Source organism: Athene noctua, chromosome 7, assembly GCF_965140245.1.
Source record: "Athene noctua chromosome 7, bAthNoc1.hap1.1, whole genome shotgun sequence".
In the NCBI taxonomy this organism is placed as follows: Eukaryota; Metazoa; Chordata; class Aves; order Strigiformes; family Strigidae; genus Athene; species Athene noctua.
This window is the reverse complement of record NC_134043.1, coordinates 6,784,582-6,853,426: the sequence shown is the minus strand read 5'-3', so window position 1 is coordinate 6,853,426 and position 68,845 is coordinate 6,784,582. Positions and strand designations below refer to the sequence as shown.

At 41.1% G+C, this 68,845-nt stretch overlaps 1 protein-coding gene across 1 annotated transcript; it reads right to left on the bottom strand.

The window, feature by feature from the left end:
• Window positions 1-14,988: 14,988 nt before the first annotated feature.
• Window positions 14,989-56,681, bottom strand: NXPH2 (neurexophilin 2). Its single transcript, XM_074911367.1, has 2 exons — window positions 56,180-56,681; window positions 14,989-17,765 (listed from the first exon to the last, which is right to left on the bottom strand). Exons 1-2 carry the CDS (start codon window positions 56,606-56,608, stop codon window positions 17,022-17,024), a joined length of 1,173 nt encoding a protein of 390 aa, XP_074767468.1. The 5' UTR covers window positions 56,609-56,681; the 3' UTR covers window positions 14,989-17,021.
• Window positions 56,682-68,845: the final 12,164 nt, after the last annotated feature.

Below are 68,845 nucleotides of genomic sequence, written 5' to 3'. Positions count from 1 at the left end.
AAATGTGATTGTGATTCGAGACTCAGGAAGGAAAAAATAATTTTTGCAGAGTTTGTTTGGCCTTGACTTGTAGAGAAACTACCAAGAGTGGTTTGAGTTCTCAGAGTATTTTGAAGGAGACTTTGAGCTGTAGCAATACGTGGTGATAGTCCTGTAAAGCAGAGAGCAGATTTCCTTGGAAAACATTACCTGACACTGACATTTCTGTCTTGCATTCTTAGTACAGTTTGCAGGTACTGTATTTCAATCAAGGGTGTGCATATAATGAGTGAAAAATCTCTGCTTTGCCAAACTTATGCATGTTTCATGTGTTGGCAGTGATAGTCATGTAGAAAATAAATTGCACTATGTCAAACTTCACACTGCTGATCAGAACAGAGGCAATTTGTGCTGCATCTTAAGCAGTTATGGTTTTTGACTTCCCGCATTTCTCACAGCGTAGTTGACTGAGCCATTTCAGGTAATAAAGGTAAATTTTGAGGCATATGCCAAAAAAAACCCCACTAAGAGTGACTTCTTAAGAATAGGATCTTTAACTGCAAGCTAACAATAATTGGCAAGTAAGCTATTTAAATTTTTCATTTTTAAGTTGGTAACTTTCTGTAAGCTTTAACATTATTTTATGTATTATCTACACAGTTTTCTAACCCAGCTGTGTTAAGTTCATAAAGTCTTGAAATTTTAAAATAAACCACCTACTTGCCCCTGAAGTACACAACTCAAATGTTTACGTACTGTGGTCAGCAAAGACTAAACCTTGCTAGGGTAGTTGTGCCATCCCCAGATTAAGAGCTGTGATGTTCTTCCTAAAGCCCACGCCATATGTTTTAAAAGGGAAAAAAATTTGCATCTTGTCCTTGTCAGATCTTGCAGATGGGCTGTTCCTCTCAGACACACACATGTGGGAGTTCTTACACTACCAAGACTTCACTTCGCCCTTAGCAGCAGGACCGTGGTTTATTATGCTGGATGAAAAGAGTCTGTACCAGTATGATTTACCTGGGGAGGGTTATCCCAGGGCAACAAATAGAGGGTCATAAAATTTGTTTGTTTCTTTCTCTTCTGCTATTGTAAGAACTGGCATGGGCGGAAACATGTGCAAGGTGTGTTGTTTTGGGTTGGTTTTTTTGGTTGGTTTTTTTTAGCTGCCTAGCTGGTTGCTGAAAGTGCAGCTGAATTTAACCAATGCTGTTTGATTTAGATTGCTGGGGCATCTGTGTGTACATATAGACACGGTTCTAAGCTACCTCCTTGCTGTTAATTTATAGATTTTCAAATGCTTTTTGGCTGTAACTGTTAGGACAAATAATGCCCAGAACTTGTTGTGTATTTATTGGCTTTTCCGTTTGAGTTTGAGGTGTAGGTATGGAGCAGTGTGGGTATCTCTTTAAATGCAGTTTTTTATTCAAATGCCTTATTGTTTTTCTCTTTTGTCTTTCAGAATGTGTGCTGGCACCTCCTAAATAATAAATACAAAATATCTAGTGAACCTGCAAATGCTTTATAATGAAATTTTAGCAAGTTGAATTTCCCTGATTAAAAGAAATGGTGATACAGATTTCTTTGTAACAGTGCCTTTTAACAAACAATGTATCATGTCAGATGTAGTTAATCTTGGAACAAACTGTAAAAGGGGTTAAATTGTATACTAGAATAGAAAAATATGAAGTGTTTTACCAGTAATGCGAGAATAGCAAGCATCTACTTTTGACAAGCTGACAGACCAGAGAATTGAAACTTAATGAATCTTAATGCTTTCTGTCATGTACTTCAATTTTCTCAAATTATTTCTCCAATTAGTTCTAGTCTTTGTGAAGGAATGATTAATGATAATTAATACATTCTTATAATTTGCATATTCAGGCTCCAGTGTTTCTGAAAAAAAAAGTAGATTTGTATATGTGGGTGAGCCAAGTTTGTCTGTTGTTTCTTTGGAATGTTGAGGTTTTTCAGATTTTCAGTTTTGTATTTTCAGTTGAACAGAGAGAATATGGTAGATAAAAAGTTTAATACCCTTTTTCTATAAGAAATAATTTGGGCATAACTGAGGTCTTGGGTCTTCTCTGTGATGCAGTTTCTTCCCTGATAGTCTTTAGTGGCTAGGCAGGGAATGTAGGAATGCAAAGCTGTCATCAGGAGACATCCTTGAGTCTGCACTGGCTTTGGAAAACATTTAGATCTGCAAGATGGCAAAACCACGTAAATCCTGTAGGGCATCTGCTCTTCAGAGTTGGGGGTTTGAGGGTTTAATTTTTAAAGTCTCTATATGCCTCCTTTATGTTATCATTCAGTTTTGTCCTGCTTCTAACATGCACACATGGAGGGATTTATCAAACTATATCACATGATTTTTGTGTTTGAAATCAGTAGCATGAAGTTTTGAAAGCCTTTTTATTATTTTTTTTTTGTCTGCATAGGAGCTCAAGCTTTCCACACTGCTCTGCAGGTATCTAACCTTTGACTCAAAAAACCCCTCCGTTTTGGTTTGTGCTTAATTATTCTTGCACTTCTGATACAAATGCTCATCCAGATGAAAGAACTGAGATCAAACAACAGTATTTTCCCAGTAGTAGAAAAGGGTAGTAGGATAAAACTTGATAAGATTGGCAGGAAATAAAGGTTCAACTTGAAGAAATAGAAGTTGATATTTGACTGAATAATCAGTTGAAACAGATCTTGTGCAAAAGAGATGCTTTAAAGCTAGTAATGTAGAAAAATACCTTGAGGCTGTAATGAACTCCATGCAAGATGGGACCCTGCAAAAACAAACAAGTCAGCGTGACTGATTTATAGGCGGGTATCACACTGAGGTCTGAGGTGAAGCGTTACACATTTCTTTCAGCTTTCAATCTTGCCCAGACTACGGTTTGGTTCTAGATCATTTCATCGTCATTTCTCCTCTGCACCTGGAGAACATGGGGACAGGCCACAGAAAGATTCAGGGGGTAAAAACGACAATGCATCTTCTGCACAACATCTGTCCTCTTCACAGGGTTGAGGAAAAATGTGTGGATTTGAACAGCCTGCAAGGTATACAGCTCCAGAAGCCAGTTAAAACCTCATTTAAGCGGCTTAGGGAGCAGGATGCTAGATGCAGTGTTGAAGATGTTAAAATGCAGGAGATGGTACACTGTCAGTGTGCAGTTCCTGGGCCTGGTGCTGCCCAGTGATCAGAGGCTGAGGCTAAAGCTGCCCCACCTCTGCCTAAGAGGACTCCCCTGACTCGCAGCTCTCCTGCCTGCAGTCTGGAAGATGGGGATTTTGGATGCTTATAAGATAATTTGTGGTCAGTACAATTTGTAAAAAAACTTTCGGGCATATATACTAGGATCGGTTCTGCTTGTAACTGGTTCAGGACTCTTCAACTGGTGGCGTTTGTGGTGCTGGTGAAGGTCACCGCAGGATTGGGCAGGAGCGTTGGACTCGGTCCGTCTGAGCTCTGGGAGCCTGCGAGAGTTGCAGGGTCTGTATGTCTGGAATTACCGTCTCTTTGGGTAGCTATAAAAAGGCAACTTGTTTACACATACTTTATCAAAGAAATGGAGTGCTTGCAGTTTCAACTACTTTTTTTAATCAACATATATTTCATTCTAGTTATCTTGCCACTTGTTTAGTTAAATATATGGTGTTTACTGGGGCAGTGTGCCCCAGTTATATTCACCTCTGTGAATATCCTGTGCAAATTTTAATCAAAGTACTTAAGCAGAATATTGAAACATGCTCTCTGGAAGAATTAGCCTGAAAAAACTGTTATTATGGATGTTCAGGAAGTGTTGAGATGGGGGCGAAGCAACCAAGGTACGCACTGAGTGGGCAGCTGCAGTTTTCCAATAAGGTGATAATTTTGGACAGTTAGAAAAAGAAACAAAGAGTTAAAAAGTTCAGATATTTTATGACTTTATGTTAAGATGAGGAATGTTAAAGGTTTGTTTTTTGTTTTAAATATATCATCTGTTGAGGATATTCCATGTGATATAAAACGAAGAGCATTTCTGAGTTGAGCTCGTTTTGTGTAATAAATAATCATCTCTATGCTTCAGGTCATAGTAGTCATTCCATGAACAGTCACTGTATTTACTTTTAAGTATGTGCTATCAGCATGTCCATAGTCTTCCCACATTGCTTGTTTGCAGAGAGCAAACTAAACATTTGTTTCTGATTCCTCCAGATAAAAATGTGTAGAGGAAGGTGCTTGCACTGAGACCATCTTTAACAATAATTCTTGTTTGTGTTTTAGCATGAATTACAAAGATGGAAAGAAGTTTCTCCTAACGTAAATGCTTTCTTTACTTCATTCTTTAAAAACACACAAAAATCAGGGCTGGCTCAGCAACATTCAGTGCCGCTGAGACCACATCAGTAATAAAAATAAGAAGCTTATTTAGCTGTATGTAGAGATTCCTATCAATGAATCATCAATAATGCTGGCATAGTTTTGTAACCTCTTCTTCTTTCTTATAAGGCTAAAGAGTGGCAGAACTGGCTTCTATTTCTGGAGATAAACAGGGTTTAAACATCTGTAAGGGAAACACCAGAGAAAATGCTCTACCTAGGAGAGAAGCAAAGGGCATGGCTGGGTAGAACTGAGGCATCACCACTCCTTGGCTAACACTTAATATCCTTGTATGTGCTTGTCAAAGCTGTTTATTCAGCAATTTTAGCTTAAATAGTGAAGTTGAGGGTGGAGGAGGGCATTTGAGTTGTCCATGCCAGTGCTCTCCAGCAGGCCAGTAGGAACTAGCAGTTGAGCAGTAAAAACTGCATTGGAGCCCTGATGGCTCTGGTTATTTTCACAGTGAGTATATATCTTGTATCTAGTCTTCAGCTTCTTCAGCTGGCACATCAGTACTTTTTTTTCCACCAGTAGCAACACTTGGGTTTTTTCTAACCAGTTCTCTAAATGTAGGATCAATGTATTAGAGCATGCTGCATCATTGGGATTTGCAGCTGAACATACTATTGGCTTGATTACAAGCTCCATGCATTTAGGATTAATTTCCCTGAAGTACACTTGACTCTGAGTCACGTGTGTGCACACCCAGCAAAAATGTGTCCAGTAGGATTTGTTAAGAGGTTGTTCACACTTCATTGTTGTGTATGAACAGTCATAGGTGTGAATGTCTTCTGCAAACCAGAAAGAGAAAGGGGCAGTTGCAGCTGATGTTGTGGATTTTTTTTTTTCTTTTGTGACTGTCAAATATTCAAATTGGAGGATTCATCAAATAATAAGAATCTGCACGGGTGATGAGTGCTTTTATTTTCAGTGAGTTTGAGCTGGAAGGATTTGATGCCTTCTCACTGCGGGCCAAGTGCTCTTCTTTCCCATTTGCACCTTTCAAAACTTTTTTTTTTTCCCCTCCCACTCTCCTGGGTAACGGCTGCTACGAGAGTAGGTGAAGACAAATGACACTAAGAAATAGATTTTGGCTCTGCTGTGAGTGCTGTGGTCAACAGCCTGTTTCTGAGTAGGTGTGTGGCTGAGCTACTGTAACTGCACTTGGGAAGATCTGCAGGAGGAATTCAGAAGCGGGAACAGGATCTTTCTTTGGTCCTTGCTCAGGAGCTGTGTGCTGATGTGAGCCCAGTAAGGGGATTTGAACAAAAGCACGTGCAAGAGCCTGCATGTTAAAAATGAGATTTGCCGAGACGGCTGAGAAACGTTTTTCAGTGTTAGAGCCATTACTTGTTGTTCGAATATGTTGCTACATTAGCATGCTAGACATGAGTATTATTGTCCTACTAGTTTTCAAAAGTAACACAGTTACAGAATCTATTCATTAGATTTGCCTTCACTTGAAAATCATTTAAAAAAACCAACATTTTTCCTTTTAAAACTGCAAGTAGTGAGGAGAATTCTAAAAATCAGCTGGGTGGGATTTTTCTTGATAAAAAAGTGAGTATGTGGAAAGTGAAGGAAAACAACTCTTAAAGCAGATGTTAAAACTTCCCACTTACAGCTGTCAGTACTGGTTCATAATTTATAATGCTCATTAAAGCTTTGTTAAATATTTCATTCAAATGTCTGAAGTGTAGGAAAATAATGATTCGAACAATCTCAAATTTTGGGCATGTGGCCACTTTTCAAGACGCTTAAAGCTGGTCAAACTTCCAATAAATGATAATTCTGAATGTGTTGCAACAGTTTTGAAAGCCCTGTTGCACGTATTACGACTGTAGTCCCTCGTCTCTGGAAGATGCCAGGTGAGGTGTTAGCTAAGCATGCATATGGCTGCTCTCCGTTTCTGGGAACAAGCTCCACGTTGACTCAAGGTAATTCAGAAAATCACTGCAAGCAGCACGCTCAGGATCTCTTCAAGCATTTCATTTAACATCTGAGAATATAAGCAGTGCGTTTTCAACTTGGTTCAGTTGGACTGTTAGCCTGCTTTCTTCCTTGCATCTCTTCCTTCGTGGCACCAATACCCCATTTACCAACTGGGCGTAGTATCCTCCGGGTGGGGAGCACTGCTTTAAGGATTTAGAAAGAAAACTGAACTTTGCATTATGTCTGCTACTAAGATATTTCTAATTTTGTAAGTTGGACTGACTGACAAAACTGTGAATCATCTTTTGTCCTTTGTCTACTTGCTCTTGTAAAGCACATCCCAGGCATCGAGAGTCATCTTGTATTCTGTGATCATCTGAAGAGCTGCTTTTTGTAGAGTTTTCTACACATTTACGGGGAATCATCTTAAAATTGTTAGTTACTGAGGTTTCAGATGACTAACATAAGGCACTGCTGGTTTGGTTTACTTGGGTACATAAGACAGGGGATTCGGGGAGGAAAAAGCAAACATGATGACGATACAATTTGTTTTCTGAAACTGTTAGTTTAGTAGAATATTTTCCTTATTAGAAAAATACATTAGCCAAATACACAGGCATACTTTGAGTTTCAATATTATACTTATGTCCTGCAGTAGATTAAAATGTCAGTCATATTCTTCATATTTCATAGCCCTCTAGAAGCCTCAGGGAAGGTGCACATGTCTAGTGTTACTTAGTCCCACCAATAAAACAACACTCTAGAAGGAAATCTGTGCAGGTCATACAGCAAGATGTCAAATTAATCGTGCCAAAATAATGAGTTAGCACCAAACGCTAATTAAATATTGATGAAAGTCATACTTTCAATTATCTTCATTGTGGTGCAGTGTTTTATGTAGACATGAAATGCTGGGAATGTGGACGTATATTATCATTAGTCTTGTCATATAAAAATATTAGTTATTTCTCTTCTCTAGACTCCATTTTAAATGCACTGGAGGTCCATGTGTAGTATCTCTTTGCCATGTTAGATTTTTTTTATTGTTTTTTTTTGTGTTCACCCTTTTTCTTTCCCCTTCGATTAAAAGCCCTGTGAAGCAATCATCTTTAATGGTGAGGCTTTGTAAATACAGGTTCTGCCGCTGCTAGCCCATAGGTAGCTGTGGTGTGACCCCATGGCTTTTCTCCAGTCAGCACACTAAAACGTGGTGACTCTCAGATGAGTTTTGCTATGATTTTTAACGAGGTTTGGAATTTACGAGCTAAAGTCCTCTCAGTCTTTTTGGTTCCCAAGGAAGTAAACAATTTATTTCATCTTCCAGATGGAAGGTTTCTGAGCATTTATTCAAATCTGTATCCTCCCTGTCTGTCTTCTCCTTCATAATGTTTTCTTTGCTCAGCTGAAGTGAGGTGGAGACTACAAGAGCTTGTGCAGTTAAGCTACAGGAGCAGAGCTGGGAGGCCCAGCCTTGTGCTCGAAGAGGACAGCAGCTGTAGAGCAGCGTAGCAGAGAGGGGAATTGAGAAGTGTGAGCCTTACAGCAGGGAAATGAGCTGAAGCACAGAGGGACTGGTAGGTAAGACATAATCCAGGATGCTGTGCTTCCAGGGGAATGGGATGGGATGGGCAAGAGCCGCTCCTCTTCTGAAGTGTGTTAGCACTGGGGAGAAGGCTTTTAAGCCTAAGAAATTGGAGGACAGGTTTTTTGGGAAAGACTTATACTAAAAAACAAAAGTCTGGGCCTGTGTGTTGCTAGGACTCAATTGCTTGGAGACTAGAGACTTGATTACAAGAGTCCCACAAATAGTCCTACCAGAATACTGTTTTACATGCAGTTGCCTTTGAGGAAGATGGACAATCTTACCACAGAACAGGTCAAACACGTACAGTAGTGTGCAGTCTTGTTACTCTCAAGTTCCTTTGAGCTCTTCTAGAAAGAAAAATTATTTCCAAGACTTCCAAAGTCTCCCTGGAAAATGCTGTCCTACAACTTTTTAAAAAAAGTAGGGATTTCTTTTTAATCAGTAAATAGAAGGCATAAACTGAGGTGAATCCTTTCTTGGAGACTGTGGAAGGGAAAAGCTTGTGCAGGACTGCTTAGGTGGGTCTTCTTTCCCAAACGGGGCTGGAGAAGAGGTCCACTTGCCTTGAGTAAGGCAATGGTAAATTTGTGCTAGTATTGGGGGGAAAAAAACGAGTTTTAATGCTGTTCTTTTGTCTCATGGCTGTAATTGTCAATCTTTGCAGCAGGTGGACGTTAAGGATGCTTACAGCAATGCCCATGTGATATACTAGTATGTGTCTGCGCCTCCATTTGGTGGATGGGCAAAAAAAAATGCCCAATCCCCAAGGGCATGAATGCTCTTTGTCACTTCAAAGAGCACTGAAAGTTTAAGCGTGGAGGCAGGTGGGTGACATCATTAGAAAGGAGGGTGCAGAGCTTTTCCTTGTAGAAAAGATGCAGCCTTAGTGCTGTTGTCCAAGTATAAATTGTTCCTAAAAGATAAATCTGATATTATTCACTGTGGAATATATACGAATCCAGTGAGAGGCGTTTTAAAATTACTGGTGGTGAAGCATGGCAGAGCAAAAGGAGCACTTGAGCTGAAGAATAGATAATACCCAGTAGAGCAGAACTGCAGTACCAGCTGCTGAGAGGGTAATTCAGTGCTCATAATGATTTTCAACTTCTCTCTAAAACTATCACTTTGGAAGTATCCCTCATCTAAAGTACAGAGTTTCCCCAGACCATCAGAATAGAATCTCTCCACATCCCGAGCATGTGAAATTAATGACTGAATATTATGCTGAGAGCCATTTAATTAAAAACACTTTCATTAATAATGCAGTTGGAGAGTGTGTGTGTGTTATGTAATTAAAGATAGTACATCAGTAAATGATACTATGCAAAGGCAATTCAAAAAATTCAAATGAGTTGGTGTAACATAAGGAACTTAATTCAAGTGGGAATAAAAGTCAATGTGAAATAAGCTCAGAGTTTTTTCCTGGAAGCTGCAATTAATCTGCTTCTGGCAACACAATTCAATACTTGTATTTTAAATAAGGGGCTGTGCTTGTTCTAAAGATAACTGGTGTGGTGAATCAAAATGTGTTTCTATCTCCACTCCTTTTGCCGAATAAAGCAGGTATCCCTTAATGTCTTGACACGCCAGTGAACTTGGCTGACCTCAGGGGTCTGGACTGGCTATTCATCTGTGGTGCCTTTGAGCCATCAGGTTGTGCTTGGCTGTGGCAGAACACCATGGGTCTAATATTTATGGTATATTTACTTTAAAACCAGGAGAAGGAAGTAGGAGAGAGAGGGTATTCCCTCAGGACAGAGCAATCACCCTGTATGGCATGGCCTCCAGGAAGCCGGGGGGAGCAGGCGTCTTGTTTTCCCCGAGTACTTCGGCTAATCCAAATCTTCAATGATTGAAGTCAGAAAAGCTACAGTTAAATATATCTGACGTGAGAAGTGGATTGGAATTAAGTAGTCTTAAATACTATATAATAAATAGGCTTGCTTATAATCTTCAATATGGCAGCTTGAAATATTTTTAATCCTTTGGTTTACCTGCTCAGAAATGTGTTAAATATTCTGTACTGGATCCCAGGTTAGCAGTGCAAGTCTGCTCAGCATCACCTGCCGTTGTGGAATGTGCTTCAGATACTCCTTAAAAGAAGAGGTGGTGGAAGAGCATTAGTACTGTTTGCTTAGAATAGAGTGAAGGCTCCTCACTGATCAGTTCTTGGACTGAGCTGTGACACAAGTGCTCATGTTTCAGTTAAATCAGCTTGACGTGTTTTGAAAACCTGAACTGATTTTTTTAATTTATCTTTTTTTTTTTTTTTCTTAGAATAGACTACAAGTAAGGAAATGAGGTGAATTGTTAGGCAAGTAACTAGTAGGTAGCACTGCTGTTGGCAAGTCCCTGGGGGATGCCCAGAGCTTGGCCCTGTGGATCTGGCCCTGGCCCAGGGTGCTGGTACCCGGGAGCGGGGGCTCCTGCTCTGCACCACCGCCCGCTCCCCGCACCCACGGGAGTCCGTGTGCGCTGCAGGGAGCAGCAGCCAGGTATCCACCCTCTTTTGTCTGGGGTGGAGAGCCCCAAATCCTTTCCTGCAGGAAGATCCCACTGTCATTCTCTAGTAGGAGAGTTTGGGATGAGCTGCGTTTCATCGGGGCTTTCAAAATGTGGACAGAATGTAATTGCTGCCCACCCAAGTAAAAACCACCTAATTGGGATGTTTATCCAGACCTGGCTCTCCTGGCTGTTGACGTGTTCATCACTTTAATCACAGGGATGAAAGTGAGGATCACAGCAGTGCACGAAACCTGCTGTGCTGTTCCCAAGTCCCAGCTGGAAAGAAGTGGGAGCTGTTTGCTTTGAGCTTGCCTAGGACTGTCTGAGCTGTAGACTCTGAAAAGTTGTTGACATGTACCAGGGACACCTGTAGAGTCTGGGCACCTGAAATGTGCCCCGTGCCAGGCTTTGGCACTCGGTACCCTTTCTCCTGATGTGTCTTGGTGCTAGGGAACACAGTGGATCTGCGGATTTCACCTCCTGCATTTGGGAGCTGGCAGCATCACTGCTCTCTGTAGGATCTCGAGAACCAAAGATCCCAAGTCTTGTTTCCTGGGCAGTAACACCGGCTGTAACAGATGATACAACCCTGATCAATGCTAGAAGATCTAAGCAAACACCCTGATAACTTTGGGTGCTGCTTTTGGCTATTTTTAACTTAAGTGCTAATTCAAATAACCTCAGTCTCATGTGTCACTATTCTCTTTCTTGCCAATTTGGATCCAATTATAATGTATCACCTTTCAGGCAGATCACTAGCTTATTTGGAGCTGTTAAGATAAGGTACCCAAAGCTTAATTGACTCCATAATGATGAAAGAACCACGTACTGTCTGGGAATGAGGCAAGAGAATAGAGAAATGGGATTTGCATCTGAGGGGGCCAAAACATAGCGCTGCCAAGGGCAGGTGTGCAGGGTGATGACTGCAATGTGAGATGCTAGTCTGGGATCAGGCCGGTAATAAAGCTGCCTTGTTTCCCAATGACAGTTAAAGTGAGAGGGGCGAGGGGGTGGTGGGATGTCTGGGGTGATGTTCAGACGCAGCTTTTGCGCAGCTGCTCCTCCGCCGTGGAAGTGCTGGACTGCTGCGGTCAGGCTGAGTCCCGCAGTGTCCTGTGCCCTGCTCTGATGTCCCAGCTCTGGGCGAGAGCCCCCAGTCCTGCCTGCTGACAAGCCAGAAGAGACCACAGGCTCCCCCTGTGCCAGCTCCGTGCTTCCCACTTCGCTCCTTTCCTTGTAGTTAGGACAGGAGGCTCATCATCTCTGAACCCTCAGTACAATTCAGCTTCCTGTGTCTGGGTGAGGAATCACAGATGTACACTCTTTGTAAAATGAAGAAAATACATGAAAAAGTCCCTGTGGATTTTTTTTCCTTCTGACTTGACAAAACCAGAGAGCAGTGCAAGGAATACTGTCTGTTTGACCTGGTTGGGTTGAATGGGAAGGTTCTAATATTTCTTTTGGAGTCATCTTTTACAATCATACCTATTTGTTTAGGTAGAATTTTTTTCTTCCCTGAGTAAACTGTTTTCCTACAAAGGTAATTGCTTTTTAATTAGGCTGCAGCTGGTACTGGATTTGTGCTGAGTTGGAGACTGAATTGCATCTTTGGAAAAGCATTTTTTTTGTGCTCTCCACCCCCCTTCAAATTATAGTCTAGGTGACTGAGGTTCTTGCTTGAGAGCACCAACAACTGGAGGCTTGCTTCTGGCTGAGAACCCAGGGGTATTTTGGGCTGGAGACCTGCGTGCTGTGGTTGATCGCAGCAGTCTCGGCAGGGTGACGCTGCTGTGCCGCGCTGCCGGCAGCATCCAGCAGGTTCCCTTCGGTTTCTGTTGCTTCTGATCACAAATCCAGACAGGTTTTGCAGATCTGAACAGGTCTTGCAGACATGTGCTCAACACCACTCCAAGTGAGGTGTGGTTTGACCGAGGGGGGATGTTTCGTGACAATTCAACTCTTCTGTAAAACCGATCCCTTGCGTGGAGCTGGTGTGTTCCTCGCAGTCTGGGCTACGTCAGCAGCAGGGAGCTGCCTAGAGAGATGGGTTTTAACTTTTGTTCCCTAACTCCAGAGACCTGAATCCAGCAGAATCTTGAGTGATGTGTGTTCTGTTGAGCTTAGTATATTGCAACTTGTTATTGTCTTTTCAACTGTGCATATCTGAATAGGGACAGTGGTAATGATGAATCATTATTATACTATAAATAAAACATTATCCAGATTATGCTGGTCAACAGAGCATAAAACAAATAGCAAATTCTAATGTCCTTGAATTACAATTTAAAAAAAAAAAGCAGCAATCGCGGCAGCACAGGATGCCAGTTTGTGCTGAACGCCTCTGCCTAGTTGCTATGAGAGTTTTTCCAGCCGCATCAGGATTATTCAGGGCTTTGCTCTTTTAGCACTGCCTAGTAAATTCGCTCTAAAAAGAAAATGTAGCAACCCCAGGGAGCTCACAGCAAACAACGCTCAGCTTTTCGCTTTTTTTTCCTCCGTCTCGCTTGCCACTGGAGTACAACGTGGCTTGTCGATGGAAGAGCTTGGGAGTTGGCAGGCGGGGGGGGAGCGGGCAGAGAGCCCCCGCTCCCAGCGCAATATCACCAGCGCTGCCCTGATTGAGAGGCTGGGACGCTCGAGGCAGGATCCGACCACCGCCGGGGCTTCCGAGGAGATGAAAAGCATGAGGGTCCGAAGGATGGAATTCTTGAGGGGAGAAGAAAAAGAAAAACCAAACTTAAGTTACTTCCCCGTTTAAGTTGAAATGATTAAAAAAGCAAATACAGAATGTGCGTGGTTCCCGCAGCACTGCACCGTGTGCTGTCTAAAGGAAAAAAGCTGATGCTTATGTGTGTACCATGAAATCAGCTTCTAATTGGGATTTTTTGATATGTATATCCATGGGATGGGGAGAACAATAGGAAGTGTACTTAGTAAGGAGTTTAGATACGTATTTGCATTGATATAAATGCATGCAAATCTATACTATTGAGATTTGGATTAAAGTTTGTATATTAAAAACTTTTACATGAAGTTGCTGCAGTCAGTAAGATGATATTGGCCCCTTGGGACACTTTCAAAGAGTAGTATTTAACCTTCCATATTTTTATTGTAAAAACCTTTGAGTAAGAGTTGAGAGGAACAATCATTGAAATTTTAAACTTGTCTAAAATAGTCACCTGTTATACAGGAATTTTTTTTTTTAATATGGACTGAAACGTGTGAAATTAAGTCAAACTTAGTTCTGTTTACATGTGCAGTGTGAAATTTGACCTAATGAAGTCTGTCACTTCCTTGGGTTCACTGGATTGCATTTTGCTTACCTTGCTAGGTATAAATAATTTCTTCTTAATCTGATTTTGACTGCAGTAAAATTGTAAATGCTTTATTGCAGTGACTTTCTCAAAATTGATCTGAAAAAAAAAAAGACAACATAATGCTTTTAAACTGATTTTTAAAGCATTGTGATTGGAAAAAAATGTGGTGGGGGTTCTCTGGCATGATAGGTTTTGTACCAAGGCTCCCTCCCTCTCAGGCTGGGCTGGCGCTGGGGAGCTTCTCCTGCTGCCCCAGCATCCAGGTGTTGGAAAACTGCTCAGCTGCTGCTGCTGAGGGTTTGCTTCTCCCTGGGAAAATGTTTGGGTTACGTTACTCCACCGTGTCTCCCAAGGCAGCCTCTCTGTGCTGTCACCTGTTTCAGCGACCTTTTGCCTTTGGCCGAACTGTCTCGTGTTCTCTGGGTGCGGAGGGAGCCGGGTGGGTTTGCTGATGGTTGCTCTTCTGTCCTTTGGGGGCTTCTGGGGGGGACTTACGGATGAGAGAACAGTTCTTTGCCGTGCTCTGCGGGAGGATGGGCTGCAGGTGGTTGCAGCTGGGTCCCAGGGTGGCAGGACAGAGTCTGGGTTAGCCTTGTCCTCCTGCTGCCATCACTCTCTTCCTCTGCTGCTCCCTGTGCCCGCACCAGCCCCAGTCTTGCCTGAAGAGCTCAAGAGTTGTTTCAAGTCAAAAGCTGCCTGTTGGGTGCATGTTTTCTTCTGTGTTCAGGAAACTCAGGGGTTAAACCTATTTAAATATTTGTGTCCTGGTTCTTAATAGCCTTTCTGTGTGAATCCCCAACGTGGCCCAGGTGCTCCAGGTGTTTCCAGAGTGGTGGTTTTTTGCTCAGGGTCCTGGTTTGTCTTCCTGAGGTCCTGGAATCCTCAATCCAGGACGTGGCTGTGTCACGGCGGGAGAACGTCTGCATGGGGGGAGGATCCAGCTCCCGTTTCGATGAGAAACTCCTGAAGTGGCAGCGGGCTGCCCCCTCTCCGAGCACCTTCCTGCTTGGGAGGAGCTGGCCTGTTTTTTTTAACTTGGACTAATCCCTTTTAATGTACCTTGCACAATTATTAAACAGTTCATGATTGTCTGTGTCAAAACACGCACTTCATTTCTCAAATATCACAAAATGATATTGAACCTCTTCTGCCTAGGCTTGCAGCATAGTTCACTGCAGCGCATACTTAAATATCTCCTAGAAAAGCAAATTCCAGCTGGGGAAAAACATTCAGGGATGTGTTGCAGTGCCTTAGTTTTTCTTTGTCTTGTATATATACAACATTAAAAAAAAAAAAAGCCACAAGCAAGTGCCAGATTTAGCAAACTCTCTTTATTTACATACAAATACATGTACACGTATATTCTGTATATGTACACATATTTAAGTGTATATACATACATGATTTCCACATCCTCTACAATAAATAGCATGTAGGTGGGTTTTTTTAATTGCCTACAGTGCTGAGTAAAAATACATGGCAATAAAATCATGGCTTACAGCTAAGTTACAAAAGCACCAACCACCAAACTCATAGCAATAAATCCAAGCTTATATACAGCCAGAACGAGGACACGCTATACAGAATACAAAGTAGACCATCTTGTTGGAATCAACAGTAATAGACAAACTAAAAAACATCATTTAGACCAGGAGAGACTGTATGAAATAAGATGAAGGAAAACATTTAGATTATTGATCAAACTAAGCAACACATTTAAATTTGTCACCTAAAGAGAAAAACAAAGCAGCCAGTTACGTGTAGTCTATTTTTAACAGAATAAATTTTTTGTATGAGACTCTACCAAGGAAATCGGAATTAATCTCACGAGTGTGTCTTTCTGAGCTGTCAGAGTCATTTGTCTGAGTCCACACCACTTGAACAGAGTATTTTAGTAGTACTTTATTTAAGCTGTATGTAACTTCTTGGACCCCGCACGTAAGTTTGATTGGAGCAATAAAAAGCGCTTCCTCAGCCAGCTTCTTCCACGGGACCTGGGACATCGAACTGTCGCAAAGAGCTACGACAGCAAATTGTCAGCAGCAGCAAAATCAATAGCCAGGGAAAGTGCAGGGGCTGACGCTGGAGGCCACGTGGCTGGAGCTCCCCGCGATCCACTGCGGCAGCAGCCTCTGTCCTGCTGAGCAAAACCGCAGCCAGACCTTCCCTTCGGGGAACCAGACGTGGTGGAGTGATGCTACTCTGTGCTAAGGGAAAGTCTGGCATATTTTTATATTAATAGCAATTGTTTGAAATCTGCTTTATGAGGTAAAGATGCATAGATTTTTGTCGTTCTCTTTATTTGTCATTGTTTATATTTTGACTTAATGTATGCGACGCAGTAGTAAGGAAGACAACTGGGTGCCGTGAAGAAGAAAGCTGCTTGTTCAGGTATTGTCCTTCGCTGTGGTGTATTTTCCTGCTGCAGTACAGTGCTAAGAGGCCTAGATAGCAAAATAATTGCTTCCTTTACACGGAAGCTAGCCCATTACCTTTTTCAGACTTCAACAGAGATTATCTTTTTCCGAGGTACATATGTTCTCTATCGCTGTAAAACTAGTACTGGTGTATATGTAAATATTTGAGAAGAATCAAAACCAATGGTGACCACAGAAGGGAGAAATGTACACCAAACCTGCACACCTGGTGGGTCTAAGAAACTAAAGCTCATCAATGTCTAATTACATCTTTGCATATCCACGGGTAAGAAGTCTGAAGGAAGAACTACTCACTCTTCACTTCAATGAATATGTACAACTACTATAACTCATAGAAATGCAGATGCTTTTTTCTTTTTTTTCCTTTTTTTTTTTTCCTAGAAATAGCACTTTCTTGTAGTATTTTGTCTTGATTCCTTGAGCCCAGTGTGCATAACATTCTTTATGAAATTAGTGGGAGAGCTGTTTATTTGGATTTTGTATATAAGCAGCTGGGAGTCTACTTCATCATTTGTTCTTTATATTGTCATCTAAAGTTCCCAGTGAGAAATAGGATCCTGCTAAGTGCTGTCCAATTCAAGTAAAAGACAATCTCTTTGCCATTGAGTCTAGTTTAAAAAAACCACCTGATTTTCAAGATTGATTTTCATTACAGACATAATTTTGTTTGATTTTTGTCATGTGTCTGCCTGGTAGCTCCCTTCTTAATGACGAGAGAGTTAAAATGCAATGGTCTCAAATGAAAATGGTTGTTACATAAATAGTTGGATTATTTACGATACAGCACAAACACAGCTACAGTTTTTAAAGACTTTTTAACCTGATAGGAAAACATATTCTTCTCCAAAAGGTTAATGGAAATGCTTATTTTTATGACTGATGCTGTATCTCTACAGTTACCCAGGGTTGTATCAGCCAGAGGACAAGTACGGAGTCTCACTATGGTAATTATAATCAGGACAGACCTTTTGCACCAGTTTGTAATCTACGCTATAAAAAGCAATGTAAATGCAGATAACTTTAAATGGTTTGGAACACAACCAGGAGACATGGCTTTGGGTCTGCTCTTGATAGCAGATCTTCGAGGGGTCAAAATTGCACAAGGCAGTTTTTTTCGCACGGTCTGTTTTTTCGTACTCAATTCGGCAGTTGAAGGACTTGGATTCCTTGGTCTCCAGTGTTGACTGTGGAGAGGATTCAAACTCAACCACCTTGGAAGGTGGCACCAGGCTTACAGAAACATTTCCCAGACCTGTGGAGTTATGTCGGAAATAAACACTGAAGGTCCCATTGCCATGATCGACGATTTTCCCTGTGATCAGGAGGTTCAGCTTTACAGTTTTGATGTTGGAGTGGAAGTCGCCCCATCCAAACATTTTCTTGAATTTCCCAGTTTTTACTATAGGTCTGCGTTTAGTTCGTGCGAGAGATTCCTGAACCTCCGTGATGTTGGACAACCAATCCCAAAAGTTTTCTATGCTGTCCGAGTAGGACACCTGGCCATGTTTCAGTACTGGGGATGGCTTAACAAACAGGCGTAAAGGATTGATGATCCTGGAATGGACCACGTTGTCAACCAGTGTCTCTGCAGCATCCTTGTCTTCCCAGTCCAGCACGTCTGTGGCTTGTACGAATTGATTAACATTGCAAAGTACCTGTTTCAAAGCAGAGAGAAAGAACTGTAAATATAAAGTCTGAAAATAAAACTGTCACGATAAAAAAGGAACCGTTAATATTTATTTTTACACCAAGAGGGTCTGAACCAGCTCAGTCACAGGGGCTACTGTAATGAGTAATTTCTGCTGCCCCATGAAAACTCAAGGATTTTACTCAGAATAACTTACAGAAGATGCAAAAAGCTCAGCAACAGCCATCCACTGGGACAAATGGATAAATCTCTGGACAGGTCAAGGGCTGCAATGTGTGAGCGCAGGCAGACAGTCTTTGCTCACACGTTTGTTAGATAAAAGTATGCCTAAGGTGCTGGAAAACCTGAACAGCACAGTGGCACCTCTGCTAAATGATGGAGTGAAATAGAAACACTGAATTTTCCATTCCTCTTTGTTTTTCTCCTCACTTAACCTCCCAACTAATTTAGGCTTAAAATCCTGCCTTATTCAGCCGTTTCTGGTGTTGCATACTAAAATATTTAATACAGATTTGTCTTTTCTCGTATTGCCTTTTCCATTTTTTCCAAACTTAGCATGCCCATCTGTGCTCTTAGTTTGAGACACATCGCAAAAATAACCATATATTTGGGTGTGCTGGTTTCAGTTTTGAAGCTGCCTGTTATTTAGCAAGGCCCAGCCTTCAAGAAGTGCTGAGCAATCCCAGCCATACAGCACCTCTCATCATTTTTCAGAAACGTGACTAAGCCAAGCAAATGTAATGCAGAAATTGTTTGCAGTTGGAAAGCAAATAACTACTTCTGGTAGCGACAGAATGGTGTTAGATTTCACAGTCATACATGCAGGTCTCAGTAAATAGCAGATTTCCAATTTGCGGAACTTGAGCATATGCTCAAGAGGTCGGAAGCAGGATCCCTGTTTCAACAGGCTAGAAGTGATCATCTAACTTTTTAGGCCCTTTAAAGCTTGAACATAAGCTTTGGAGTATGTGTTTTTGGGGTTTGTTCTCTTCAGGACTCTTTTATACCATCATCCTAATGTACAAAGAAAAGCTTTCAGCTGCAATTATTCTCACAAAATGTGTGAACAGAATGAAAAGGCGCTTCAAATGGCAGGAAGAAAGAACAGTGTTGTGCTGCCCTCATCTCCAGTGAAAAGCTGCTGCTGCCTCTTCCTCCTGGCTGCTCTTGCTTCATCGTCTATCTTGCAATGCCAGGGTCTGGGTGGTGGGCTCCCAGTGTTACTGCCACACAGGGTGGGGTTTTCACTATCCAGAGGGCAACGACAGCAAGATGATGGGGTGGAAGTTTGCCTAAAGCACCCAAACCACCAAGCACGTGCTGCCGCCGTCCACAGTCGCTGGCCGGTGCTGCATGTGTGGGGTGGGATTCTGTGCTGCCTGTCCTCCCGGGGGGAACTGCAATGCTGGGGCTTGCTTTTCCCTCTGCTACTGATCCCAAAGGGGGTCTTCTGCACCCTTAGTTCCTCACAGTATACAGTTTCTATAATATTAAATTGTTATTTCTATACTCCTCAATTTTTCATTCCATCTTCTGGCAAGGATGAGGAACTCCAAACCCCTTAATCTTCACTGGGGCCCGTTCTCTAGCAACAGGCTCCAAACCAGAGCCCAAACCCACCTTTCACGTGTTGTTCCTGCTCATCCCTAACGCAGCAATTAAGATGGTATGTGGAAAGGCAGCCATCCCGGCAACATCCACAACCTGAATGTTGAAAGGCGGCCATCATTATTGCTAAATAAGTCTGTGGCTGGATCGAAATGTAGTGGTCAGGTGTGTCTGCAGAAATACATAATTTTCTTTGTTGGATTTGAAAGGGAAAGAAAAAAAGGACACCATGATCACTCTCAAGCCTCAGACCTTGTATGTCAACTCTCTGCGCCTACACTGCGTTTTTTATGGCTGAGCTATGAACCCAGGAAAATAGGAGATTCTAATGGAAACAGTGACAGATGCTTATCTGTACCAGCACAAATAGCACTGTCACAACGATGCTGGGGGAAGCATCGTTTCCGCTGTGATGGAAGGCTCCTGGTGAAGCAATGTCATGTTTATGCATGGTTCTTCAGCCATTTTTAAGCCTGCTCACAAGCTCAAAAATCAGCTGGGTGATGCTGAGAACAGCTGGCCAACCCCACCGCCAAGGAAATAACTCCCCTGCTGCAGAGAAGTGACTCTGTTCAGATGAAACAAGAACTGCTGCACACGTTCACCCATCCTTCACCCCCAAAACTGACCTGAGGCCTTTAGAAGCACAAAACAGGGGCTTTCCTGCTGCATTTCTAGATTCCAGCTGGGACCAGGGTGCTGGCAGCGCTGAAATACTGGAAACTTTTCTCTGTGTTTGCATGGCTGAATGATCTGCTACTTAAAATGCTAATGACCACCCAAAACTGTGGGCACCTATCGTTGGTATTGCTGTTAGCAACTGAGCCGGAGGGAACTGCGGTTGGAAATTTTAAGGAGAAATACATAGAAACAAAGCTGCTTGGTTCACAGGAGGTTCTAACTTTGCTTGTGTCCGCACCCAGCTCTGAGTGTCCTCTGGCAAGGGCACGGAAGCACACACAATTGTCCTTCTGGGCTGCTTTTCTTTTTGCAATGTTTATTGAAATCCGTGCAATGGCTCTTTAGCTTTTCTCCCCTCTCCTTTTATGAAGAGATCTAGAGGGCATTGAGTCATGTGTTACTGGTAATACTCAATGTATGTCTCTTCAGGGGGCTCTCACTCCAAATGAGATAGCAGAGCATTGCTTTCTGAACTGCTTTTTTTCAGAAGGCTCCGATATAAAAAGAAGAAATATATAGGTATAAGGTTCAGGATGGCTGAAGGGTGGGAAACATTAATGCATGCTAAAACCAGGTGGGTTTGTCACATTGATAAGGTATTAGGGCACAGTTATTTCAAAACCACGCTGGTGGAATTGCGAAGTTGCATCATGCTGAACTACTACTGCTTTTAATTATCTATGTGTTACACCGAATGAGGTGTACCCATAACATAACGAAACATGTCCCCAGAGCTGCAGTGACGTAGACAATTTCATGTGGCAACGAAACACCTTTCATAATATGGGAACACGAAATCATTAATATGTTGAATTATAAGGATGTAATGTTCCTGTTTAAGGACCAGATAGCAATCACTAGCCACTGTTGAGCGTTGAACCTTACACTTAACCTGAGTAATTTTTTCCTCCTCCTCTTTGAACTAGTTCTCAGACTGTAGGACTCTCCTAACTTGTGCAGCCTTAATTTTTGACTCTGCTTCATCCTACTGCTGTCTTGTTTCACTGATTTCATTCCAGGAGCGAGATCCAGAGGCTCGGTCGGTTGCAGGGAAGGGGGCTTTGCAGGCCCTGGGTAGTACATTTGTTGTGTTTTGCAAATATTCAGTAAAAAGGTGTCTAACAAAGAACCGCCTGGTTCTGCTCAATGCCCAGCACAGGAGCAGGAATGAGGGTGCATTGTTCAGAAATGTGAATAATATTTGTGCTTTTTAAATGTAAAACATTTTTTGTGCGTATGCGGATTTTTTTTTTTTCTATTTTGAATAAAGCTTTCTGCAACATAAGAGAAGCCAACTCTAATGCTTTGTTTTCCTCTATACATCGCCAAGGCCCTTTGCTTGATGACAGCTTTTTGCTATTAGCAAGGATGGGCCGACACTCTTTGTTCAGCTGTTTATTCACGTTGGTTAGCAATTTCCGGGAAATAAAAAAATCTATATTAAAAGAATGCAGCACATGCTGGAAAAAAATTACTTCCTCAGCATCTTCCCATTTCACTATAATGCTTCTCTATAGTGGAAAATATTGCTCGTAGGGTATCTGAAAAATACTAGCTTAGGGACGTTAATGTATACATTTAAATAGATGGCTATTGCTGTAGTTCTCCTCTGCTGCACCTGCATTTTCCCATTTCCTCCAAACCATCAATTTTCAAACAGAAGAAATCACCTAATCTTTTTCCATATTACAGAGGCTGTAAAATGTCACCCAGTTACCCTAAAATTCCTATTAGACTGTAGATACTTTCCAGTAAGAAACATAATCTTGGACCCATCGAGATGTACAGAATCCACAACATGCCTTGCTGTTTTCTTTTGCTACGTTAACCACAAGAACAGCTCAAACCAAAGTATGATGCAGTTTATATTTATGGACTTTTAAACTTCAAGCCATTGGTTCTTCCCGTGCACTTCTCTGAAAGATGGTGATTGCTCTTCAAAACCTTTCACTTCCATGAATGATCCTGACCATGGTAGAGCAGCACAGCGTTAAATAACATTCCCCGTGAACTATTTCTGAGAAATGAGCCTGTGTTGATGAGACACTGGTATCAATAAATGCTTTTTTTTATGCTTTTTTTTTTTTCCTTCTCTATTTCCCCAAATAAATGTGGGTTCATCTGGAACTTGCTCCCATGCCTTTCTCTGGGGGCAAGGCACTAAATAAAAGCAGGTGTAGCAGTGCAAGAGTTAATCGTTTTGATGCTTTGGGAATTTTCTCCAGGTTATTCATCAATCACCAGCAATCATTTCTATAGCTTCACCCCTGCCAGGAATCATTTTAAAACTCTCAGTAATTAGTTGAAATAAATAGGTCTGCTGGGATAAACAGCTCTGAAGCACCATTTGGGCACTCACTGGTGCTGCTGTGAGCTTTTGATCTCACTGGTGGACAGGGAGGGGTGGGAGGAGGGAGGTGGTACTCAGTAACCTCCTCCTGTCCCCAGTTTTACCAGTCAAAAACTCATACTGGAAGAGGCTTCCAGTGGTCTCTTCACTCTGCTACTTCCATCCCTGAGGCTGTATCTCATGGGTTTATAGTCGTGTCACTGCTGCAGCAGCACAGGATACTTCTCTGGCTTCCTCCTGCTAATTTCAGTGCCTTCCAAGCTGTGTGCTGCAAGGATAACACAGCATCACTGAGCACAAAAACCTCAGGCTGGGAGGGGCGAGGGGGGGGGGGGAGAGAGAAATAGCTCTGCTTTGTCTGTTTGGAAATTCAATGATTTCAACACATTTATCAAATTTTAAATAATTTATGTCTTGACAGGCCTTATCAATTTTGCAAAGCACACACATTAACCAGATACAATGATCTCATATTAGCTTTTTCAGCACCTTACACTGGAGCCCAGAAAGATTAATAAAAACTCAGCCCATCATCAATTAAATGGAAAAACATAAAATTGTGTTCCATTATAGCCTTTTCTTTTTTTTTTTTTTTCAAGAAAATGATGACGAGTTCTAATACTTCATCACAACAAGCTGAGCTTGAACTTTACTGATTATTAAACATGTTTTTCCCAAAGGCAGAGGCCATGATGGGTTTTATGGCAGCAGATGTGATTGCTGTCAGGAATGCTTCAAGGAATTCAGGAATTAAGCAACCTCTTTCAGCAGGACTGTATAAAAAAGCCATGTTTGTTTCATCTAGTTACAGCCTTATTTTTCAAGATGTTATAAGCCCATATGCTTTCATAATTGTAAGGTGAATTAACTTTCATATATCACTGCAGTTTTTGCTAGGAACAAAAGCTGTGAATTAACAACTTAGGCTACCACACAGAAAAACCTTTAAAGATGCCTTGATCTTCAGCTGCCCAAACGCATGCTCAGGTTTTTGTTTGGAAATTTTCAACTTTTTATCCCTTCTTCCCAAAATTATGCTGGGAAGCTTTAGGATTTCCCTTGAGAAAACAAAATTGTGCAGGTCAGCCTGCCCCAAGAAACAAGGAATTGCTCTGCACTGAATCAAAAATCTTTCATTTCCAGACAGGTCCTGAAATTTGCACTGGTTCCTCCTCCTCCTGACTTTGCAATCAGCTGCAGCTCCCAGCCACCTAGCCCCTGTGCCAACGTGAATTAGACAACAGTAGCTGCAGCAAGTGAAAATTGAGTGTGTACTCTGCTTTGTAGGCAGCATGTAACATCCTGCCACGGTTTGGAGTTTGTGTTTTTTCTCAGAAGGTGTATTTTAAGTTCGATAAGTGTAGAGGAATTGTAAGTTAAAAAGTGTGTGTGAATACCTGAGGGCCTGACAGCAGGGTATGTGGCTTTCATACTGGGAAAATAACAAGAAAGCTCCCAAGAAATACAACTAACTTCTGTATTTTATTTTGGTTGTGAAGAAAGTACAAAAATGACTTGAAATATCTGATGTGAAAGGGCTGTTAAAGCATGGCCACATATTTGGCTGCTCGCTTTACTTCCTGAGCTGAATTCTTCTGCCGTGGTTACGGTGCAGTTGATGATGCAGGGGATGATGCAGGGATCCCGCTGTGCTCAGGGTGACTGTCCCCTTCCTGGTGGGTGGCTGATGGGCAGCCAGCTCAGGGGGCTGCCAGTGGTGCTCCCCAGGTCCTGGTGATGCTAAATACCTGTGTGGCAGCCCGGTCTGACCCATGAGGAGGCCATGAGCCATCCGTGTTGTATATAATCCTCTAAGCACTGAGCTGGTGGGGAGGAACAGAGTGAGCGGGGATTTACTTTTGTCAAAGTTCAAAAAAAACCCCAATAAAAATGACAAAAGACTTCTCAGCTGGAGGTTGAGAGCGGGGTCTTTGTGTCCTGTGTAGCTCTGGAAGCAGCGTTTGCAGTCTGGAAGAAAAGAGAGGTGCGAACAGCACACCGGCAAAAGCGGGACCTGAATGTTCCTGAAGGTCCTGTCTGTTGGCTTGATTAGTTGAGCAACTTCAGTTTTGTTACACAATTATCAAAAGCTGTGAATTAATTATTTCTCCATGTAAATGCAGACTCCACAGAAATTGCCACCACCATTTACCCATGCTAATGGAGGTGGTGGGATGGGGATATTCAGAAAAGAGGCTGAACCTTCTAACTGAGGATGCTCTTGCTCTCCAGGCACCCAAAATGCTTTCCTACGCTTTTACAACATCTCCCTTGCTAAACTGTAAATAAATAAATACCAGCTAGCTGTTGTGACTGGCTTTCTCTCTCCTGTGGGCAATGAGAGACTGTTTGAAATACTCCTGTGCAAAGATAAAATGACGTTAGAAATTCAGGGTTCACCTGCTTGATTTCTGTCTCATTTGAAAACAGATCATAAAGAGGGACTATGGGGCTCAGCGTGCTGATTTCAGCAAAGGTATCCTTTACGGGGAGGAAACTGCAGAGCAGGGAGTGAATTGTCAGAAGTGCTGGTGGCAGAGTACCCAGACTTCTCAATATCCCCCAGTCATGTTAGAGAGGTTGCAATTTGGAAAGTTTTAAAGTCTCATACAGCTATTGCTGCTTTCTTTCACTCAGGAAAGGTGGACAGAAATCCCCTGTTCAATAGCTAATATAATTGGATTGCTTTAACAATTTTGTCCTGTCTCCTGTAGTTAAAACTAAAATGACAAGCTGCTTCAGCAGACAAAAAAAAAAAAAAAAAGCCTTCATGATCGAACCTTGCAGCCCATTAAATTTTCTGCTTGTAAAGAATCCTACAAAGAAATTCATCCCCTGCAGAGGAATGCTGTACAAGCATCCCTGCCGACAGAAGGGAAGCGATCGCCGCTGTACCGCATCCTCCTAACAGTGACTGGTGATGGCTCCAAAGCCATCGCTCTTCAGTGTTGCTGGGAAAGCGTCCGAGCAGCGCAGTAGGAAAGTGACTGAAAGAAAAAGAGGAATGGCAGGCAAAAACTCTATATCAGTATATTAATTGTGAATATTAATACTCTCTGGCATATTGTTGCCTGAAAGTCAAGTAATACTGGTAAACACTTAAATACCTGAAAGAGACACGACAGCCTGAAGCTTTCTCTCACTTTTTAGCCTTTTGCCTTTCAGGAGTTTCAGACTGTCACAGGAGGTAAGTTGGAAAACATAAATTGGAAACATGAAAGCCAGCGCGCGACTCAGCACTATTTTTCCATCCTATAATATGGCAAGTTCCTCTTCTGCTCTCACGGCAGGCGTGCGGGAAGCTAATGAAGTGTGGTTCACAGCACACCGCTGAAAGGTGCTTTGCCATTTTTCCTCAAAAGATCTGAGAGAAAAAGATCTCTATCTACATCAGTACACACCTAAAGGCTACGGAAGGTAACAGGTAGAAATATTTTCTTTAATGAGAATATGAGATGATAACATCCAAATAACCCACGGACAAAAATACAAATCTAAAATGAAGGGGTATGTTGGGAGAAGTTCTAGTTCAGGATACGATTTCATTGCATATTTTTAAACAAAACAGATACTTCAAACTCAGTGTCATATTTTACAGAAAAAAAACCCACTTTAAAATTCTCCAATTTGTGTGAGAAAGCAAAGTAATATTTTACTGAAAGAGCACTCCAGTAAAGAAACAAAACTGGGAGGAAGAATAAGCAGAAGAAAAAAGAGGGAAAATTAAAACCAAAGCCTGCAAAGCTTTTCTTTTTCGAAAACGTATTTGTGGAAAGTATGTGCCATCTTTCCCACAAGCCTGACAAGTAGTTTTAGGTTATCTGAAGTGTTCCCTCCAGCCTCAATTGGATAAATTGCTTAGAGCATAGATAGCTTTCAAATTATATCCATGCATTGAATTGATCTACCTTTTTGCTGAGAGAACAGAAAATTTGTTCTGAGGAATGTTTCTTGCCAAAAAACATGCACCAGTTCGTTCTTGTAGACTTCACCTCTTTCTACTTGTTTGGTTTTTTCCCCCTAAATCTAAAAAAGACATCTTTGAGATATAAAATAGGTATCTTATTTGTATGTTTGTAGAGGAACGATTCTTATAATTTTGTCTGATATTACTAAGTACTTTTTCTCTTTACCATATATGAAGCATTCAGCTCTTCTTGAAGGGTGGAAAAGTAATATAAATGTAAACCACTCTGTGAAAGATCTGAAAAACCTCCTGTTCAAAAACATCTCTTTCGGTCATGTTAGTTATAGAAAATTTAATTATAATATATATACATATATAGATATATATACAAAATCTATTAAATGTTCAAGAAGAATTTTTTGTTGATAACAGGACAGACAAGGAAATACTGTTGTGGAGTGGGTCAGTGACCCACCTGACTGACTATACAGTGTCCTGAATTGTGCTGGAGATCGACCGTCCCTTCAGCAAATAAAATAAAAAGGTCATCGAGTCTCCAACATACTAATGTAATAATCTAGCTGGGTGGGACTTCTGAAGGGCTTCTGAAGATAGATGGCTAAAAGCTGAAACTCTGACTTCAAAAATCAATGTGCATTTATTTCAAGAATTGTTTCTAACCCTGGTAACTGGGAGAAGATGAAACCTAAGCTGAGTGTGGGGGTTCCTGTTTGGTGATGGCCTGGGTTTCTGGCCGTCCAAGGGCATGGCAAGGCTCTGGTGTGGGGGACATTTCTTTTGGTGGGGGTCTTCAAGCAGGTACCTCCAGCTCTTTGTTTCTCCTCTCAACACAACCCTCTCCCTAGACCTGGCATGACCATGGTGCCTGATGCACACCAGATCAAGGTACCTGTCCACCTCTAAGAAGAAAACACAATTCATGCTCAGACGATATATAAAAAGGAACTGGTTTTCAGGTGCTTTTTGAGTCACATTTCTTTGAAATTCAGGCTGCACTCTTGTAATCTATTTTGCAACGAGCTTCACTGGTGTTACGGACACATATATTGTCTTATGGGACTGAGACTTGTGCTTTTGGGAGGAAGATCTGGCATTTAGTTATTTTTACAAGACATTCCTATTCACCTGGAAAGCTTGTGAGATGTCCCAGATGTTTTCAATCTCCACTGAAGTCACCGTGCCACTTGCAGACACACGCTTATGTTAGAATCACAGAACTGTTGAGGTTGGAAAAGATCATTCAGATCATCAAGTCTAACCGTAAACCTAACACTGCCAAGTCCCCCACTAAACCATGTGCCTAAGAACAGCAGCAGGTTGCAGGGCCAAAACCTGAAAAAGCCTCCTCTTACCACAAATGGACACGAGAACAACTCAACTCCTTTGCCAAGACAGCACCTGCTGACCACCAGTTCTGTTGAACTTTACAGTTAATAATTTTCCCTCCTACTTATTTCTTTAATGCCTGGGAGATTTTGCTTTACATTTGCCGAGATCAGTTCATTAAAATACTAATTTCAAACTGTAATTATCTGTTGGTGAGCACTGTCGATTGAACCAGTGGTAGCACTGATATGCTCTCAACTGCAGGAGAGTTCACAGATGCTCAGGTCCCCCGAAAGCTCCTCACAGGAGTCACTGTGGCACTCAGCTGGAGGCAGGCTTGCAAGGATTTTTTTTGGGAAAATGTTTTAAGAATCATAGTTAACCATTAAGACTACTTTATGCGGTAGGGAAAATGCATTAACAGAAAACTGCTGTATCTGTTAGAAACGGACCTGATTTTACCGAAGTTGTCATCAAGGTTTTGTATGCCTTGTAAATTTTAAATTAAAAATCAATTACAGAACAGCCCTTAATCTTCTCTTTGGAGTTGATTGATATTTGGATGCGAACTCAGACCCTGAGTGACCTCCCTCCACGATAAGTACGACACAGCAAAGGCTGATTTTTCTATCTTGCTACTCATGTGCCATTATTCAATTTTTTACTGCACTATGAAGAAGAGAGTTTTAATAATTGAGCCAGATTAAATGAATAAAAGGATGCTTCTGACAAGTTAGAAACAGAGAGAAGCTGTACATTTCTAGCAGATTTCAAGCTCTGTATTATTACAACGGTAAGAGATGATTAACAAAGAAAAATATTACAGTTATCTACTCCCTTTGAGAGTCTAACTAATGAACCTCTAACAGCTGCTGTTGAAAAATCAGTAACACTATCACTATCAATTTCAAGACAAAGCACAGCTGACAGATGTTTGAAGTGATAAATCAGGCTGCACAAGGATTAAAATAACAAGCCCCAAATGGCCTTTAAAAGACAAAGGTGCCGCAGCAAACTATTTTCAGCCACCTCCGATACTGTCAAAAGTTAGATCACTGATACAATTATCTTGCAAAACAGTAATGACCAAAGTAATATGGTATGAAAAATCTAACAATGGCAATACTTGAGCCAAGTTTTTGAAAAGAACAGGTTTCATAGTCATTTGTGGTTTTAATGGCAGAACTGAGAATGCCGTGCTGCCCTGAATATTACTTCTGGGAATGAGTTATGAAAAGTATGCACGGGGCTGAAGCATAAAATGTAACTGAATTGCATTCTTGTACATTTTAATTAATCCTATTTTAAAGCAAGAAGTTACATTTTAATAGGCAATGAACACCATTATTTAAATAAGGCATTAAGATTTTTGTGTTGCTTCACTGCAGGCTGCATTTCCTAACAACCTGTCACTGACGTGATGGAGATAAAAAGCCCATTCCTGGAAGATACCGTGTGCTGCAAACTCTGCTGCCTTTAATGGGAGACAAGTGTAGCGAGGGGAGGGCGAGCTGAAACAAATTCCAAGTTTCTGAACTTTATCTCAGCTCTCACTGCTCAGTGCATCTTGTCAGAGGGTGCATAACTCTCTGTGGGATTAGGGAGGAAATGCTCAGTTGAAAGAATAAAAAAAATGGAGGTATTTTCCTGGCACCACTCCTGGCTCAGACAGGGTCCTGTGGGAGGGACAGTAGGACACGCTGCGTGGCTGCTGTGCCGTGTGGTGCCAAGTGGCTCAAGGTGGTACCCGCGGAGATCTGCCATGGCCCCGGCTGAGCACAACTACATCGCTGTCACACTGGTTTAAGCACAGCTTAGGGGCCCCACAGAGCTCAGCAAAGCTCCTAGTTGAAAAGAGCTGTCACAAGTGCTTTCTGTGCTGACGTCCTGGGAAAGCTGTGGTCACCCCCAGTCCCTGGACAATACCTCTCTGCTAAAGAACCTGTTACCTGGGGTTATTCAGTGACTCTTGGTGACTCCTCCTGAATCCTCCTGCTATTGCAGAACATGTCTGGATGTATCCAAGCGTCCATCAGCTGGGCAGGGATTGGAGGGAATGACTAGTAATCTCAAGTTCAAAGCTTTCTTCCAGAAAAAAACATTTCTTTGTTTACTTCAAGCATGGTGTTCCTTCCTGGAAATCCTACTTCCCATGCAGGCTTTTGTTACCCCGTCAGGAGGGGCGCAGTCAGACCCAAGCCGCTGCAAACATTGCTGCTCGTACATTCTTGGCATGTCCCTAAGAAAATGTATTTTTGCTTAAAAGCTTTGTGATAGAAACACGTGGGAATTACAAAAGTACGTTGGATTTCTACCAATACCAAGGAAAAAGGTGACTTACTGCTCAACAAGAAATGCTAGGTGTTGCGGGTTAGGCTGTCTGGGGAGGACAGGGGTACAAACGCCGGGGCCGAGGCTGCTCCAGAGCACAGCAGGGAGATGTGAGGGTCACACGTGGGGGGAAGCTCCTCCACTTACATCTTTTCAACAAAATGGAGGCCGTTTGGGGAAAGCCTGGCTAGCACAGGGGTGTAGCCTTCCCAGGACTGTGCCGAACACCCTTCCCTTGCTAGGGGGTACCGAGCAGCTTCTTCTTGCTGCCTTTCCCCACCTGTTCCGGCAGAGACGACTTCATCGCACTGATTCGGGATGAAGGCAGGGCTGAGGTTTGTCTTCCTCCCCAGCACGCAGCCAGGTGTGGAAGCTGGGGTTGTGCTGGGAGCTGCCTGTCCTCATGCCTGCCGGGGGAGCAGTGGTGTGCTGCTCACAGCTTCTCTCCTCCCTGCAGTACGCTTGGAAGACCATGGCAGTTTTCTAAATTAAATTAAAATCTTTTTCCTTTTCAAACCACTTAGCATGAGGTAGCACATTGGGGCACTTTGAGATATTTTATTGCTGCCTACACACACGCATGCATGCTGCTTTCCTAAATGAATTACTCTCTTAAAGAAGAGAAAATCATTGACTGAAGCTGCCTTATTATTAAGTTTTAAGGTGAAACAATATTAGCCTTTGCCTAGCAGCAGCCAGCCACGCCTGCAGCCATTGTGCGCTGCATAATGGTATAGTAACAGTGACTTCATACAGTAAGGTCCTATTGAAACCCAAATTTAATCCCTGTTAATTTATTCAACCATCTTTTATGTTCCTAAGAAGAGCAAAACCAGAATTCCTTTCAGCCTGAATATGTTTGTGCTTTGAAGATTTGGGGAAGAGTTTGAGATTAGTTGGTCAAATCTTTTATTTAATTTTAATAAATTAAAAGCTTTCTAAAATAGAAACATTTTCCTTATATATATTTTTTTAGATATTTATCAATATAAACACTTGGGGTTTTTGATTAATTTTTAAAACAAACAGATGAACAAACTGCAATTAGTTCTATTCAAGACCAGCAGTATGTATGTGAAATGTTAATTCCAAAATAAAATGATAGCTTTGAAACACTTTAAAAATTACAAAGTCCAAGTTTGAAATCCAGTCACCATGTAAGTTTTAACAGGGCTTAATTAAAGTTGGTTAGATTTGTCCTGATATAGTAAATCTGTGACTTGGGTTTAGAAACAGGAGAAAAGATGAGTTTTGATATCTAGTTCAACTGGAAGAATGTCACAACATGTTCCCCTTTAGTAATTTACTGAGATATTTCATATCTAAGATCTTTGTACATGCACTGTAAGAACAGAAAGAGGACCTGAAGAAAGGCTTACATCAGATGAAAATGTTGCATTCTAGCACAATAGGAGTTAATACAAATTGCTGTCATTTGCATATAAAAATATAATTTCAAACCTATTTGCTCCACATATGCCATATCTATATCAAACAAAAGGAGAATACATTCACTGCATCTTTACATCTTTCAATCTTCCTTTTGCTGTGATTTACTGTGCACATAACCCCAAGTATTAATTTGGTCTCATCCCACGATGCATTTGATGTATTTCAATTGGCATATAAAGAATAACATTTTCAGGTTGCATAAAAGAACTGTACTAGCAGGGTGCTTGCAGTTGGTGAAACAAGCACTAAAGGCAGATAAATCACCTGCAGGAGGACTGGGGGCAGGGGAAATGGGACTCTAGCACATTGCTTTTAAGGCACACACGTCTAAAACGTATACCCTAGAAAATGTACAATCCTTGAAACAAGACAGTAGGAAGTGTTCTTTTCAGACGCATATACTAAAGGTGTTTTAGAGGAAAGTCTGTAGAAAAGCATAACCTTAAAAAGTCTTTTCTGTGTTAGCACAAATCATGCAAATTGGAATGCAAATATCAGTGGATAAATGTGCTGCAATAGCCAGCTGGACCCCAAACCTTTGACTGCAAAACCTCGAACGGTTTGAATATGAGATCAATTCAGATATGCATTTAATGAGAAATCTCAGCTCTGTTGACTCGTTTGTCTTCACTCACAGCAGACATTTTTTTTCCCAAAAACTTTAGATAATGTCTACATTATCCACGTTCCTCTGCTAAGAACCCCTTTGGCTCTCTCCCCTGCTCCTGGACTTGACCACACATGACAACAAAACCAAAGCATTCCTTTTGCACTCTGGTGTTGAAATCTTTTTTTTTGTTTATTTTGCTTTTTCAGCTGACCATAGTCTTGAGCTCCCTGGCAGATAATGAATTTGCTTCTAAAATGGAGTTTGTTAATTTAAGATTTACTCTGAAAATAGCCACTCTGCAGTAATTAGTTCTCACTACTTTTTAAAAAGCAGAACGAGTCCATTCGGAAGAATCCATAATTGCAACTAAGACTTACAAGTCACTGCTTAATTCACACACTGTCTGAAAAGGTTTAATATGAAATAAGGTCTTTTTCATTAAATAGCCAAATTCTAAGTCTGTATAAGAAGCCTAACCACAATTTATGAATGGGTTTGGGACTGAACGTTAACAAGTGGCATGAGTAATCTCAAAACCCAAACAAATTTGGGTTAGGAAAAACAACTTTTTAAAGCAAGACATATGAGATGTGAACTGATAAACAGATAGTACAAGGACTTGCGTTGTGTAAGTCAAGTCAGGCTTAAAAAGTCACACATTCCTTCTTGTGTCTAATGTGTGTTTTCATACAGATTGTGGAGATCAAAGAAGGAAACAAATCTAAATGTAACTGCTGCCTAGACCAAAGCTGGTAATAAGCATATGACAGACAAAGAAGCAACTCTGATGTAAATGTCTTAAACTGCCTCCTGTGGATACAAAATGTGGTCCTACAGGGACAGGAAGCAATCCCTTGTATTAAAATTGAATGTGCTGCCCTATGTGATCGATTACAAAGGTTTTCAAAAGTCTATAAATATGTATGTGCATGACTGAACCAGTAATAAAAATGTGATTTTACAAATCTCTGAGTTCTCCATGATCAGGCCAGTAAACTGTGTTACATCAAATAACATTACAACTTCTCATATCTATGAAAGTGCCAGTGGGTTGTGATGAACCATTTCAGGAAGGGCTTGTCTGTCTGTTCTACGTGCCCACATGAAATGCTGGGGTTTCAACCCCAAGCCCCAAATTAAGGTTGACATATGGGTGATTCCCACAGCCCTTCCCAAAGGGGGGTGAGTTTACATTTAAGCTTCCCCCCAGGGTGCGGCAGCCTTGCAGACGGAGCCACTGGGTAAACGAGCCCCAGGTGTCCTGCATTGAGTAACCCAAGGTCAGGTGTCCCACGCAGGGATAACAGCTGCGACCCCTTGCAGGAGGGGCAGTGTCTGTGTGTGAGGGGGATGCCCTGTGCAGAGTTCCCTGTTGGGGAAGGACCTCCCGCCTCCCTGGGACTGGGCTCCAGTCAGGTCTGGCTTTTGTAAACGTGGGCTCTGTGGGGATTCATGATGTGGCTTCCTTGGTCTTATGTACTTGGCTTGTTGACTCAGTTGTCTCCTGTCCCTTCTATGGGAGACTGCATTTTACCATTTATTCCACCCATTGTTGGTCATGTGGTGTTGTTGTTGGGGTCAGTGGGATTGATGTTGATTATGTATAATCTGACTTGTTTGTACCCCCAGTGCTCACCCATGTACTGACCCTTTTGTATCAAATACAGTTTGGTTATTGGTTCATCTTTATGCTGGCTGTGTCCTTCATGCTAGGCTTAATAATTGGCAAAACACTACAATGCTGCAGGGATAAGGATGCAGGGAGCACAGCCCCATGCCTGTTCCCTGTGTGCCTGGATCACCCACCAGTACAAACTTAATCTGGACCAGGCATGATCATCAAATTAGGCAAAGTATATGCATGTAAGTGTGCTATGGATTTTGGCTCAGAAATCTGTAAATAAATCTGGTTTCCCTGTTCATCTTGGTTGGGGTTGAAGCAGGGAACCTTCCAGCTCCTGTTCAAGGCGTAGCAGCTTCTTCCATCCACAAGTCATTCTCAGAGGAGAGCAGGATGGCTGGACTTGCAGTGAGAAACAAGGATTGTTATCACCTACATCCGGAGAACAAGAAGCTTGAATACATTACTTTTCACTGAACAGAGAGTTGGTATTTCCAAATCATGCCCCAGAAAAGACAGTCTTGGCAGATCTCCTCCCAGTCAGCAAAGGGTAACACCTCATTAGTGTAGATAAGATGTATGTGGCTTGTGTTCGACTTTGCTTAGGGCTCAGCTGAATTTCAGCCAAAATTCTGATAGCTAAATATGGATCAAAATGTCTAAACAATTTTGATGTGCACTTCATTGCTGTTCAATACTCAGGAGATGTTTTCTCCAGGGTGCCAACAGCATGCTTCATTTAGCTGCTTTTTCTCCCCTTCATAGCCACTACACAGGATAAACGTAGCACAGGTTGGAGGGCTGCTCCTCTCTCTAGTTTGGGATGCTGCTTTCCTGGCCTTGTAGTCAGACTGTGATGCTCCCACCACTGTTCCTCTCCCCTCAAGGTATGAGAGCTGCTCCCACTCTGGTCTGGATTCAGGAACAGGGGGTTGGCCACGCACCAACAGCTTCCCTGTGCGTTGTACTCCTCCCCAGTGCCATCCTGCCTGGTGCTGGATGTTGGGAGCACGTCACTAATACCAGGCTTTGCATTAAAGACAGCCATTCTCCTCTTCTGTCATGGAAGCCCTCTCCTTTCCCACTATTGTTGAACAGACATTCAGGCATGCACACACAAAAGCAAGAGAAAGCATTTAATTTGGAAGAATGTGAGTATAAAAGGTCAGATAAAGTTGATGTTCTATGTTTAGAGACATACTTGATTTCCTGTACATTAAGTCCAAAGCTAAATGTACTATGCCTGGGTCATTTTTTTGTAATAAAGATCTTGTGTTTTGCATGGTTGTATCAGGAAAACATTCCCTACCAGAGGTCAGACCCATGCAGCCATCCATGAGTTTCTGTAAGAAGTAACCTGAAAGCATGTTGGCTGCATGCAGATTTAACATCTCCTGTCTGATAGCTACAGGCTAGACTCATGCAAATAACTGATATGTGTGATCCTGACAAAGTTGAATTATAACACCAGGTAGTCTGGAGAGAATATACTCTGTTGCAGGTCAAGAATGGCTAACCCCTGTCTTTGGTTTACATTATTTATATTACATGATAAATGAATTAAAAAGATACATGTGCTTTTTATTGCTCCACCCATGGCTTCAACCAAGTATCTCCTATTTTTTGCTGTGGCTAATATTAAAATTAAACCTTGGTATACAGCCTAGGAGTTTATAAAAAAATCCTTCTCAGTTGTGCAGCACAAAATATTTCTTACAGAACCATTCATTTTCTGATTTCCTTCATGCCTATATTGTTTACAGAGCAAACAAACAGAAGGAATCAAACCACACAACCTACAAAATGAGTGAAAAACAGGGCCTTACTTGCTCCCAGTAGTGAAGAAATGTAGCGTTAAGACTTGCAACTCATTTCCAATTTTCTGTGTTTGTAGCACAGTCTCTAAATAGTGCATTATCTCACATACCAGATGTGCGGCAGTATCTAGGTACAACAGGGTGTGATAAGTATGGAATTTTAACCCTATTTCTTTTATGTTTTAAGTCAAATCCTTACTCTGATATTATTTTAGGTTTTTTGTCCTGTTTTCTGTGTGCTTTGGTGGGGTGGGAGAGAAATGGGGAGTTTGGCATTCAGTTATAGCAATGGAAAAAGAAATCATCTGGGACTCAGAGTATCTTAAGCTAACAGCACAAGAGAAATCAACACCCAAACCTCTAATTTTATTTAAATTGGTGTAAAACTAGAGTATAGAAACAAATTATGCTGATGTGATTAACTCCACTTAAGTGGAATTTGCCCCCAAGACAGCAGTGTCTTGGCTGACACAACAAGTTGCATTTGGAACTGACATAAAGCAGAGAGATCTTGAAAGTTATTTGAACTACCCTCAAATGCTACTCTGAAATTACTATTTGGATATTAAGAAATTTGAACACGTTTCAATAAATAATCATAGAATGGTTTGGGTTGGAAGGGACCTTAAAGGTCATCTCATTCCAACTCCCCTGCCATGGACAGGGCCACCTTCCATTAGCCCAGGTTGCCCAAAGCCCCGTCCAACCTGGCCTTGGACACTGCCAGGGAGGGGGCAGTCACAGCTGCTCTGGGAAACCTGTGCTGGTGTCTCACCACCCTCTCAGGGAAGAATTTTTTCCTTCTATCTAATCTAAATCTATCCTCTTTCAGTTTAAAACTGTTACCCCTCATCCTATCCCTACACCTCCTGATAAAGAAACCCTCCCCAGCTTTCCTGTAGCCCTCTTGGAGTACTGGAAGGCTGCTCTAAGATCTCTCAGGGCCTTCTCTTCTCCAGTAATGCCATTACTTCTGTGTTACTAAGAGGTTCACCAATAACAATAATAATTTAAAAAGTACTACTGCTCTGTCTCAGTTGAGAGGTGGTAACCTCGTAAAGCAGTCAAACGGTGTTGCAAGTGCATGGTTTTCATGTATAAGTAGTCATCCTGGAAATAATACTTTGCACCAGGATGAATATAAAACTTGGATACGGCATGCAAATTTTCTGGTATGTTAATAGTAGTTAGGAGTTGGAAGGTGGGAGTTTCAGCTCAATGGAAAAGAGAGACCACAGTGGGGGAAAACAAGTTTTATTTCTTCAAAGCACATTTTTGTCTTGCTGTTTCTCCAGAAAGGTTCCTTTGCCTGCAAGGAGTCATTGAGTGCTCTTTGTATTCAAGGGACACTTCTTCCTGGTTTCTGTGGGATTCGACTGGTGCCCAATGCCTGAACATCAGCTTGGTGCTGATGGTCCTGTAAGTGTGAAGACAGTATCTGTGCAAGTTAAAAAGGTTCAGTTCCTTGCAGGATGAAATGGCTGCACACCTTTAAAGAAGCTGAGCACTATGCAGAGTGCTTCCAGCCATCCACAAATGAATGAGCTAATTAAATTATTTTTTCTTGCTCTGGTGTACTGCATAGTCCAATTAAGTTCCTAAGCCAATCATCTTGAAATAAATCAACCATATTGTTACATAATTCTTTTTAATAAACAAAGATATCATTATATGAACTAGGTTTTAAGGGTGCCAGATGCTCCTAAACAGGGAGTCTAATTTATTTCATTGATTTTAAGAAGCAACCCATTCATGTGTGATAGTTTTTATCATCCAAAATGCTAATTCCTATCTGATTGTAAAGTAGATTTCTGTCTCTCATACACATAAATGAGAGCACAGAATCGCTAAATGGGGACCTCCCTTAATTCCCTGTCACACAGTCACATAAAAACCTTGTCCCAAAACACTGAATAAATGTCCTTTTAAACACAATTAATAGGATTGCAATAGAAATGAGGCCAAAAAACCCTTTCAAAATTACTGCACCCAGTATGAAGAAAAAGTATACAACCTTCAAAACCAAAGGTTTTGCTGAAACAAGAGCACATGCTGGAAGGTTAGCACCCTGTAAAGGCAAAAGGGGATGGACTGGGTTCATTGCCAGCACACAGTGCTGCCTGGTAATTGTGCCCAGCCCTAGAGGACAGCAGAGCATGCTGGTGGCCGGCAGGGACTGCAGCCAGCTCAGAGGCTCAGACAGACTGGGAAACCTAGTTCCCTTTGTACAAAAGAAAAAAATAAAAATTATATGCTTTAGTTTTGATTAACGTTTCAAGGATACTATTAAAGGAGATGGAAAGCAGAGATGTTCCCTTCAAACACTGTCAATGACGTAAGCTCCTCCAGAGGAGAGCATAATGCACGCTTCTAACCCAGTAATCAAGCAAGACTGTTTTTATCTTTCTGCCCTTGGTTTATGCTTTTTTCTCCCATAGAGAAGATTATACAAAACAAAAAATGTTTTGGTGGCTTTTGATAGCTTCATTGAAGGGTTGAATGAGTCATACAGAAGTCAAGGTATGCAAAGTAGCTTTAGTCAACAGTCTTCTTCTAACCCACCAGCAAGTGTTTCCTGAAAAAATTGCTACTGAACATTAATAATCCGCAACCCTCAAAGATGAAGGCCATCAGAACATCATCGAGAAGAAAGAAATGGTGATTGCTGAATATTTCTGGTGCACCTGTGCCTACCACTCCGATTTATTCCTGTTTATTTTGGACTTCAACAAAACAGCTTTTGCTTTGTATTTTTACTTGGACAGTGGTGATTGAAAGCTATTTCTCTGGATAAAAGTTGAAGGAAAAACCCCTGTGGTTTCCATTTGGACATTAGAGGGTTGATGTGTTTTGCTGTCACATTCTATTTTTAAATGCATGACACTACACAGGTGTTCAGACTCTAAATCCTTGGCTAAATCTGTCATCTCTCTGCAGCTTGTCACTACATCAGCTAACAAACTGAGGGGAGAATGAAGTTCCCGTATGGTAGAAAACTGCAAGTGCTTGACAACAGTTACCAATAATTTCTTTCCATAGCTGAAAAATATCACTACACTTCGATAAATTTTCAGGTGTTATAATTGCTTTGAGGTTCATTTGCCTATCTAGATTTTCTCAATATAATAATTTATCTACAAACCCTAAAACTAACAGATGATTAAAAATGCTAATCATTCTTGCAAGAGCAAAAGTTGTTAGTCTGACTCAAAGCATAGGCTGGCAGTTTTACCTCTGCACTTGCTAGCCATAAAGCACTGGTTGAATTCAGAAAGATGAGATTTACAAAGAATTACAAATCATCTCTCTGTGTCTGCCTTAAATATATATTATTTCTGTATCTGTGGATATTGCGAAAATATAACAGAGCAAAGAATATAACAATCAGTATTTTAAGCAAGTTAGTCTTGAGTTTTTACTCCAAAAATGGGGCTAACCTACACTAATGTTGTTCTCAGAGTTCTTGCTAATCTTATACATTGATGATGTAGACTTCGGGGAAAAGTATACTGTGTTCAAACTATACAGGGATAGAGAAAGAAGGGAGAATGAAGCAGTTCTTACAGGACTGGTGCTCCAGAGTCACGAAGAGAGTGCACACTGCTGCTCCCCTTTGGAGAATCCTCTTCCACAAGGAACATTTCCAATGCCCCAGAAGCACATTTCCTTCTGCCTCTACAAGGCCATTCTCCATTGCAATACTGGAAGACCAAACTCAAGACCTACCCTTTTTATGTAAAAGTTAGATTTCCTGAAGAGACTTGAAGTGAACCACCATGTCCTTTTAGTTAATTGAGAGAAAAAATTGTGAATGACAACTATTCCTTTGGAGATGATTATTTAAATTTTGGCTTAATGATCATTTAGTATCCATCACTAAACAAAAACAGCAGTGCCTATCTTAGTGATACAGTACTGAACACCAAGGGACGCATTTGACTCTTGCACAACTAAGTGCAACCAATTGAAGTCTTCTGAAGTTTAGATTCTATTCCCTACATAATCCTTACTATCAGTCTCAGAAGATAATTTAGTCAGGGATCCCCTGAGCAATCTGAACTCATACATAGTCCACAGGGATGGATGGGTATCATTCAAGTGTGTTGAAAGAGCTGGCTGGTGTTATTATGAGGCTGTTCACTATCAAATTTAAAAGGCTTTGGAGACTGGGGAGGTCCCTGATGACCAGGAAAAACCCAACTGTAGTGACCATTTTCAAAAAAAACCTGGGAGATTACCAGCTCCTCAGACTCACTTCAGCCCCTGGGGAAATCATGAAATAAATCCTTTCTAAAGTCCTATCTGGGCAGATGAAGGGGAAGATGACTGGAAGAGCCAGCATGGATTTACCATAGATTTACTAAATTTACCATGCTTTACTAAACTGATTGCCAAATATTTATCAAAAGACTAGATCTGTAGATGAGGAGAGAGCAGAGGAACATCATCTATTTTATCAAGGTTTTTGACACAGCCTCCTAAACATCTCTGTCTCCAAGTTGGGATGTTACTGCCTTGATGAGTAGGTTATTGTTTGGGTGAAAAAGCAGCTGGACTCAGGCTCAGAAGATAGTGGCTAATGAGTTGTGCTCTAACTGGAAGTCCCATTCTTCTGTAAGACTATAGAATGAATCCACAGAGGGATTCTGTAGGCTTAAATTTTCACAATCACTACCATTACCGAAAAGTTTTGAGGTAGTTTGGTAGAAAACACATTAGAAACTAAATAAAACCCCTGAAAATTAATTTTCCCAAAGAAGATGATTTAAACAATCTTGTTTGTTTTAAATTTCATTATAAAGTTATTTTTGAAACACATTGTTGAAAGTTGTTGCTGTTGGGTTTGAAGAATCCTAAGGAGGGATATTATTAAACATGTAGAATTTCCATATTAACAAAAATGCAACTTTCAATTCAACAGACACTGATGGGCACAGAGTATTTAAGTCTGCTGCTTCCTCTCAGTATCAGTAGTGTGCTTTTATTCCTCAAGGCCATATTTATGCCAGCAGTGCAATATCGCTGGGAGGGTGAACTTCCTCCACCAAATTAAGCAAGCATGGTTACCAGAAAAGGTACTCCTGCTGCCTTCCTCCCACTCTTCCAGTATGCTGTCTTTACTTCACCAGAGAAATGTTTGTGCCAAAACACTGGATGTGATCCATTAAAAAAAAAAAAAAAAAAATTCCTAGCAGATTTACTTTTTAATCGTGATGAATCAAATTCGATTATCTCAATGATAGGCTTTGAAAGGCAGCATATAAATGAATTTAGCAATTCTTTTTCCTTGTTTCAAATGCACACATTCCTTGAAACAAAAGTCATATTTGTACTGTGTGAGACTTAAAAGACAGCTTTCATCTGCTAACTTCCTAGGACATTGTCTTACATATATATACTGAATGTGTCATGGGATGAGATGTTCTTCCTTGCTTGGTAATACAGCTAGACACAGACTGCTTCCTATTTGAGTTGTCTGGAAGACAGTTCACTTCTTGAATACATGGCTCAAAAGCATTTTGAAGAATTTTTTTTTGCCTGACAGACTCAAAATTATTTCAGTGCAGACATACAATTAGCACTGTATGAAAGAAGAATTTACCTCAAAAGTTAACCTCTGAGAATTGTATTTATATTTACAAAGATTAAAAAAAAAAAAGATTCATTGCGATCTCCTGCACACAGATGTAGTATGGCAGACCCCGTCGCTGCCAGGATTGTGACACACCACATGGAGGGATCAACCAGTTGGTCCTAGAATTGAGACCGCAACCAGAAAATGAACAACCAGATCAGAAAGAGAGATACATTGATGTACTTTTATGGGTTATGTCAATCAGTTGCTCTTATTTATACTGTCTTACAGAACATTAGTAAATGCATAGAACTAATATACTTTCGCAGCAGTGTAATTTATAAAAGGAAAACATTTTTAGGGAAAGCTATGATGCATCTACTATTAAAGTTTTGCTGAGGGGAATGAGACTGTTCAACTACTCACCTTGCAAGCACTACTTAATATTGACAAAGCACAGCCTAGGAAGGTTATTCTGTATCTAATCCTCCAGAGTCAATAATTCTATACTTGGAGCCTTCTCTGAACTGATTTGTCTATATTTCAGATAGGCACACACCTTGATGTTTCTAACCAAATTGATTAATTTCTCCCACACATTTATTGTTCTTATTTCTGACTACTGCAAGAAAAACTAGCACCTTGTCTAGCTCTTAATGGAAAGTTTATCTATTAAAGATGATGACTTGTATGAGAAACAGGTGGTGATTCCAAGTAAAAGGACTATTTTACAGAGTACTCCAAACATATTTCTTTCAGGAATAGGAAATTTGAAGCAGTATCAGGTTTATATCAACAGACTACGTGATTTTTTTTAATAGCATCTTTCAACAGAAGCTTTTCTTACACATTGACAGCTACAAAGGTTGTCATTTCTTGCAAAGAAATAAGTCCCTCGGGAATTCATGGGATATTTTTTTAAATAGAAATGAAAGACCAAGCAAAATATTTAGGTATATATTTAGGTACACAATCTGTAATTCCTGCTGTTATTTTTCTTTTCAGCCACTACTGTATTTACTCAGAGCACCGATGTGTGCTCAGCCCTGTACACAAAGCAGAAGGCACCCCTGAAGAGTTTGCAATGGCAGTAATATGTCGGGGAGAATGGTAAAGTTTCTGGCTAGATACAAGAATTTTCCCCCTGAGCTCTGGGCTGATCAAAACCTTGTAATTGTGCTTATACTATCTTTTGGTGCTGTGCTTGCTAACTTGTGCATAGTGCTAATATAGTTACATAGTTCACATTTGCAGAATATACATGTATCCTCATGGGCTCTCTGCTGACGTCCAGAAAAAAAACCAAACTGCCGAGATAGCGCGCCCAGAGGTGGATAAAAAAAATTGGTAGTGAAAGCATTGCAGTTTAAAGTAGAAAGAATATTCTGAGAGAATTATTCAGAATATAATGTCTTCGTCCTGAATCTAGTGCATTTTCTTCATCTGCAAAATTACCAAATTCTCCAAGAGTCCTCTATGTTTAGATGGTATCTTTTAACCCTAGCAAGTTGGGTCAGTACTGTGGATATCTTTCCATTAAGATGTTCTGTGAAAATCAACAGGAAAGAGGAAAGAAAAAAAAGGACGCTAGTTACTCCAAACACGCATGATCAGTAGAAAAGATCAGAAAACGGGTAAAACTTGCTGTGACTCACAATGCTAACGTTGTAGCTCTTTGAGGAAAAGATCCCCAGGAACAGACAAATAATGCAGCCTAGAGCGAAGTGTCTCAAGAGTGATAGAACAGAAGGTAGCTAAGCATAACAGGAAGGAATTAGGAAACTTTGTTTATAGTATTAGGAAAAACTTACCAAACAATATGATACTATCAGCTGTGAAACTTCCTGGGGATTCTCGTGAGACTGTCTAAAAAAAAAAACCCCAAAAACCTAAGGAAGAATACTAGGAAGCATTCAGTATGAGCAATCCCACATCACAAGAAGCTATCAGGTATCCATCTGCTAAATGAAACAATAAAAGAGCATGAAGAGCTCGAGAGACAGCAAGTACAGTTTTTCCACAGGTTCATAACAGATACCTATAGGTCCTAAACCTACAACCTCTAAAACCACACTGTAAGACACATGGCCCAAGTAGTCCTTATATTTTAAGAACACAAATTCCCTTTAGTTTGTTTTGGAGCATGCCTCGCCAAGCACCTGAGCTCCTAATCCATGTATGGGCTCTCTCGGGATACGAGTCTAGGCTTTCCTTCATTGATTTCTGTTGATGGATCCAATCTAGGGTGTGGTTTTCACATACCTTTGACTAAGGTCACAGAAGGAGGAAAAAAGTGCTTGCAGTGATACCTCCACCACTTTTTAGTTTAGTTTAGGTTTTTAGGGTTTTTTAATCCAGTGTCTCTTTGGAGGATCAAGTACCTCTTCTAGTAGGTGTGAGAAGGAAGTTACTTTCCTGCTCTCACTGAATTTGAACATACATATCCCACCTCCCGTAAAAATGAAATAAAAAAATTTGTACTTATTCTCCTTCTTCCTCCAAAAGGTAGATCTAAGCAGGTTTCAGTCCCTTTGAGGGCAGGGACTGAGCAGCCTCCTGTAGAACACTGTCTACCTTGATAAATACCATACTGTCTTGGCTCACTTTCCCTTCTGCTACCCTAATTAGGGAATAAGTCCTGAATTATTTGCGCAGGGAGAATGGAGATATTATCACCCCTTTATTCATTCAGAGTTGTTGTACCTTAGGCTAACCAGCCTCCCTTAAAAAGTCTGCTAGTCTAAGTGAAGGAAGACACCCTTGCAACCCAGAGGAAAGCTCTGAATTTTCTAAGGGGATGCACATTTTAAGCTACTGATCCTTTCTTCTTAGGACCTTGCTAGGTATCGTCCTTCCTTCTGTGTGGGGAGCTTGTGGAATCTCATTCACAGGCACCATATGAAAACTGCAGGTGTTTAATTCAAAACTCTGATAGAGGTAACTTCTCTACTCTCTTTTAATGACTTTGAATTTTCCAGAAACGTAGAAAAATTCCTGACCACGTTTAGTTAATATGTTAGTCTCAATCTGAAGAAATGAGAAAAAACCCAAACACCTTTATTTGTGTAGGCTTTCTTGCCCCACTAAAATTGATTACTACTTCTTTTCCGGTTGAGTATTCTGAAGAGGAGCCTGAACCAAATGAATTATACAGTAGCCCATTGTTTTCGTTACAGCCAAGAAATATCAAAATGTCTTTTGTAGCTTCTATGTGTCTATACAACAACAACCAAAACCCCGGAATGTGACCACCCGAGGAAGTCCTCATGAACTTCTCATTGGGATGCAAGCGTGTTTTGGCATTCAGCCTAATTTCTGTTTCAAATATTATTTTAGTCCATTTGCCGAGAAAATCAAGCTTCCTCTGATGCTGTTGCCCGTCAGCTGTGTGTCAGTCCCACTCAAATAACTGTTTGACCATTCTGTGCACTTCAATCAGAGCTGACAGAGCTGGTGATCTCAAAGATAATTTGATTTCTATTAAATAATTGTAGTGGGTAAGATAGAAATTGGGACATAGGGCACTCGCAGATCAGTTTATCTCAATATTCCCTGAATGCACAGAAGGATATTAATAGCACTGGTATGGGACACATCAGTTAAGTGACTACTGCTTTGTGTTATCAGGACTACAGTTTTAATATCTAAACAGAACATAAAGTTGAATCTCCTTCACAGTTACCAGCTTTACTGACATTGATTAAAAATAAATCTAGTAGTTGATCTGAACTTGACAAGACAATCCAATCCATCAAAACTCAAGAAAGATACAATACCTACTAAATTTGTATTTTTTACCATATTAATCTTGTTATTCCACCAAAAATATAACTGTACTCTTTATTGAAAGAATATTGCAAACTCACCAGAAGTCAAATTCTGCAGAATGGTATTCTTAGTCATAAATACAAAGTTAGCTATTTTAAATTCATTCCTTCCCCCATTGTTCAACATTAAATATTAAGAACAGCAACACTGAACCTTCAGTCTAAGCAAGCAGAGTAACAGATCCCATTCAATATCCACAAAAAGGTTTTGTTAAATAAAATGTAGAGTTTAAATTCCCTAGTCACAACAGTGTTAGGCTGTCCAGTGCTGATAATACATAGGTCATGCATATCTGAATAAAAGGATTATGGCGTGAATACCATAAAATGGATCTGAGTATGAGGTGTGTCATGTTTTTTCATTCTTACATTTAGAGGTACTTCATTTATTTTAAATCAAATTGGTCCTAACTCAAAAATGAATTTATTCTTTTGTCAGACACTCAACTACCTTCGTATTATTTTAAGCTAGCTTCAGTTAGATGCTGGCACTGAGTTTTAGTAAGAAGAACAATAAGAGGCTCAGAGAGAGATGGATGAGAATGGCTCTCCCAGTTTTTAAGAACTCTGAGGAAAAACATCAGTCGTGATTTCATCAGAACTGCTGTAGAAGAAAAAAATCTGGGATTTTGGGTTCTAGGGGGAAAGAAGAGAAAGTGTAAAAAACAAAAAACCTGCACCCCCAGAATGCTAACATGGTAGAAATACAGTTTATTGTATCTCTAGACCTTGATCTAAATTTTACACACCAGAGCTCCCTGACACAGCAAGACCTTGAGAAGGAGAGGGTGTCAGAAGGGAAAAATATGCTTTATAGAGAAATAGTGCAGTGTCTATGGCACATGCAGTTCTGTAAAACCTTCTACTTAAAAAAAAAAGTATGACAGCCCCCACATCATCTTGAGTCTTTCTTTAATAGTGGATATCCACTCAGATTTTGCCTTGTAACAACTGAGTTTAAAAAGGACAATTTTAGATTGAAACACTTATATTATACAAATCAGGACTCAAAGCTGATAAAGCCTTTGGAATGATCCACTACTAGCGTTGGGACAGACAGTTGTCAGCAAGGGGTGAACTAATGACCACTAAGAGATCTGGGAAAGGTGGCTCTATTTAATTTGTTTCCTGCACAGATACAGTACGTTTTGCTTCAAATTAAAGAGGGGAAAAAAAAAAAAAAAAAAAAAAAAAAAAAAGCTGAGCAGTAGAAAGGAAGATAGTCTTTCTACCTGCTCCTGGGAATGTACTTTGGATCAGGTGGGCATCTCCAGGAGGAATAGGAAAGTGAGGAATCTGCTGCTTTTCCCAGAGGAAATGAGCATCCTCTGCTTGGAAAAAACTTTAGGAGGGTAGAGCAGGGAGGGAGGGAGGAAAAGAGGTGCCAAGCAGGCAGCTCACAGCACAGTGCAGCTCAGAAAAGCTCCCTGGAGGGCCAGAGACTTCCTTTCAGCAAAGGGCAGACCCAAAACAGGGGAACGTGAAGAAGATGGATGGATTTGTCATTCAGCACAGAAGACTCTGCACTTTGACTCAAAATTAACTCAAAAATGGATGTTTCCAGTACTGGAAGAGTAATTTAATGACTGCAAACTACGCAGAGGTTCAGCAGCAGGATGAAGCAGTCTGGCATACAACTGCAGCTGTATCACAGGATTTGTCCTGACCCAATAAACAGTTTAATATCAGTCTTTTCCTTGCCTTGAATGGTAACAGACTTGAATTTAACCAATGGACAAAATTTAATCTGTTTTAAAAGAAAGTGAGGTGCAATTTAGCAAGTAATTGTCACATATAAGTGTTAAAATCATCTACTTTAAAGTGGTCCAGGCTAACACACCCAGTAACTCTTCAGTGGTGTCACAGCCACAGAAGTAACATTATCTGTGGTGAATCTTTCCACAAAGCTGATTAGCATTTTGTTAGTTTAATGAGTGGAAAACAACACAGGCTTTAGCCTTCTCTCTGGCACACTGTTTGCTCAAAAAAACCTGAAGGACTGGGCTTCATTCCTCCCTTGCCCCACATTATGTCACTCAGAAAATGTCCCTGTTGCTGGACAGTTAAGATCAGATTCAGCAGCTACAGTGCTTTAATCTTTAAAAAATAGTTTGAAGACTGAAGTTTCATCTTTAAATTATTTAACATGTTGTTTCCTGACTTTCTATTTTTTATTGTTTCTGAATATCTTAGAGAGATTTTTATTTGCTTTTAAACCAAGGAGGCTCCACACTAAAAGCATTTCTTAAGAATCCATAACAGAAGTGGATTATTAAGACAAGAATCCATAAAGAGGAGGATTTTGTAAATATCCTCAAATTAAACATTAAAATCTGTGAAATAAGGAGTTTAGTTTCTCACATGCAATACTAACTTCTTGACACATGGGAACACACATCTACATGGCCTACAACCAGCAGTTGTAGAACAGATTATCCTGCATTTAAATCTTCGTTTAAATCTGAAGGCTGTTTAGACATATTTAGGTTTAAACCTTGCCAATCTGGTCTCTTAGCAAGATTTAGTGGCACTGATTTGTGCTACCATATCTGACTTTCAGACTGGAGTGGGGCTGAACCCAATGAACCAAGGGGTACAATGGAGTTTCCATGAGCTCATGTGGATCACGGCCTCATAATGCAACCTCTCCCTGTAGTATATGAATTAAATATATTATAATTATACATTGTCCTGAAATTATATTAAAATATATTGTCAAAATATTCAGGAGGAGTTTTTATATTTTACGTTTTCCTCCTCAAAGTGTCACTTAAGGGTAAGGATAAAGCTATTTCTTTGTCACTCACATATTCTCTTTAGTACAGACCCTGAATTTCCTCAAAGCTCAGATTACAATAAACTGTACATGGGTTTGAGTACTTTAAATACATACCCTAAATTATACATTTTCTTGTCTTTTGGAGACAAAAAATACCAAACTACTGTGTTTTTGCATTAAAAATGTAGATACATTAGAATTTTATCTGAGGAAAACATGTAGTACAGTGCTAATGTTTAACTTGAAAAATGTGTGCAGTGCCACCTAAAAAGTAATGAATAAGTCACATTAATGAACATCTGGCCATTCACCATGGATGCAAACATAACACAGAAGCCAGCTTCTCCTCTGACAAAGTTCATCCTTGCCTCTGTCTTTGTATAGAGGCATGCAAGTGAAGGAGAGGGTCAGCTGTGCAGAATATTATTCTGGTCTACTGAAAGTGAAGTTAAGAAACGTGCCCCGAAGCTCTGTTTTGTTACACTGAGCCAGCCTTTGTTCCTTCGGTTTCCCAAAATAATGACGGTGCACACGTAACACATCTTGACTATAAAGTACCACAAAGTCCACCTACAGAGTACTATAAAGCTTCCTGTACCACAATCTCTGAAGGTTTCTTCTAAGAACAACCTAACTGCTTGAAGTAAGAAGAAAATTCAACTTAGAAATGTGCTTGTATGCTTAAGGCTGTCTGTGGTGGAGGAAGACACTACAGCTGAAGGCTGGAGAACAAATTGCTGGCCATGAGATCCTCTAAGCCCCATGGGGAAGAGCAGTTTCAACTTTCCAAACACATGGAATGAAATAACAGAAGCAATCAGCAGATGCTTGCAAGGAGAAAAGAGCCAGGCAGCCTTAGGGAGGGGGAGAAAATCCCATATTTTACCCTCCTGGAATGCTGAGCAACAGCACCCAGAACTGCTCATGGCGACTGCCAGATCCTTGCCCTTCTACAATCAAAGAGCTGGGGTATGTTGGAGAGCTCAAATCTTCCTTCCTTGCTTTGCCCTACAGAGGAGCTAGTTGGAAAAAAAAAAAAATCTCGCTTCCAAATTCTCTCTAGTAGGAAGAATTAACAGCAGAAAGGATGTGCCATGGCCTCTCACATGCAGAACTTGGTGTTACTGTGGGAATATTCCTTGTTACTCTCAGTCTGTCTGTCCCTCTCATCCTGCTCAGGCTCACTCCACCTGCCCACAGGGATGTTCCATTTCCATCATCTTCCTTTCTCTCATATTCACCTCTTACTGCGTCAGCCAAGTCCCTGTACATTTTTTTTTCTTCAGGTCAGCCTCAAGCACAGCCAGCTCCTTCTCCATCAGAAACATAAAAGCCCTTCAAATCTACATAACAGAACAAATACAGAAGTGCTTCTATGTAGACTGTTTTATTTTCCTAAGTAATGGGTACAGTAAGATGAAATTAAGGTTATGTTTATACTGGTGATTCATGGTAATAGAAATACCTGGTTATCACCAAAAACAAGTACTATAAAGTCAGGAAATTCTCAAATGTTAATAAACATAAACCAAACATGCTGGATCTGGAAAAGCAGAATTAGGGCATTCAAAGTACCCTCAACTCTGCACTGTAATGACACAATAACCATAATTGGTCCCAACGCACATAAAAGCTGATTTTAGAGTCATTAGATTCTTAGTTTTATTTTCTATTTCTCTCTATTCTTTCATTTTTTGTTTCCCTGCTAATAATAGCTTCTATTACTACCAGTCGTTTGGAACAAAGAGAAAACCTACTTAAAGAACTTCAGCTCTTTAATTCTATCTTAAATTACAGTCAAGTTGTTCAAATTCTGTATTTACAGTAAGTGCTGCCATTCCAGGGAGGGCAGAGCATCGTACCAGCATTGAAATCTCTGCTGCAAGGACGAAAACTACTTAGTCTTAACTGTGGACCCATCTTCATAGCCCTTTATTTCCTCTCCACTCTTAATTTGTTTCCTTGTCCTTCCAATCCTGAAATAACCTCTTTATTATCTCTGACTGAGCTTTCAGCCAACACAGAACACAAGCCCACAGGGAGATTCCCTACAGGAAAGGAATTAACTTAATTTTCCAAGTCCTGACCTGCAAACCTCACAGGTTTTGCGCGATTCATCCAGAAACTCATCTACCTGCTCCATGTCCCATCTCTTGCTCCCCTGGCAGAGTGCTGACAACTCCAATATTTCTGCACAGGGCCCATAGCTTTTCCAGCATCCCAAGTGTCTGGTACATGGAGCCTGGGAGCAGATGAACGTTGAGGCTCCAGCCCATGCTCTGTGCTGCGAGGATCCCTGCCATGAGGTGCAGGCTCCTGGGCTGAAGCCTCATGTTGAGGCTTTTCCATCAGTTCATTTGATGCAGGGTCTATCCCAAGTGCGTGACTCGACGTGCAGGCACGACCGCATTGCATGACTCTGCACAGATGCCAGCACATTTTCAGTGCTACAATGGTACAGTAATAATTCCTGAAGCATGAGCCACAAGGAAAAAACTGATAAATGGGATTAATATAAATAGAGTATCAGAGAAAATCTGCAAGTGTAAAAAGTGCTAAATTAGGGCAAGGGGACTCTAGGAGAGGAAAACATGACTCTCATGGACTTACTTAACAGTAGTGATGCTCTGCTGGAAGCAGAACCTACCTAACAGGTCCACCGATTATTTTCTTTAACTGAATGATTCTTTAACTACATAAACAAACTAAATAAACCAGTTACAAACATGAGAACATGGGAAATTGAGAGAATGAAAACCGAATGGGATCAATGAATGGGGCTGGGGAAACATATACACACATATTTAAGATTTGAAGTGAAAGGCCAAAGCTGCCCCAAAATAGGATGTTTGAAAAACAAGTACAGGACGAACTTATAATAGTCATGTGAATGGGAACTTTCACTTTCCTCTTTTCCAGTTCTGGTAGGTTTGATCCAGTTCTGCAAGTTCTGATCTAGTAAAAATTTCGAGGCTAGTACTTTTGCTTTATAATGGGTGGTGAGTTAAAGAGGTGGGTAAAAATCAGGATTAGAAGATTAACAGAGCAAATGCACTGTCCTTCCTGTGAAGTATACAGTTTAAATAATGACTTATCACAGTGATTTTGTGATAAAGGCAAAAGATTCTTCCTTTTCCCTTGACGTATTTGATTTCAATGCATTGACAAGTACATGTGCAAGACTGAAAGAACAGTCCTCCCTGAGCACCTCTGTTTCTGAGGAAGATGCCACCCACACCTATGGAATTACAGCTTTTGTCTTAAAACCATTCAACATAGACTAACACTGATCTTTTCTTATTGCAGCTGTTTACCAGAAGTGCCCAAGAATTACCAAGAATTACCAGGTCTCATTCAATACTTGAGCCAAATCCAGGTTAACACCTTACCCACAGACCACAGGCTACGAATCACTGGTACCCCAGTGATCATTACTGCCCAGTGCTCATTTCCCATGCTCTGCCATGCCAAGCAGCTCTTACTTCTCCTCATACATTTTTGTTTCTGAAGTGTTGATAAAGGGTGAAATTTTTGAGAGCATAGGAAGAATTTGGTGTACTTAGAGAAAAGCTGAACCTCTCCAATGCCCTGAACATCCAGACCAGTGAGTGGTTTCTGCTGCTCCCTTTTGACCCCCATGTTTGAGTCCCCTTCTTGTAGAAATCAAGGCTCAGGAAGCAAAACTGACAGGTGAGACTGATCAGTGCATCCCGGTTTAGTGTTTGGGCTTCACTGATCCTTCTGATTCACCTCCCTGTCAGTTAAACTGTGCTACTGGTAAGAAGTACTTACAGCACATCTCTGACATGTAGCTCTCAAAGTGCTTTACAAAGGCAGATAAATACTTTCCACGTTACAGATGGAAAGATTGAGACTTGGATTTTACATACCCTGTGACAGGGAAGCCTGGGGTATCTTGTGGTCTACTGGACTTGCTGTTTAGATTTTAAACAGAATCTATAACCTTTTTGTGCCCCAGTCAACCTACACATAAACTGCAAAATATCAGTCACCAGTTCCACAGAACTACATCAAAAGATGGGATGTAAGGACAAGTTGAGTTTAATGTTGCATGTTAACCTCCTAAACTAAACCTAGCCTCATCCACCTTAAGACGTAACTCCTAATTCAGGATAATAAATTCTCAAACTGCTGAAACTAGCACTTGTCTTCACCTCCAAACTGCCTGCATTCCTTGGGTTACTTATATTACTTTATTACACAAGAATGAGATGCAGGCTTACAATGCCTACAGCATCAAGAAAAAGACCAAAATAAACCAAATGAAATGTTGGGCCCAGTATATTTCATGAGAAAGATCTCCCTGAAATTAAGAGAGATGGAATTTCATCTGTGTGATTCAAGATGACCGGAGGGAAACATTTACCTTTCTGAAACAGTTGAGAGTTTTGCATGGTGCCTATTTCTGATTCTCGCTACGAGGGCATGTTACGCAGACCACGTTTGCAAGGCTATGGAGACAAAATAGAAGTAGCCAGGAGGAACATACCTCTGTGTGTCTATGCCTCAAGTGGTATACATATTTTAAATGGAAATGCGGTTTTATGTCAGTTTTCAAGCTATTTCTGCTTATGAAGCAATATCTTGTACTACAGCAAGTTTGCAGCTCAAGTTGCTAAGAACCTTAAATTCTGTTTAAAAAAAAAAATCTGTATAAATTTTGGCTTCATTGTCTGACAAACTGTTTTTCATTATAGTTAAAAATTTCAGCCCTTGGAAAGTCCAAAACAAACAATCTGTCATTTAATTTAACTCGTATCAAATGTTATACTTCAGTCTTCGTGGAAAAATATCTTCAAATCACATACTTAATCTTTTTTTCCTAATTATTTCTCATCTATACAAACACTACTGTGAAAAAATGAACTGCTTTTAAGGGTTTGTAAACGGATTGATTCCTAGGTTTCTAACAAGGTGACAACTCCGCCCAATTATAATGGTAGAAGAGAGTTTCTTGATAGGAATGCTGATGCAACTTTAACTATAGGCACTAGAAAATGCTGCTGCAATCCTTTCTTAATTTCAGACTGCAAAGATGGAAAAATAAAAAAGTAGTTAAGGTGCCCGATTACCCTACAGAACAACAGGTCCTGCCTGTGAGTGTTTATATCTATAGCTTGCCAATACAAAGGGAAAGTGGTGGCTATACTACTTATCTATAGCTAAAGCAAACTCTGCTTCTTGATTCAAAACCTATATACAGCCTTTATCTATTTTTCTTCTTTATTTCTTAAAGGGGGAAATGTCATACATTTTGAAGACCCCATATAAGCTATTTTGAACAACATTATGAAACATGACATTGTAAAGGTGCGAATTAATAACACAAAAAGAAAATACTGGATACCGACAGCGGTTTTTGTTTTTTTTTTTTTTTTCAAATGACAAGTAATATTCCCAGGGAAGTAGCAGAAGCCCCCCTCCATTTAAGACATTTAAAGATAACTTAACAAAACACTAGCAGGCATATTATAAACCGTATAACCCTAATACTTCAGTCTTTTCAATTTCTAACATGTAGAACTCCTTTATTTATAAAGAGATAACCAACAGGGCATTCAGCAATTATGTGACAGTTGAAAAAGCCTACTGAAAAATAACAGTAAAGCAAGAGTACCTACTATAGATAATACAACTATTTTTGGTCTTCTTATCAATAACAGCCCAGGCATGTACTGACTGTGCATTGTAAATTATTGTTTTGATCTATATTGACAATATAAGGTAAAGCTGACTTAAAATGAATGCATTTATACAGAAGCAAGTTAGCACCTTAACCTGACTCAACAGTAGGCTTCCTTACTGTTTAGTATACCCAAATATGCAAAGTAGTTTAAGAAACATATATGTGCACATTCTGCATGCATACTGGTACACCATCTATTAATCAAAATAATAATCCAGGAGCATGCTACAAAAATATATCCACACTCTATTACAGAAGTGCTAAACATGAACTTCTGACTGAACAATATTAAATACAGCATATGATCAATCACCTAAGACTGCTTTGAGAAATTCAGTGAGATTGCCTGACGTAATCCTTAGCATCTCCTCAAATTCGTGAAGTTTTACACAGTTTTTATCCTACATTCATGCATCTTTAAGAAGTGGGTAACTAGATACCACACTTTGGTATTTGAAAACCAAGCAAGTGTTTGAAGTTAAATTTAATAATTAAAGAAAAAGGTACTTCTGCCTTCACTAAAATACAGTGCCAAAATATTTTGCATTCTAACATCTCTGATTTCATAAAAAAATTAAGATTGAACCATCAGGAAGGGTTTGATCGTAACATTTCTGGGCTAATAGAACACTGCTGATTGCAACACTGAAACACATTTTTTGCTTTCTTGGCTGAAATGGTGAGCCTTTAGTATTATATTAATATTAACCATGTTGATCTTGGTTAAAAAAAAAAAAAACACAACAAAACAAAAATTCAAGATTTAGTACCACCAATGCCTGCCTGCTAAAACCACTAATTACATTCCAGGAATCCACCAGTCCCTCCAAATACTGGCCGGAGAACAAAGAGTAGCACAGAGACTTGTATTCAATGCATTACCACCGGTATCAAATATTTCTCAACTCAATTTATAATAAGATGTAACTTTAACCAGATGCTAACCAGATGTTCTGGTAATAGTATGCCAAAATGTATTTACACAACTTTTCAGTAATAGATTAGCATAGAAACGTATACCTAAAATGCCTCAAAAACTGTCACATTTTCATTTTGCTTTAATTTATTATTTAAACTAATTTATATAAGCTGTAAAACTGACTCCAAAACTTTGCTGGTTTGGGTATAAAGAATGCAGAAAAAATGAATACTCCTGGGTGAGCCGAGTGCCACATCCAGCTGAAAACCTGCACTGACTATGCATGATTTTTGTTTGATTCAAGACTTTGCTTCTTCAGTCAGCCTTCACTCGAGGCGTGTAAAACCACAGCAAGCAACTTCCCAGCATCATCCATAAAACATTGTGTAACAAACCCGATCCCTGTTGATACAAGTTTCAATCAATCCCTTTGATACATGTTTCAAGAAAAAAGAAAAAAACAAAACCAAACAACCAAAAAACAAAAAGGAGGGTGTGAACGAGTGAGAGAGGTTGGAGGTGTGAGGAAGGAGCGGTTTTATTTAGTTCCTTTCTGCTCAGCAACTTTGTAATCCATTTACTGCTTTCCTTTCCCATCTCTCACCCCTGCGCGTTGTTTAGCTGGAAACTGGGCTGCAAGAATGTGAAGAATGTAAACAGCCTTTTCTTGTCCAAAAGGATAGGAGTGTGAAAGAAATGTGTGCCTTATCGCAGGACTGCAGCTCGCTACTTCATTGCTATGATAAAGTGCTGGAGCAAAAAACATTACACGACAAGCACAATCCAAAACCGGATTAGAATTTGACATAAGCTTCCTCAAAAAGTAATCAATCAACTCACGCTGTAATATTAGACTCCAGTTCTTAAGGAGGGTGTTTAATCCCTTCAAGGTTTATTACACACTCCCTATTGACTACAGTGACAAACTTTCAGATGCAAGGCAGCTGGGGAAAAGAGGTATAACTTTTGCAGCACGAATCAGAGGTAATTAAGGGAGTAAAAACAAAACTCCCCCCCCTCCCCCCCCAATTTCGAAATAACGTTTTAACGATCCTTGTTAGAGTGCAGATCGCCGAACTCTTTTGCAATTTTTTTTTCTCTTTTTAACTTCTCTCACCATATTAAGACCAACATTAAACCCATTTGTTTTCTACCATCAGTGCCCCACAAACGAGGCCATTTGCAGGTTTAGGCAGTTGTGCTCTCCGCGTACCTGCCTCCGGCCGCGCACCCGCTTTGCCTCCCTCCCCTGCTCAGCTTTGGAGTTTCGAAGCCCGCATTTCACCTTGTCACCGCGTCAGCCCCCGAATTCCCCCACCGCACGCAAAGGGGAAACGCAGCATCACACAGGCGTGTGCGGCAGTTCAGAGAAAAAAAAAAAAAAAAAAAAAAAAAAAATAAATAAGAAACCCCCTCGCGTGCGCTGCAGCAGGGCGAAAGTGAGGAGGGAGCTTTCAAAGCGCGGGGGACTCTACCTCCGCAACCCGCTATGTCGAGCGCACGGGAAGAGGCACTTGAGGACAGCAGAAAACTTTTCGGGAGCGGCCAGTGTCGGGCGGTGCTCGGCACCCCGCGGTACCCGGGCCCCGGCGCGCCCCGGCCCCCTCGATCCCAAACAAGATCGCCGAGCGGCAAACGCGCGGAAAAGCGCAAGACCCTCTTAAAAAAAAAAAAAAAAAAAAAAAAAAAAGGAAAAAAAACCCCAGCAAACAAAACAAGAAATAAAGAAATAAAGAGGCGCGGGCTGTGGGAGGCTGCCGGCCGGCGGGGTGCCCTGTCTTCGCCTCCAGAGGAGACCGCGCCCGCGCCGCGCTCCCCGGCGGGAAGGGCGCGGGTCCCCCCCGACGTGATGCCGCAGGAGGGCAGGGGGGAGCGGGGAGGGAGACTTACGAGCTGGAGGACGCCCTGGACCACGACGAGGGGCAGGGGCTGCAGGTGCACCATCCTGGCTGCCGGTCTAGGAGGCGACTCCCCCGGCGTGGGTCTCGCACATCTCCGCTCCGGGGAGGAGGTGGCGGTGGGGGGGTGTGTGGGTGTGGGGGGGGCAGGACTGAGCGCAGGGACACGCCGCCCCGCTTGTCCCCCCTCACGGGGCGCTGGCAGGCAGCGGCGAGACCCCGGCACTGCCGCGCCGCTCCGCGCCGCGCCGCTCGGCTCCGCGGGCGGCCATGGCGGGCGGGAGGCGGGAAGAAGAAGGCGGGAAGGCGGCGGCGCTGCCGGACCGGGCGGCCGCGACACCCCCCCGCCGCGAGGGCGGAGAAGGGAGGGGGGGATCGGACACCCCTCACAGCCCAACGCGGGCCGGCGGCGCGGCGACATACCGGCGGCCGGAGCCCGCCGCCCCGCTGCCTGCCATGGTGCTGCCGGGGCGGAGGGGCCGCCCGGCCCGAGTTGAGTAGAGCCGCTGTAGAGAGTGTGTGTGGGGGGGCGGCGCGTCCCCGCCGGCCGCTGAGGAGACCCCGGTGCCCCGGGCGGGAGCGGCCCTCGTCGGGAAAGTTTAAAGAGGCGGCGGCCCCTCCTCCGCCCGCAGCCACCCCCGCCGCCTGCCCCAGGGCGGGAAACGGCGGCCCGCGGGGCCAGCGACCCCCCGGCGCCGCCGCCCCTCAGGGAGCCCCCGCCCCGCCGCTGGCGGGTGAAGGGTTCGACTTGACGCCCCGTTTTTTACAGGAAAGCCACCGTCACAGCTCCGTTTGTCTGGCGTGGCTCTGGCCCCTGCACACGGGTGGGCAGCCGTGGCCCCTGTGGGCAGCCCAGCGTGTTTCTTCTCCCCAGCTGTGAGGAGACATGGCGGGACGGCCGGGCCCCTCGGCCTGCCCTGGCCCCGCCGGGCCCCTCGGCCTGCCCCGGCCTCCACGGCTGTCAGCTGGCCATGGCGGCCCCGAGCCACCGTGGGGACGGGGTCAAGGTCAAGGGGGCTCCTGGTGCGGGGCTTGGGCTGCGCGGGGGAGCCGCGAAGAGCTGAGACACTGCAGGGCCTGGGTAATGGTGCCCGGGAGTGCTGGGAACCCAGGGCGCTGGAGAACCCGTCTCCAAATAAATAATACAGGTTATACCCATTTAATAATGTAAATTAATGAATACACTCCAGACGCGTTTTTGGGATGGGCATGAGCAGCCTGAAACTTTTGTTCCTGGGCTTTCGAGCTGTCGGAGTGACAACCTTGTAATGCGGCAACCTTGAAAGACGAAATAAAGTTTTCAGTGCAGAAGGCCGGGCTCGGCCAGAAATCCTGGCCACGTTTGGCACGCGTGGCTCCTACACGGCCAGGGACGAAGCAGCAGCTCTGTGACCCGTGAGGGATACGCCTGAGTCCAGCCTGGCAGTGCTGGAGTTCGCGAATCGGTAATTCTGAGGTGATGTGATACACCAGCTTTCTGCTGCGGGGCTGAAGTGGAGGTAGTGGTTTCAGTTTCCAAACCCTGCCGGTCGTTCGCAGATTGGTTTCCTCTTAATTCTCCGTTGCTCTGTCTCATCTTCTTACTAGGTCTGTGTTCAGGTTACACATTGGCTACCTTTATTTTCAACCACTAAAATCTTTGCCAGTGGAAAGAGCTTTGCAAGCCCTTTCGTTGCACTTGAGAGAGGCCATGATTTACCAGATAACGATTGTGGTTATTTAGTTGTTATATCCCACTGGTTCCTTTCCTAGTTCTGCTGCTAGGTGTCTCATCAAATATATTGTGTGGATGTGATCGAGGCATGAACCATGTTCTCTCACTTGGGTTCAGAAAAGATGCTTGATCTATATAGCAAAGGAAACTAAATGTAAACCAAACAACTCTAAAATGCGTTCAATTTGCAGCTGATTCAGAGAAAAAAACAATGATGGTCACTGAGTCAATGTATTATAATGTAATTCACATGGTTACTTTTTGTAGCAATATTTAAAAGTTCTTTTTAAAGTGTTCATTTGAGTAGTTTTCAACCTGTCACGGTACGAATTGATTTTGTTTTTCATATAGAACAATCAGAAGAAAATATGGTAGGATTTACCTATTAGAATTTAAATCCCAAAGTTGCCTTCACATCCTAGATGGGAAATAGCTAAATGCCACTATGCATATGTGTAGTATCGCAAAACGGTGCTTTCTATGGTACTGAAATTATATTTTTTTGCAGATGTACATGAACCAGCTGTTGGCTTCACGGCAAGGAAGCATTCTGCTGAGCTCTGGAACCGAGCACCCTGTGCGGGGATGAGCCGGGTAGGTCGGAGTTTGCCCTGTGCCGGGCTCGCACGGCGGTAGCGGTCCTGTCTCGGGTCCTTGGAATAAATGGAAACATCTTGGGCGCTATCTGCTGCTCGCAGGCGGAACTGCCCGCAAGTGCGGCACGGAGGTTTTCTTTCTTCGTGACGAATTGCATTATGCAGCTGGGTGAAAAGACTGTTATGCAATTAGTTAGAATTATGAAGACTAAATTCGGATGAAGTATTTAGATAGATCTTTTTTAAAATGAAAAGCTGTGCTCTATAAATTCCAGGAAAGCTGAATTTCTGTAATTGGCTTTTAATGGAACAATAGTGTTTAAACTAAAGTACTGTAGTTCTATCCTATTAAATACAAACAGACTCGATTTAAATGACATTAACTTTGTCACACAAGCTATCAGAAGCTGGCCTTAAATCATACTTTTTCCAGATTAAGTAGCAGTAAATATTTGTAAAGCTCTTTGAAGATGAAAAGCACCGTGCACTGTAAGTGATAAGTATTATTGTTATTTGAATTACTTCCAAAGAAAAGTCACGGTAGTGTTGGTTATGAACTGAATGTAAGGCCTGAGATTTGCACTCCCTTGCTGTGGCATGTTAGCATGATCTTCAAACATCATTTAAATGGGGAAGGGAAAATTTTCTGGTCTAATTTTAAGGCACTATGACAAATAGTTGGTTCATCTCAGGAAATAACTGAGTATACTGGAGGAAGTAATCCTAATCTCTCCAGAAATGGATTGATGAGCCAGCTGTGGAGAAACTAAATTTAAGAGCTCAGGGTCCTAATAAACCATTTTGGCTGCTACAAGACAGTGAAAAATATCTGATTAATGCATGATCTCTAATGCGTTAGAGAGTAATTTTTATACCTTTATCAAGTAATTTATAGACACAAACAAGTAAAACCTATAGTTACCATCAAAGCCATCTGTCATTCAACTTCTATTCAGTTCTCAAATCTCATTCCTCTCACTTAATTTAAGACACTGACATCAACCTTTACTCTTCTTAGTCCTAAGACTCATCACTCTGTTTCCAAATGTTAGGAACACTGGACTGGAAAGAGCTGCCTGTGCCATTCCATCTACCTCCTATGATTGCAGACAGTGCAGTGTGGTTCTTTTTGGAAACTCTTCAAGATCTGTCTTTAAATTAGCTAGTTAGGAGTCAGGGGAGTCCCATTCTACATTAGGAAGCTATTCCAAAATTTCACTCCTCCGGCATTTGGAAACCGGCATTCTAACTTCTAGCTTCCAGATTTACAGTAAATTTGATATCTGGTTTTATACACACTTGTCCTTTTGCAGTCACTACATTTTCTTAATGAGCTCTTCTTCCTCCTTCTGACATTGTATAGCTGAAAAAATTTATAATGTACAGATTCCCTCTCAAATTTTATTAATTATGTGAGTCAGGGAGTCTCTCTCAGGCAATAGCACTCCATTTCCTGTGTTAGCCTAGTAAAATTTTTGTCTGTTCTTATTGGCATTAATCTTTTATGAATGCGGGTGAGCATCCAAATTCAGATGTTTTGTGGTCTTGTGGAATACCAGTAATGCTGAATCTCTCTCCGTTGGAAACGTGTTCACTGATTGTGGTGGGTTGTCCCTGGCAGGAAACCAGGTCCCACCAAAGCTCCTCCTCAGCTGGACTAGGGAGAGAAAATATAATGAAAGGTTCATGAGTTGTGATAAGGACAGGGAGGGATCACTCAGTAATTACTGTCATGGGCTAAACAGACTCAACTTGGGGCAATTAGTTTAATTTATTGCCAGTCAAATCAGAGGAAAAAAAAATAAAAATTAATCAAATCAGAGTAGGATAATGCAAAATAAAACCAAATCTTAAACCACCTTCCCCGCAGCCCTCCCTTCGTCCCGGGCTCAGCCTCACTCCCCGTTTCTCTCCCCGCTCCCGCCAGCAGCGCAGGGGCCGGGGAATGGGGGCTGTGGTCAGTTCCTCACCCGCTGTCTCTGCCGCTCCTCCCTCCTCAGGGGAGGACTCCTCACCCTCTGCCCGCGGGGTCACAGCCTCCTGGGGCACATCCCCCTGCTCCGGCGTGGGGTCCCCCCGGGCTGCAGGTGGGTCTCTGCTCCCCCGTGGCCTCCCTGGGTGCGGGCACAGCTGCCTCCCCATGGGCTGCCCCCGGGGCTGCAGGGGAACCTCTGCTCCGGGCCTGGAGCCCCTCCTGCCCCTCTGCCCCACCGCCCCTGGGCTCTGCACAGCTGCTGCTCTCTCAGGCTCTCGCTCCTCTCTCCAGCTGCAGGGGCTGTTGTGCAGCAGCTTTTCCCCTTCTTGAACACGTTCTCCCAGAGGCGCTACCGCCGTGGCTGATGGGCTCGGCCTTGGCCAGTGGCGGGTCCCTCTCCGAGCCGCCTGGCCTTGGCTCCACCGACATGGGGGAGCTTCTGCAGCTTCTCTTTGGTAGCCCCCTGCTACAAAAACCTTGCCATGCAAACCCAATACACTAATACATGGTGTTACTGTATTTCCATTTTCACAAGTACATCACAATCATATTTTCTCTCTATTGCTCCAGTTGTTCCAGTATGCTATCCAGATGCTTCACGCTACTGACTGCTCACTGGTTCTTTGTCAGCAGTATATTTCAATAGCAATGTCCTAAATTTTATGCTGGAATTACTAATTAATTTATTGAATATTAGTGGTCCCAAGGTCAATCGCTGACGAACCCTATTTGTTATTTCCTTTCAGACCTTGAATACAACCTGTTAAACCATACCTTACCCTCTTCACAACTTTTTCCTAATCATCTTCTCCAGCCTATCTAATTTTTTCCACATGACATCCAATCACATTTTGATTGAAGTTCTGATATATGACTTTTTAATTTGTCTAGAAAATTAGTAACCTAATCAAATGTAGATAACAAACTATTCATTATCGTAGAACAATCTACTTTTCTGAAAAAAAAACAAACCCAGAACCAATCAAATCTATCCCATTTTCTATTTACCTATGTTTCCAAGCCTTTTTTCCTGCTTCAGATTGCTTTCAGCAGCTCTGCATATTTTTAAAGCTCATGTTTGCTGATACTATTTCTCTTCCTTTCCATATTCTTAGGGATAAGAATTGCTTTTGCTGTTCTACATATATACCATTCTTGATTTTATAGATTTATTACAAATCTCTTCTACCTGACTTGCAGTTTCCCAGTCGGTTATTTCAGAATTCTGGAGTGAAGATTGTCTGCCATCGTTTCCACATCTACGCTTGTCTGAACACATCAACTCTTGGACTTTGGTTTTACCATGGGTATTATAACTTCTACTTCCATTTTCTCCTGCTCTTTGTATTTGCTAGACTTCCTCTAATATTCAAAATATTCATTCATACTGAAAGCTGTAGTGGGAGATTAATCCGTGAGCACACCTAGATACCTTTAGTACTTTCTTCATCCTAAAGAGAGAGTGCCTTGTGGGTGTTTTTTTTTCTTGCCATTGTACTGGGTCTGGCTGAACTGGAATCGGTTTTCCCCTATAGCAGCCCTCACGGTGCTGTGGTTTATGCTGGGAGCTGCAGGGTGTTGGTAGCACCCTGATGTTGTGGCTGCTGCTGAGCAGTGCTTACACAGCACCAAGGCTCTTTCTGATATTTTCCCCAGTGGGACGGGGTGGGCAAGATCTTGGGAGGGGACACAGCCAGGACAGCTGACCCAAACCAACCACAGGGATATTCCATACCATATGACGTCTGCTCAGTATAAAGCTGGGAGAAAGGAGGAAGGGGGTGGGGTCACCCTTGGTCCTCCGAGGCAACTACTACGCGTATTGGAGCCCTGCTTCCTGAGAAGGCCCCACAGCGCCTCTTCATGGGAAGTAGAGAATAAATCTGTTTGCTTTTGCTTCCGCGCGCGGACTTTTGCTTTGCTTTGCTTATATTAAAACTGCTTTTGTTTCACCCACAAGGGTTAGTTTATCTTCTTTCCCCTCTTTACCCTGTTGAGAAAACAAAGGGAAGGGGGGGGGAAGTGATAGAGCGACTTGGTGGATACCTGGCATTTAGCCAGAGTCAAACCATCACAGCCATATACTTTTGTATGAGGCCTAATAATCTTGTCTACTTTTCCACATCAATTTTTATGATTCTCTCTTTATTATACTTTCTGACCTCTAATAAACACATTGGCTTTGATTATCAATATTTTGCCACTTTTGTGATCTGTGCTTATCTTCAAATATTATATTAATTTTTATGTGGTTAGGCCTAGCACACTTGACACTGAGACATTAGGAACCTAAGTTGCAAGCCTTTTTTTTTTTTTATCCATTAATTTAATTTGAACTATGTGAAGTTTTAAAAAAATCATTCCATGTTGATTTTCTATGATTGGTTTCTCTAAATATCCTAGCTACACACTAAGCAGATAAGCCTATTTCAGTTTCCCATTTTTTTGCATTCCAATACCTAATTGTTTTCCTCCAGTCCATGCAGGAATACTAGTAGCATTGTTTCCCCAGGCAAGACTTGGCAAGCTGACATATTCTGTGCCAGTCATCCCAGGTCCTCCTGTTCTCCAGAATCCATGCATTGTTGCCAGAATATTTTAATTTGTTCTCTTGCTGCACATAATGACTTTCATATAAATTTAAAATCTTAAGTTCTTTACAGCTGCATTAACAGCAGCACTTTCTGTCTCTTTCGTCTTACCTTATCATTTTTTCTTTATTCATTGTTCCCTCATTTATCTGAGGTTTTGACTATTCTTTAGGTTGACCTGTAAGCTTGGCTTGAAACAGAGTTTGCCTCTCCAGTGGAATTTTCTATCACATCGGTTAATTTGGGTTACACACAGCCTTTCTCTCAGTGCAGCTAGTACACTGGGTTTCTCTGTAGTGACTAGTCTAAATAGAATAGAATAATAGTCTGCTACTGCTATTTACTATTCCAGGTAATGGATCTGTGCTGTAGCACTGATGAACTCTTGTTCAGATCCTCAGAGGAGTTCATTAGACATTTAGATTTAAAACTTGGTTTTAGAAGGCTATGAGGGACCACTGTATTGAGCTGTTGTTCTTCTTTACCCTTTAACTTGATATTTGATCTTGAAAACCATTTGAAAGAAAGGAGTCACCAGTACTTACCAACTGCTTTTGAGTTCCTAGAGTTTACATATATTCAAAAAAGTTGAAATATCCAAGCAAATTAAATATAACAAAGTTTACCAATGAACACAGATAGATCTAATTCTATGGACAAATATAATCTTCTGATAAAGCTTTAAAACTTTTAGTAGACATGCTGATGATACTGGAATAAAATTGGTGAAAGCAGGTCACTAATTAAAATGGAGAGGTGTGCAGTAGTGGTAATCAGTACATTTTAAACCTTTTTATGAGCATGAATGAATGAATAAAAAGGGACATTGGAAATCAGTAATCGCTAGTCAAAATCTAATGCTGGGCAAAATACCTGAGCAAATAAAGGAACTGATACTACAGGATCTAGAATACAATTTGGTGACTGGTCTTCCTGCTTTTACAAAGACTAGACCAAACTTGACATTTCAGCATTTTTTCTTCGATTACCTCATTCCCATTAATAATAATACTTTATTACTTGAGGAAGAATTTGCAGGATTTCAGCTGTAACAGTCACAGGAAGTGTACATTATTTGTGTGTGGGTTTTTGGTTGGTTTTTGTTTGGTTGGGTTTTGGTTTGTTTGTTTGTTTGTTTGTTTTTTAATTCTCTATTTACATATGTCTTTGTTTTTGTGAATCAAATGTTTCTTGATAATGATTAGTTCCCATTCTGGGAAGTGCTGCAGCTTGTATTGAAGTCCTTTTCAAGAAAGTATTTCAGCATCTGCCCAACTTCATTGACTTTAGTCACCTACAAACATCTTCAACAGAGAAACTTTCTTGAACTTGAGCCATATGAGTAACTGTGTCAGGTGAAACAAGTTATCTATTTAATCTACTGCATCACAGTATTTTTATATGTTCCTATGTCAAAGTGCAGGGGATACTCTAGGCATAGATTAATTCTGATTTAAGATAGTGATTTACACTTGGTAGACAGTTAAGATTGCCAAAATTCTCCAAGGTTTTTATTTTAAAATCTACTAGTTGTATTATAATTTACTAGAATGGTTAAACTTTCAAAGTTTATAAACTATGGCTAGACATGTCAAAACAGGAATGTGGAGAAGATTTTGGAAGATATAATGAGAAAAAGTAACGGGGAAAATTCTGCTCTAAAGGGAAATGAGTTATCTGTAACTGGGTAAAAAGAGCTATTAAATAAAATTGGTTTTAGAAGTCATAGTAGCTAAAGGTATTGCAATACTAAATATTCACATAGAGCAATCATACTCCTTGAGGGCAGAGGGTCTCAGCATAAATACTCTCAAGCTTTTTTTTTCCAATTTCTAATACGTTTTCCTTATCATAAATGGATAGAGTATTTCGTTAGTTAATTTCTTGCAAAGGAATACTTTTTAATTTAGAATGGACCCTCGTTTGAGATTCATTTATGCTGTGGCTACCCTGGTTCCTTTAGTTCTAAGGTTCTATGTTCTAAAATTATTTTATTGTTGAAGATTTTTTTGTTTGAGAGTTTTAATTTTTTGAGCTTTTTTTTCCATAGAATATGAATAAACCATATCAGCACACAAGTATTATACATGGGGTTTATGTTTGATCCAGGGGACAAAATAAACAAATCTGCATTATGACAAAAATATTTGCTGTGTAATCCTGCTAAAAAAATTCCATCTTAATATTATGGAAAAAAGCCACAGAGCCACGCTAAAATGATTATTGTGGTTTGAGAGATTAGAATTTTCTATTGCATTAATTTAGTATTGAAAAAATGAATGTTCAGTGAACTCTTACAAATTCACTTCCACTTTTCTTACATTTCAAATTCATAATCTCTTATATAAAAAGATGCAATTTTTTTCCTGTCAACTTTCATATGAGGAGTGATAAAAAAAATCTGTATAGAACATACACAATTACTAAGTATCAAGGTGAACTCTGGGCAGTTCGAAAGACAAAACAAATATAATATTTGTAATGGGTTTTAGCATTTTAGCAAGTCAGGGATATAAATAGATTAAAGAGATGACAACATGTCCAAATGAACTTTTTTGAAGACAGAGAATTATATATCTTTTTCTTCCTTAAAGACATCCCATGCGGTTTTTAAAAAGACCATTTTTCTGGCCAAATTGACCAAAATTAGTATCTGTTTATTTGCGTCATTTCCAATGCATACAGTCACTTGAAGCACTGATTAAGACAGTGTGCGCCACATTTATTTTCACATTGTTTATCAGCAATTATCAGATGGTATCACTCATTTTTTTAATATTCTAAATCTACCCAGGCTAGACCACAGCACATATCCCAGTGGAATTTTGTACCTCATGATATGAAATTTTTCATAAAATATCCAGAACATGCATTACATTATCAGAACCATCATAGCATGTTGACAAATAATGCAAGCTCTTAGGTTAAGTACATAATCAGCTGGTTTTGAAAATTAGCACAAATTCTTTGTTTTCTTTATCATCTTCCACAATGCCAAGGCAATTTTTCATAAGACAATCTTACATCCCAGGGAAACCGGGTCTTTTTTGAGGTTTCCTCATGTCATGGCACTACAAAAGAGTCTGTATTTCCCAGATTCTGTCTGTAAGCTTGTCATTAGGCAGCTGAGGTGGAGGCTAAGTGCAATTCCTTCCACTGATTTCCTATACTCCGTGCCACAGTTACGAGATCAAAGAAGATCTACAAGACCTGCTGCTGCTAAATGCACTACGGGTCTTGTAGACCACTGCAGTCTGGAGTTAGTTACATTCACCTGTGAGTTCAAACTTCTAAATGCACCTTTTTTTCCGCTTCATAAATCAAAAGTTTTCTTTGACACTCAACATAAAATTTTGCAATTTAAATGATAAGGCAAAAAGCCCCATTTAACATCCTTAACGTCTAAATGGAAATTATTTTCCATTGTAAAGGTAATTGTGTACTTCAGCACAGTATTTTTTTTTTTTTTCCTTTTTTTCTTTCCCCATAGTTCCTTTCATGTATTGTTTTAAATACTTACTTTTTCAGGCACAGTAGCCCTTAGAGCAATCATCAGCCTGTTACATTCACTTTTAAATTGTGGCCCAGCTGGATTCACAGCTGCCAGGGATGAGGGAAGTACCTTGGGAAAGGTAATTTAGGAGTGGGGAAGCCAACACAAGCCTCTTATTTTCTTTAGAATCCAGACCAGAACCACTGTGGAATTTGGGATGAAGCTACAATTTGACCCCCTGGAGGAATAGCTTCCATCTGTGGATGAAGAAAGTAAGAAATACAGACTATGATTTCCCGCACAGTTATTTTGGAGAACTGGCAAAGTCTGCTGTGAAGGTGCTCGATTTGTTCAGCAGTGGAATAAATCAGAGGGCCTAAGGAATCTTCCCTGAAACAAGGTAGTTTATTTTGTTGCTTTCTGTTTTTCATTTGCTGGGATTTTGATTGGAAAATCTGTGACCTCTGAGACCATGTGCTTGAAATTCAAACAAATGTGGGAAAAAAGAGAAGGCTAGCTGGGAGAAATTTTTTGTTGGACCAGAAGCCTGGGGGCACAGCCATGGGTTTGCAATTAAGTTTTCCACATTTTCCAGTCAATACTATTTGCTTTGCCTCTTGCTCTGAAAAACCTGTCTCAGTAGGAAAGTACTGACACCAGTTGGTTTATCTAAGGAGAGCAGCCATAATTTACAAGTGACCTATTAACATTTCCTATGTAAGGTCACACTGCAGTTTGTTCTGCACTGACCTCAGATTTTACTATCCAGCTCAGAGGAGAGATACCTGTATGAAAACTGAAATACAGCAGTGAATGTTACATTACTTGTGAGAGATCTGAAACAGATGAAGATTCCCCTGTGATGGAAAGTGTGTTAGCAGTTAGTCTTCAAATGGCCTTGAGGTTACAGGAGTCTAAAATTACATCATTGGGTATCATCAATACCATTAGGTCTGATACTACTGGACTGACTAGGAGACCTCATCCCTCTGCTCACAGGGAGACAAAGCTGTAAACCTGGTGTGACTGGAAGATGAGGAACAGAGAGTTTTTGCTGGTGACTCTGAAGAGTTTTTCTTTCACTTACAGCAGAAAGAGGCATATATATGTCCTGTTACGTTAATTTTTATCCACTGAATCATTGACAAATCTTATCATGCACTCATTTTTCTTGCTTTGTCAATTTTTTTATGGTTGTAAGACCAAGTTGAAAAGACCCATGAAAGCCTCTGCCATCTTTAAAAGTCTCAGAATTAGAGAAAGAAAGATTTGACAACTAAATTTTTCTTTCCTTTTGAGAGTGGACTTGGGAGGAAGAAAGGAAAATGCCCAGGTGGATGAGAAGTTAGGTTTCTCAAATCAGAAGACATTCTTCAAAAGTGTTACCAAAATTAAAACCTTAACAGCCACCTTTGATTTGATGATTAGCAGAGGCAAGGACTACTGTAACTTTTCAATCAGCAAACATCATCAATAAAGTAATGAATTGAGGGAAATATGCTTTGTCTGATTAAATAATTCATAAAAGATAGCTTGGGATTTTGTGCAGTCATGCAGTTTCCTCATTCTCAGATCACATAAGGCACGTTGGAGATAGGCTGTGGATAGTTAAGTGTGGCAAATAGAGATCTTCAAGTGTGTGTTCACTATTGAAAGACTTACAGCTCCAAATTAATTTTAGGAGTCAAACCCATTAGTATAAACAGGTAATGCTCTGTGCACTGTTACCAGTAGCAATGCTTCCAGTCATTTCAAAGCAATAGTCAAAATAAGTTTAGGCAGGTGAAATCTGACATATAGACTCCTTCAAAGTTACTTCAGAAAGCTTTTAAATTACCAGGATTTTTTGTTTAGTAATCGCAATTTCCACAAGCTTACAGCATTTCTGATGGTTTTCTAGAAACACCATTGTTAATTTTTTAGGACGATCAATATTCAAGATGAAATCTATTGATACTAGTGCTTAATACAATGTGTTTGGCAAGGCAAACCTTACTGTAAGGAGTGGAAAGACTCTGGGATATTAAAAAAAGAAGAAGAGTTATAGTGATGCATGGAAACAAACTCTACAACTCGGGTAGAGTTATAAAGCAGGTATATTTATTCCGGCAAGGATGCAGGAGGATTTCTCCACAAAGCTTGCACACCATCTCAGCAAGTAGCCAGGTATTTATTACACTAAACCATACATATTCATAGGGTTGCACAATACAGACATGCATATGCGTAAGTTGGGTGGGGTTAGTTCAAACGGCTGGTGTCAGCAGCTCATGTTCTCTTTGCACCTGT

Coding starts and splice junctions, on each gene's coding strand:
- NXPH2 (XM_074911367.1), bottom strand. CDS start 56,608: ATGTCGCCGCGCCGCCGGCCCGCGTTGGGCTGTGAGGGGTGTCCGATC. Junction 17,766..56,179: donor TCCAGGGCGTCCTCCAGCTC/GTAAGTCTCCCT, acceptor GCTTTGAAACAG/GTACTTTGCAATGTTAATCA.